The following is a 69,945-nucleotide window of genomic DNA, read 5'->3' on the forward strand; positions in this document are numbered from 1 at the left end:
TGGGCATTGGACTGTGACTGCCCTCCACAACCCAAGCTGATTAATGGGGTGCGCTGGCAGGAAGGGTGGAGAGGACAGGGTTAGGGTATTCTCACCCCTCGCCACAGTCGCAGCTCCCACTGGGGGGACCCCATCTGCACTTCTGCTCTCCCCAGGCTGGACAACATCCTTCCCTGCCCCCCACCCCCAGGGCCCAGTGCCAGTCTCTGGGGCCTCTGTCCCTGTTGTTCCCCTTTACCTGGCCTCCACTGCTCCTGTTAGCTATCCTACCCTCAAACCCTCTCCTCGGGACTACCTGGGGATGAAGGGTGGGGAAGGGTCTATGCTGGGGGTCTAGGGTTCCAAAGGACCAGATGGGAGGTACCATATGGAAGTGGGCATGGAGATCGGCAAACCCCAGCCTCAACTACAGGGGCTGCTGGTCACCTCTCAGGGCCCCCTAACAGGTATCTTGTAAACCATGACCTCTGTGTGGGCAGAACTTCTGATTTTTTCCATCTTTTTTACAAGAGACCCTCAATTTTTAAGTGTTATTCATTTTACAACATTTTAAAAACACCAGAAGCCAAAGACAATTACTGTGAAGAGTTAGACTTGGCTGGAGGGTGGACAGCTGGTGCTCTGGGCTGGAGAAGGTGAGGCTTGGGGCAGGAGCTCCTGCACCCCTCTGCAGGACACAGGTTTGAGTCCTCTGTAGGCCTGAGAAGCTCCCCAGCCAGGGGCTGAGGTTTTGGAGGGGAGAAACCGTTATTTCAGGCAGATTTGAACCTGCCCTGAGCCTGGTCAGTTTGCTGCTCTGTCCTGAGGGTCCAAGGCTGGGCGACGCCACAGAAAATTTAAGAATAATGGTGCCTGTGGGGTGGGAGCTTGGGAAGGAGCAGGGCTGCACCATTCCTGACTGGGGCTTGCAAGCAGGCTGAAAACGGCCCAGACCTCTGCGAGGCCAAGAGCTCACCCTCACACCCAGCCAAGGCCCCTGGGGGTGGATGCAGACAGGTGTGGGGGAGGCCTGCAGGTGGACTCTCTTCCAACCACCTCACCTTGTCACAGCTCACTTGTACCTCCTTCTGCTCGGAGGACCCTTCCCTTCCCAGAGGCCGGCCCTCTGCATCATCCTGATTACAGGTCCCTCCAGGTAAAGCTCCAATCCCAGGCCCTATTGCATTCATTCGGCTGCCCTGGCCCACCTTCCCTTAGTCCTCATCCTCATCCATTCTGGGTAAAACCCTCATATTTAGCAGCGTTGGTCCCTCACGCACTGGTGGCCCCGTAAGCAGGGCTGGTGAGCAGTGAACACCCGGCCCACCTGCTACAGTCCCACTTGCTCATCACCTGCAAGGGATCGCCCCTGCCCCTGTCAGGTGTCATGGCATGCGGACTGGATAGATGCCTCCACGAGGCCCCTCCATAGGTCATCGCCTACCTCCACCGTCTCAGGACCTGGAGAGAGTCCCAAGGCCTGGGGTGGGCCTAGGTCCAGTCTGGCACTCAGTAGGTACTCCCTGCACCTTGGTTGCATTAGGAATTCCGACTGGGCTTGAGGAGGAACTAGCCTCGGGAGCCCAGGGATCTCATGGGGAGAATCAAGGGGGAGGCCGGGGTTGGGGTGTCCAGGGGTTGGGGCCAGGGTCTCAGGGTGGGGGGCGCTGGGGTGTCCAGGGCTGGAGTCAGGGTTTCAGGTCGAATCAGTGAGCGCTGGGGTTCCCAGAAGTGGAGTCGGGGTCTCGGGTCAGAGCAGGGGACGCTAGGGTTCCCAGGGGCGGAGTCAGGGTCTTGGGTCGAGACAGGGGGCCCTGGGGTTCCCAGGAGCGGGGCACCGGGGTCCCCAAGGGTGAAGCCGGGATCCGGGACCCAGAGCGCCCTCCCTCGCACGCCGGGCGCTTCCTCTCCCTCCACGAACGCCCCCTCCGCGAGCCGCGCTCAACCCCGCGTGACCGGAAGTGGCCCCCCGTGGGCGCGGGCGGGGCGGGGCCCGGCGGCGGCACTTCCGGTGCCCACGCGCCGCCGCCGCCGCGCAGCTCCGGGGCCGTCACTTTGTGTAGCGCGGGGCGCGCAGGCCCGGCCCGGCCCCGGCGTCCGGCGGCGGCTCGGCCGGCCCGGCGCGCGCGCGGTGAGTGGGCGGCAGGTGCGGGCGGCCGGGCGCGGGGCCGGGTCGGGCCGTCCCTCCACGCCGGCGCGGGAGGCCGCGGGGAGGCCGCGGGGCCGGTGGGGCCCCGGCCTGGGCCTGGCAGGGCCCGAGTGGCGCGCTGGCCGGGCATTCAGCGGCCGCGCCCACGCCCGGCGCGGCCCGCGGACCCCCGCCCCAGCCCGGGGGGTTGGGGGCGGGCTCCGACCCCCGGGGCGGGCGGAGGCCGGCAGCGCGGGGCAGGCGGGCTGGGGAGGACACGCGCGAGTCCTCGGGAGGTGCCTGCCGCCGGCTAGGCCTGAGGGGCGGGGGTTGGGCCGTGGCCGCCCCCGGGGACACACCCATCCAGGAGGGGCTGTCACCGCCACGGCCTCTGCGGGAGACCCACGCCGATAAGCCCCCTGGAGGGATGGAAGTGGCTTGGCCGGGCGCCCCGTGAGCTTGCTCAGTGACCTTGGGGGCCTCGTCTGGGTCCTCCCTCTCTGCAAATGGAGGCTCCGGTGGGCTGCTGTGCCGACTTCTACTGCTAGTAGTCTGCTAGGGGAACCTCTCCCTAGGGCTGGGCAGGGTCTGGGCTGCCCCATGTGGCCACGGAGGTGGGAAAGGGGCGGGCCTTCGGTGGAGGACTAGGTGGGTAGCGAGAAGGGGAGGTGTGCAGGAGGATCAGGCCCCGCTGCACCTGTATGGTGAGACCTTGGTACTTAGTTTGGTTCAACAAGTGTTGGCAGGTCTGGGGAGCTGGCTAGCATGGTGAGGGGCTGGCCTCGGGGAGCTGGGCGCCCGGATACAGCTACTCCAGGAGCTAAATCCTGGAGGGTAGGGCAGCCCAATCCATGGACACACAGTGAGGATCCTAGTAGTCAAGGAAGGAAGGCTTTTTGGAGGAGACAAAAACCTGGAAGGCCTTGAATAACAGGGGTGTGGGAGGAAACGGGCTTAGATATATGTCTCCTCCTTCTCTATGTAGGTTCCTTGAATTTGGGACTTTTGTGGAGAGTTTCTAACAGTTTCCAAACTTTTTTTGTTCTTTTGGTCCTCCCTTGTCTCCATGGAGGGTGTCTTGTCATCCTCAGCTATGAGCGTCTGCAGTGCTGTATCCTAGGATGCAGGGCCTGGGTGGAAATAAGGGTCTGGGATGAGTCGGGTAGGGGGGCGCTATGTTGTTGAGGCTACTTACATGACCGTCTGTGACTTCTGACCTGGAATCGGGTGCCTGAAAGTGGGCAGAGTGAGTGTCAGTGACTGACAGGCTGGGAAGAGAAGAAAGGAAAGTGTGTGGGTCTGGGGGAGTGAGCCCAGCACCCACACGCCTGGGGAGGCAGAAGGCACCTGGTGCCCAAGTGACTGAAGTCTGTTTTCCAGAATGATTCTGTTCTGGATTCTGGGTTGGGGTATGTGGGGTGTCTGGCTGTGCTAGGCCATGGTTCCATCTGCGGGGTGACTGTTGACCTCCAGGGCTGCTGAGCCCTTCCCTTCTCTGGTCACCAGCAGGTGCACCAGCCTCTTTGAAGGCAGAGACTCTCAGTGCTTCTGGTGTGGGTTCCATTTGGAAGGACCCTGAAGAGTGGTCAGTCTACTCTGGAATGTGGCAGTGGGGCCAGAATACTGAGGTGTTTAGTTTTGTTTTGTTTTAGTGAGTTCTAGGCCCAGTGTGGGGCTTGAAGTCACGCCCTGGAGATCAAGAGTCGCATGCTCTACTGACCGAGCCAGCTAGGAGCCCCTGAGTTTTTAAAATCTCATGTTCATCACATTGATTACAGATTTTAGAGTCACTTCCTTAATAAATATTTGAGTAGCTCTGTGTCTGACATGGGGGGATTCAGGGATGAGCAAAGGGAACTTCTGTCTTCTTGCAGTTGACCGTGTGTTTGGGGAGACAGGCAGTAAGGAGACAATTCCGTAAATATATAAAAGTGAGGTTCTGTGAGGACAGAGTTCGGGGAACTGGGTGAAACGGGGGCCTAGGGGGCTACCTCCAGAGGATCAGTGAAGAAGAAGGGAAGCAAGTTCCAGGGAAAGGGAATAGCATGGGCAAAGTTTCAGAGGTGGGACCAGCATGGGGCCACTTTATTCCAAAGCCCTGGGGTTTTCTTCTGTTGCGAGTGGGTCCTTGGATACGGCAGACCGGCCTGTGGGAGTCTGCTCTGGACGGTGGCCAGGCAGGAGACAGCTCCGCTGGACTTGGTGTGGTGTCTGGGTTCAGCCTGGATTTGTAGCCTGAGGCCTGGGTGAGGAAAGCCCTCCTCTGGATCCTGAGGTGGGTGGCGCTTAGGAAACCTTTGCTGAGCTTTCTAAGTGCCCTCAGTGCTGGGTAGGGCGGCTGCGTCTTCTTGGAGGTGGTTAGAGTAGTGCTTGGCACACGTGTTTCTACACTCCGGCGCTTTCACATGGCCAAAGAGCTACGGAGACTCGAGGATGTTGGTTTTGGGGAGAGGCTGAAGGCTGGGGCGGCCCACCTAGGCATAGCTCTTCACCTGTGACGCTGGGTTCGGTGACTGAATTCGTGATCCAGTCAGCTAGAGGGGGCGTGAGGGGTGGGACAGAGGTGGCTTCTGGGAGCCCGAGCATTTCAGCTCCTGGACCTGGGCCCTGGTCTCTGGGAGGCCTTCGTGGCTGCTCCGAGTTTCCTAGCTATTAATGTGTGGATTGAAAGCAGTAGCTAGGAGCAGTTCAGAGAATGAGTGTGTGCTGCCTGATTAATAAAAAAGCGATGGGTTGGGGAATAAGAGCAGTTGTCTCATAGGTACCCGGTGTTCTGAGCTGTCCTCCTGACCCTGCACGTCTTTACGTGGGGCGTCCCTGTCCTGTTGTTGGGGTTCTGTGGCAGATGCTGTCTACTCGTGGAGCCGGCTGAGCTGGGGTGGACCCAGCTGCCCCATGTGGCCTGACTGCAGGAACCCTCTGGCCTTCATGCCCTCGTCCCAGGATTCGGGGGTTGCTGTGTTTGCAGTGGGCTTGGATCACTTTGGAAAGAGCCCTGTTTAAGTCTTAAGCCCTGATGGGTCCAATGCTGGGTGGCAGGCTCATTCTTAAGCTTTCACTCAAAAAGGAGCCTCAGAAACCGACTTTGTCAAAACTGTGACCCTGTCCTGCCCTTGGGCCTCCAGCGGGCACCTGGGAGGGAGGAGTGGCCCCTGGGCCCGTAGCCTCCTGTCCATCAGGTCTACAGCCCTTGGCTGTGGGCCTTGCGGCAGCTTGGCTATGTCTCTGCCTAGCACCTGGGCTGAGCCAGCTGTGACGGTGGCGTGAGTAGGATTCTCTCCTGGGATTCTCTGATCCTTTAAACTTGTAGAGTTGTCACAGGGCATTTTAGATCATCTTTGCCGGTCCAGCGATGAACCGGATCTCCGTGATCTGTTGAACTTTTTCTAGATGCCCTGGATGGAGTGAGGGGCAAGGGAGATGCAGAGGGTAACACACACTCAGGACCTCTTGTGTGCCGCCTCTGGCAGGAGGGAGCCTGACCTGCTGGCCTTCCCGGCAGTGGTGAATGAGCCCGCCGGTCTCATTGCACCCCTGCTCAGGCCTCTCCTCTCACACCCCTGCCGGCACAGTGTGGGTGCTGAGAGCTGGGTGAGCATTTTCCCCTATATTCCAGGTGAGCCGTTCCTCCCAGGCTGCACTCACCCTTTTCAGCCAAATGTGGGCCACTCTCGGCCGTGTTGCCTGGACTCCCCGCTTCTCATGGCCCCTGAGGATAAAGACCTGGGCTAAATCCCTGATTTACTCCAAGAAAGCACGTTACTTCATATCCAGCACATAATTGCTGGCAAGAAAGAGCTGAGGCCGCATAATGGAGTCACGGAGAGGGGCTCTGTGGTTAGTTTTTCAGGGTACAGAATGTCCCAGTTGTGCCACGTGAGCTCATGGGAAGAGCCCTGGTCCTTCCTCAACTCAGGAGCCATTTCTGTCCAATGGGGGGGATGAGTCCTGCCTCCCGCGGGGCGGCGTGAGGCCCGTGTGAGGCCCGAGCAAGGCGCGTGAGCGTGCTGTGGGCGCTCGTCACCGCCGCCCGTCTGTGTTTCAGGCCGCGCCGAGGCTCTCCTCCGGGGAAGATGGCAGCCCTGCGAACCACTCCAGGCTCACCAGCCACGCAGCTGGCGAAGGTGGAGGATGGGTTGGAATGTGGTCCTGCTCAGGAGGAAGAAGAGGAAGAAGACCAGGGGGAAGAGGTGGAGATAGAGGAGGAGGAAGAGATAGTAGTGGAAGAAGGCGAGGACAAGCAGGTGGCGGAGGACGAGGAGGAAGGGGGGCGGGCAGGGCACGTGGATCAGGTGGAGGTGGAGTTGGAGGAGGACGAGGACGTGGAGGAGGTGACGGCAGAGGAGCAGAGTCTGACCTTGGGGACCCAGGAGCGCTGTAGCCGTGCTGCTGATGCCAAGTCCCCAGTTCTCCAGGGAAAGGGTAAGAGAAAGGAACCGGCTCCCGGGGTAGGAGGCAGTGGGGGCCTGGGAGGGCAGGCCAGGACAGGGTGGAGCTGGAGCATCAGGACCCAGGTTTTGAAATGGAGGAGCCTGGAACTCCTGCCCCTGCTTGCTCTCCGGGAAAGGTGACTGCGGCAGCAAGGCCCGACGGGGAAGGCGGGCCCCTAACAGGTCTTCCCCTCAGCCTTGCAGGCCGCCCAGGTTCCAGCCACGCCTAGGGATGAGGACCTGGAGGAGGAGGAAGAGGAGGAGGAGGAGGAGGAGGAAGAAGAGGAGGAAGAAGAGGAGGAAGATGATGATGATTCCCTGACAGCTGGATCTCAGGTGAGCTGCTGTCTCTCTGGAGCTCAGTTAACCAGGCACCTGCTGTCCTGGAGACCCCTGTGGGCAAAGCAGAGGCTCTGTGGTCCTCAGGGCGAGTTCAGGCTGTGAGCGGGGACGGGCAGCAAGAAGTGACTGGGGGTCTCTAGCCCCAAGCCCACGGGACGTGGTTCCACTTTCCCGGGGCCCAACCCTTCCGAGGCCATCATGTCCTGAGGATATTGACTGCCCCTCACGTGGTTGCACTGCGGCCCCTTACCTGGAGGGCCTGTCACCTGTCCAGGCTCGGGTTTCCTGCCGAGCCCAGTCAGATCGGGCACCAGTGCCCACAGTCGGTTGAGTTGATGCCGCTTATGCACCCAGGCATGGGCCCTCACGTTGCTGATGTGACCACTGGCGTAAGGTGGACAATGAGGGGGGAGGACATAGCCTCCCCGCACAGCCATGGACTTGAGCTTTCTCATCTCCTGACCTCAGTGTGAGTTGTGGCTCTGCCCCCCCCCGCCCCATGCTGAGCGTTCGCCCTCTCTGAGCCTGGGTTCCTAATCTCTGAACGGAAATGGGGTCTTTGGCTTTCAAGGCCCACCACCAGGCTTGCACACCTTGAGTACTGCTGGGCCTTTGCAGGCCTGTCAGTGACGGGATGTCGGGCTGTGGCCCCGTGAGCTCCGTGTTGCAGGACCACGGTCAGCTCTTCTTGACGAGCTTTTTCTGTTGCTCGCGTTCTAGGGGCTCCCCCGCCTCTCTCCGAAGGCAGCTTAGGGCAGAGGCCAGGGCTCTGTTTTCCAGGGGCTGGTGACCTTTGAAGATGTGGCTGTGTACTTCTCATTGGAGGAATGGGAAAGGCTGGACGCAGACCAGCGGGACCTTTACAAGGACGTCATGCAGGAAAACTATGGGATCCTGGTGTCCTTGGGTAAGCAGGGAGGCTTTGTGGTCTGAAGGCTGCCAGCAGCCTAGCCGTTTGAAAGAGTGGCTTCTGAAGCCCCAGGGTCTAAGAGAGGGGCGTCCTGGAGCCAGCCCACCTCTTGGGGGAGTCCTAGGGACCGGGGTCTCCGCTGTGGCCCAGCAGTGCCATGAGCCAGGTGGATGTGCTCTGGGAGCCGCCCGTCCAGCTCCGGTCCCTGGGCCGTCTGCCCCCTGAGGCCTCCGGGGCTGAGGAGTCAGGGGCTAGAGGGGCTGAAGGTGTGTGGAGGGGCTGAGCAGGACAGCTGCAGCTCTCAGGGCAAAACTCTAGACTTGTGAATGTGGGATTTCCCAGGGCGGAGGCCGGGAGATGGGAGGGCTGGTCCGGGAAGGGAGAGTGAGGAGCCGGTTGGCATGTCGGGGATGGCACTGTGTGCGGTGAGGGCGGGGCCTGGCCAGCACAGCCCTGCAGCTGCTGGCTGTTTCTCTCCTGGCCAGGCTACCCAATCCCCAAGCCGGATCTGATCTTCCGGCTGGAGCAAGGGGAGGAGCCCTGGGTCCCAGATAGCCCCCGTCCTGACGAAGGAGACATTGTCACTGGCGTCTACACAGGTGAGTAGGAGATGGAATCTTGTGGGGTTTCTGCTGACGCGGCTCCTCAGGGCTTTGCCAGACTTTGGCCTTGACCTTAGCTCTGTGCCGTGGCCTTGATGCTGGTGGTCTGGGATGTGGAGTGGGCCGCTTGGATAGGGAGGCCACCACGCGCTAACCTCTGCCTTTGTGCGTTGGCCTCTCCAGGCTGGCGAATCCTTAGAGAACCTACGCGTTCCTCTTAGGAGCCTTGGAAAATGTCCCTGTCCCTGCCTTGGAGCCTCTGATTGTTTTTGTTTTTTCTAAGTGAGGGCCATTTGTTAAGTGTTTGGCTCAGAGAAATAAGTGCAGGAACTGGGCAGACTCTGGCTGAGAGTGCCGGAACCCGCCTTTCTGGTTTCCACACTTGAACCGGTCCTGTGGCTTCTCCACCCATTGGGCTATCTCTGAACAAAGGGTCTGGGGGGCAGGCCTCTGGCCTGGGTGCGCAGCTCTACCCCTTCCAGAAAGGAGATTTGGGAGCGAAGTGTTCAGGGTGGCGAATTTCTCTGGACACTGCTGATGTGGTTCTGTTTCCCCAACTGTCTGAGCTTCGCTTTGCTCACGTGGAGAACAAATAATTTGACCTACATCCATAATTTCCAAGCCGAGGACGTGGGACTGTTGGTTCTGTGGAGGTGCTTCACGAGGTCTGAGAGTCAGGCTCAGTGTTTGAGAGAGATCCGTGGAGGGTGTGTCCGCCTTTGGGCTCAAGTGACGTCCCCCCAGTGAGGGCCACTGGATGGCTCGTGCCAATCAGGTGCCTGGATAGACTCAGAGCAGCTCATAGACATATTTCAAAATAAAAATACAGAAAAACACAGACCGTGTTACTGCGCCTACGGGTGGTCTCTTCAAAGTGTTTTCCCGTTTACTCTGTATTCTCTCGACAAGCCTGGGCCATAGCAGGGCAGAGGCGACCAGTCGACCTTGCATATGAGGACTTTGACTTTGAAAGTGGTGACGCCGTGGCTTGTCCAAGGTGGGCTCAGCCGCAGGGCTCACTTGCCACGGTGTTGCAGGATGGCCTTCCCGTCCCGGCTCTCCACGTGCTGTGGGGCCCTTTCTGGGAATCCTTCCTGGGCTTCATTCAGACTTGGGTGGGCGCTGACTGGTGAGACCATCGCAGCTGCTTCCGGGACGAGTCTGGGACAGATGTTTCTCGGAGGGGGGTCTCAGTGAGAGGTGGGCCCTGTTTACGGGCACAGCTCAGAAAAGCCACCTGCAGATAAAGGGGCCACAGGCCTGCCTTGGCCAGTCTCTCATCATGTGGGCTAGATGTACCCCCATTCTCCATGCTTCTTGGAGGGTCCTGGGGTACAGCCTTTTGCAGGCTCCAGTGTGGGTGGTCCTGGGTGGAGTTCGGCAGCACCCTGAGGAGGCTGGCTAGCAGGGCTGGCGGCTGGTCGCTGTAGCAGGGCCGGTGAGCCTCGACTGCTCCCCCCATCCCCGCCCGTGCCACCTGGTGAGCCCGAGGTTGATACAGGATCCAGGCATGGTCTTAGACATGACCCTGTCTGCTGGGGTCAGCTCTGGTAGGGCAAACCCATCTAAGGCCTTTCTTTCTTTCTTTTAATTTTTATTTATCTGAGAGAGAGTGTGTGTGTGCATGTGCTCGTGCGAGAGCAGGGTGAGGGGCAGAGGGAGAGAGAGAGAAAGAATCCTCAAGCCAACTCCCCTGCCCAACTCGGGGCTTGATCCCGGGACCCTGAGACCATGACCTGAGCTGAAATCAAGGGTGGGCCGCTTAACCGATTGAGCCCCCCAGGTGCCCCATCCAAGGCCTTTCTTAACTATGATTGTAGTCTCTTTGCTAAATGGTCTCCCTCCCCTCTTCTCCCCGTACTCATTTCTGTGTGGCTGAGTCCATCGAGAATTGAGAATTGCTGGGTCTGGCAGGACGGATGCTAACTGTTGTGAGCCTGACAGTTTCTGGATTTCTAGATTGTAGTCTGGCAAAACACAAGTGTCTTCCTCTCTTGTGTTTCTTGAAGAATTGGGCCAAAAGGTTTGGACTGTGGCCGGCTTCTTCCACTCAGGCGCCCCATCCCGTCTGCTGTACTGACCTGAAGTCCCCTGCTCTGCCCTTCCAGCTCCGTGCTCCGGCCCCCTGACCCATATCCGCCCCCCCCACCCCAGCTCACTGCTGCTCGCTCTCCTCACCTCTCCTGACCCCACCCGCTTTCCTGCGCCTTTCTCCTCACCCGGCTTGGAGAGCAGTGCCTCACCCCCCACCCGCTGTATGTGATAGCCCCGTGGAGTTGCCTGCCAGACCCCTGCCCATGCAGGACCCCATTTCCTGCCCACATCTGCACTGCAGCTGGGTCGTGGCTGGAGAAAAGTGTGCCTGCCAGCCGACCACACATCTCCTGAGGACACCGCCACCACCTGGGCCCGGTGGTCTGGCTTCGTGTCCTTGTTGGGTTGGCTTTCCGCTCTCTGCGGGCGACCGTCTTGGCCCTGAGGACCCCACACACCCCTGGTTTCTCAGCTGCCTTCCCGGCTGCTTCTCCACTTGCCCTCGCTTGTTCCCAAGACCAGGACAGTCCTGCGTCCTCTTCTGTTCTCTCTAGGTGACTGCGGCCAGAGCTTACGTCGATGCTGCCCATCCGCAGCTTCTTTCTCCAGCTCTCTTCCTGTCTGCTTGTCCACCCGTATGCTTGGTCTCTCCACTCACTTACCTGATGGGCATTTCAGAGTGAACCTGCACCTGAAGGGGCTTCTCCTACTCCAGTCCCCTCTTGCAGTGTCCTTGGCACCTGAGTGGGCCTGGCTGCGTGCCTGATTAGTCCTTGTCGCTCTGCCTTCCTCGCCCCACCCTGTCCCAGGCTCCCAGGAGGCCGGCGGGCCTGTGGCCACAGGTGTCCCCGAGCTGCCTCTGCCTGCCCTCCAGTAGCTTCCCCGTGCACTTGGCGCGGCGTCTGGGCCCCGCTGTGGCTTGAGACTGCCGCCCCTCCAAACTCATCTCCTACACCCTTAGCTCTCAGGCTCGGCCCCTCAGACCACCTTAGTCTTCAAGCTCTCGCCTGCCTCAGGGCCTTTGTGCCTACTGTTTCCCCTGCCGGGCTTGCCTTTTGTGTGGCTGGCTCGGCTCTCAGGCCCCACTTGAGTCACGTGTTCTCTGAGCACGCAGACTTCAGGAGCACGCCTTCCTGCATTTCTCCAGGATGTTCCCTGCAGTTACAGCAAACAGCGCTGTCTGAAACGGTCCTGCCTAGATGTTTGCTTCCTCATTCCCCGTCTGCTGCCTCCGGCCGCCTCCGTAAGAGCGAGCACTGTGTGCTGTCTTCCCCTGTGCTGTCTCCCTGGCACCCTGCGCGGGCCTGGCACCCAGCGGGGCCGGCTGCTGATCCCCCTCCTTGGCTGCACTCCTGCCCCTCATGTGAAAGTGAAGGACGGAAGAGAATTACAGCATGCAGGGTCACACCTGCTTAAGATGCCCCAGGAAAGGAGAGAGAGAATTTCAGAGCAGTAAGAGGTAAAACACTAAGGTGGGGGCATCTCAGGGTCAGTGAGCACAGTCAGTGGTTCTGGAGGGGAGGAGGTCAGGAGCAGCCGTGGAAGGTAGGCCTGGGACCAGCCTGCAGGTGGTCTTTACCTCACACAGCCCATGAGCGCCTGGGCGGAGTGCCTGGGCTGGGCCTGTCTGCCCCACCGGGGTCGGGTGGATATTAGTCCTTAGCGTGGGCCTTCCCTGCCTTTGGCACACCCCTGAGGGGGCCCTGGGTGTCCCCGAATCCCCTTTTTTTGTCTGAGCCAGGGAGAAGGCACTTGGGTCCTGTCTTGCCTCAGAGCCCTGGGCGCGTGGTGTAGGCAGAAGGGGAAGGAGCCAGGAAACATTCCACCTGAGGAAGGCTCCTATTAATAGCTGGTCCTTGGTATTATATTCATGGTACAGATGAGGAGACTGAGGCCATAGAGATCACCTGCCAGTGATGGGGGGTGGGCCCTGTGCTCATGGGAGGACAGAGCCCAGTACAGGAACCTGGCCTTGTCGTGAGCTGCCGTCTCCCCCACACTTGAGTACAGCCCTGGTTACCAAACTCCTGCTCAGTGGGAAGGAAGGGCAGCTGACCAGCAGTCCTGGAGGCAGGAGCCCACCTGCAGCTTGGGCCCACCAACCCTGTTCATGTCCTCCCCTTCTAACTGTTCCTTGGTGGGGGGGCTCTCCTCAAACGTACCTCGAGTCTCCGGGTCTGGATGGAGAAGTCAGGAGCAGGTGTTGACTTTACTCTCGGGCCCCAGCAGAGATGGGTTTAGTCAGAGCCGACTCATCATGGGACCAGGTCAGGGTGGGTTCCCGGACCGGGCAGAGGTTGCCCCGGGGGCGGGAGTCGTAGAAAACGGCCTGGTTCTCAGGGCGTTGTGTGTCCGTCGTGCTGAGCAGCCCTCGCTGGGCCTCGCAGCAGCTCGGGGACAGAGGTGCACCAGGCGTGTGGCTCGGGGGCTTTCATCTTCTCCGAGGCCCTGTGATGAGTGCCTTGGTAGGGCACTTAACTGACGAGGGGGCTCTCCTGACAGGGCCACGGGTCAGCCCCTGGGATTGTCATCGGGGCTCAGAGCACTGGTTCCAGCTTAGCTAATCATCACCCAGGGTCATAGTCCTTGGGAGCAAATGTCGCAAGGAGATGAAGCAGCAGCTCCCACTTCCCAGGGTCCTCTTCTCTGCCCTACCCCTGTGGGTTCTGGAAGAAGCAACTGTGTTTGACCCTATAGGCCCCTGATACAGAATGTCCCCTCACCCACCTTGTAAAAGCATTCTCTGCTCTGGCTCTCGTCTCACAAGGAGACCTGGTAAGTGCTCACTTGGATTCCAGCAAACTCCCTGGGAACCTGGAGTGACCTTTCCATTGGCCGCCCCCACTCCAGGGCCCCACCTCCAGACTCTGGCCCACTTTGGTGACAGAAAGACAAGGGAACAGAACCCAGCCTCAGGGCAGGCTGGTCTTCCTCTGCATCGCCCTCCAGTGGCCCTGCTCCTCCCGGCGATCTTGGGGTGCAGCCGGCTCTGACTGCCAGGGACATGGCCGCCCTTACTGCCCCTCGTTTGGTGTCCGTGGTGCTGTCCACCACCTTGCCGTGTGTTCAGTGGTTTCTCGTTCCTGGACAAGAGGCTGTGCCGGCTCTGGAGGTCCCTCCTGTATCGCTCTCCTCTGCAGAGGCTTGAGGTGGGGGCCGGGCAAGGGCTCCCCTTCCCTGGTGTGCGTGGGGGCTTTCCGCTGCTCCTAGACCCCAAGGAAGAGATGTTGTGAGTCACTGGGACCTGGCCCACCCTTCCCAGTTCTGAGTGGCCAAGGTAATTTGGCCTGCGTGTCGGCTTTGTATCCAGCAGGGGCTGACCCTGGGCTAGGTCCTGGGGTGCACACTAGCGCCCCTAAGACGTTGAACGTGTTCCTGTGCTTCAGTTCCCCCGGCCTTGGGGAGTCTCTAATTCAAACTACTCAAGACCCTCCCCAGAGTCTTGTGGTAAAATTCTTTTTGAGACTCATGGCAAGAACTCCCAGCCGATCTGAGTACCCACGGAACTGCCTGTCCCTCCACCATCCCCTGCTGTCTCATGAGGGTGCTCTGGCCTTCCCAGTGAGGAGCTGTGCCTTCTCTGTGCTCTGCAAGGGGCGGACGCCTCACGCCACCCACTCGTGGCCCCAGGTGGCGGCTGCACGTAAACTGAGCTTAGTTCAGGAAACTTTGGTCTCCTATTTTAAAACTTATTTTTACTTTAACAGTATAGTAGTACTAACTGTAGAAAACTTGAAAGTATTACAATTCTGAAAAAAATAAAATAACCCATTTCTGTACGCCTTTAAATGATGCGTGTTTTTGTTCACAGCTGAAATCATGCCCGAACAGTTCTGTGTCTGGCTGTATCTGTCCCTGCGCTTTGCTGTGTTCTCCCACGTGACCATATCACCCTACATGTAGAGTGCTGTACAGAATATAGGACGAGGGCTGAGCCAGGGTGGGCAGCCCTCCTGGGCCCCCACCTTCCCTCAGGGGCAGGACTCGGTGATCCACACTCATCCAGCCAGGTGATGCCTGACACTGGCCACAGTTTTGGTGGTGGACCCAGGTGGGGTAGAGGAGGGGATTCCCACCCTCTAGAACCTTCCAGATGCTAGGATTCTGGGGAGGGCGACAGCATGGTGTGCGACCACTGTGGCCCGACCCGGGGTGGAGTGTACATGAGAAAGTAGGCACACAGGTGCTTTGCAACATCTGGGGCCACCGTGGGTCAGGCGTTTTGCCTTCTGTTCCTTGTGTGACTTAGTGCCTGCTCCGCAAATGGTAGTTCTCTCCTGAGAATGGTGGCAGGCCAATCAGCACTCCATTTTGTAAACTAGAAAACCCTCCAGGTCTGACTCCGTACCCACGCTCTGCACTGAAGGGAGAGGTCACTTTGGTGGAGGAGGTAGAGAACTGCAGGACCTTTTGGGGGGGTGTCCTTGGCCTTCTGTGATAGTAGGGTGCTTGCAGTTCACCCAGTCTTAGCCAGCTTGGGACTGTTTCCCAAATGCACAGCCACTCAGAAAAAGCCAAGCTTTGGGGTGCCTTAGCAGGGAAGCTTGGGCTGTGCCTGAATCGTTGCTGGAGGCTGTTAGGATGAGTGCAGAGGGCTGGGGCCCAATGGCCCCTCTAGGTCTCCTTGGCTCAAGGCAGCCTTTTCAGGTTCTGCTCTGAGAGTGGGAAGGAGACCCACCACTGCTGGCCAGCCTGAGGCTGGTGGAGAAGAACTCAGAGGGGAAGGGATGCTGAGCAGAACTTAGGTGCTTACAAGGCAGGTCCTCAGCTGCAGGGCCCTGGGGCTGTGCTGGTGCTGGAGGCTTGCTTGCCTTGGGCCAAGCAGGGGTGGGTGGGGGTGCGTGGGGGGTGGAGTTCTCTGGAAGACAAGGGGTTTTGGGGAGAACAGCTCAGGGGTCTCTGTTTTTCTGAGTACCAGATGCCTGTTACGGGCTTAGCCCCTGGTCTCCCAGGAACCTACAGGCAAGGTCACCAACTTTGTAGAGCGTTCCTGTTTCTCAGGGTGGCAAGCACTGGAGATCTGGAAGAGGGATTAATTAGTTGAAGCCATTTGAGGACAGTCCAAGAAGTAAAGGAATCTGGGCCTCCCCTAGGAGGGACACCCATGCGCACATTTCTCCCATCTGCAGAGTTCCTCCTGAGGGAGGCCGTGGCTTTACTGCCCCACGTGCGCTACAACGCGCACAGCCTCTCCCTTCGTGGAATGCAGAGGCACCCTGTCCAGAGCCTGCGGATGGAGGCTCGGTGCCGGGGGAGCTTGGGGTCCCGCGCAAGCTGTGATTTCTCTAGGGAGGAGCCAGCAAGGGGCTGCCTCGACCTCCTCTCACCTCTCTCCTGGCCTTCCTTTGTCGCCTTCAGGGGCCTGGTTCTGGACGGACGACCTAGACGACCACGAGGAGGAGGACGACGAGGACTTCCTGGCGGAGGTGGCCGAGGAAGAGAACGAGCCCCCGGGGCTCTGGTCAGCGGCCTACGGCGTGGGGGACGTTCCTGGGACCTGGGGCCCCGATGACTCGGATTCAGCGCAGACCCCGGAGGGGTGGGGTCCCGACCCCGGAAGCCTCGGGGTCCTGGCCGAGGGGTCCGAGGCAAAGCCCTTCCTGCCGGGCCGGGAGCCTGGCGCGAACCTGCTGGCGCCCTGGGCGTTCCCTGCCACTGTGGCTGCTCCGGCCGGGCGGCCCGAGACCACGTGCGACGTGTGCGGAAAAGTGTTCCCGCACCGGTCCCGGCTGGCCAAGCACCAGCGCTACCACGCGGCCGTCAAGCCCTTCGGCTGCGACGAGTGCGGCAAGGGCTTCGTGTACCGCTCACACCTGGCCATCCACCAGCGCACGCACACCGGAGAGAAGCCCTTCCCGTGCCCGGACTGCGGCAAGCGCTTCGTCTACAAGTCGCACCTGGTCACGCACCGGCGCATCCACACGGGCGAGCGGCCCTACCGCTGCGCCTTCTGCGGGGCGGGCTTCGGGCGCCGCTCCTACCTGGTCACGCACCAGCGCACGCACACGGGCGAGCGGCCCTACCCGTGCCCGCACTGCGGCCGCAGCTTCAGCCAGAGCTCGGCGCTCGCGCGGCACCAGGCGGTGCACACGGCCGACCGGCCGCACTGCTGCCCCGACTGCGGCCAGGCCTTCCGCCTGCGCGCCGACTTCCAGCGCCACCGGCGCGGCGGCGGGTGCGCGGAGCCCGGCGGCGACGGCCCTCGGCGGGAGCCCTGCGACACGGGGCCCGCGGCGGGGCCCGAGGAGGCCGAGGTCGGGCCGGAGGGGCCCGAGGAGGCCGGGGCCGGCGAGGCGGACGTAGAGGCCGAGGCCGAGGCCGAGGCGAGAGAGGAGGCGGCGGCGGCGGTGGGGCCCAGCCCCGGGCGCAAGGAGGACCCCGAGCCGGACAGGCGGTTCCTCGAGCTGGGCAACGGCCTGGGGGAGGGCGAAGGCCCTTCCTCGCACCCACTCGGCTTCCACTTTCCCGTGCACCCCAAGTCCTGGCTCCACCCGGACGGCTTCCCGATCCTGGGCCTCCCGGACTTCGGGGAGCGGCTGCAGGCCGACGGGCGCCCCCTGCCGGGGCCCCTGGGGGGCCGGCTCGCCCTTGTGGAGGGCGCCGGGCTCGCCTGCGACCCTTTCGGCAGCGGCGGGCCGGGGGGCGGGGGCGGCGGCGGGCTGCGCGCGTTCGCGCCGGCCGTCGGGGGTCTGCTCGCCGAGCCGGCGCCCGCCGCGCTGGCAGAGGAGGAGAGCCCGTGGATCTGCTCCGACTGCGGCAAGACGTTCGGGCGCCGCGCGGCGCTGGCCAAGCACCAGCGCTACCACGCGGGCGAGCGGCCGCACCGCTGCGCGGACTGCGGCAAGAGCTTCGTGTACGGCTCGCACCTGGCGCGCCACCGCCGCACGCACACGGGCGAGCGGCCCTTCCCGTGCCCCGAGTGCGGCGCGCGCTTCGCCCGCGGCTCGCACCTGGCGGCGCACGTGCGGGGCCACACGGGCGAGAAGCCCTTCGTGTGCGGCGTGTGCGGCGCGGGCTTCAGCCGGCGCGCGCACCTGACGGCGCACGGGCGCGCGCACACGGGCGAGCGGCCCTACGCGTGCGGCGAGTGCGGCCGCCGCTTCGGGCAGAGCGCGGCGCTGACGCGGCACCAGTGGGCGCACGCCGAGGAGAAGCCGCACCGCTGCCCCGACTGCGGCAAGGGCTTCGGCCACAGCTCGGACTTCAAGCGGCACCGGCGCACGCACACGGGCGAGAAGCCCTTCCGCTGCACGGACTGCGGCCGCGGCTTCGCGCAGCGCTCCAACCTGGCCAAGCACCGGCGCGGCCACACCGGCGAGCGGCCCTTCCCGTGCCCCGAGTGCGGCAAGCGCTTCTCGCAGCGCTCCGTGCTCGTGACGCACCAGCGCACGCACACGGGCGAGCGGCCCTACGCCTGCGCCAACTGCGGCCGCCGCTTCTCGCAGAGCTCGCACCTGCTCACCCACATGAAGACGCACCGCAGCGCGGCCGGCGCGCCCGGCTCGGCCGCAGCGGCCCCCGCGTCCAAGGCCGAGGCTCCCGCCAAGGGGCCGCCGGGCGCGGGCAGCGGGCCCGGGGAGCGCGGCAGCACCCTGCTCGAGTTCGCGGGCGGAACGAGCTTCGGCTCTGAGCCGACGGCCACCTTGGCGGGGCCCTCGGGCGCCTACGAGGAGAGCGTCCTGTGATGGCCCGAGGCCGACGGAGGCGCAGCCCGCTGGGCCGCCGGCCCCTTGCTCCTCTGGCCTCGGGGTGCTGAGGGCCCCAGTCCTGGTGCGGTGCCTTCCCCTCAGCCCCCGGTGCACCGCGCCGCCCCCCGGCCTCGGGCGCCCCTCCTGCCGGCCCTGGGAAACCGGGTCGCCAAGCTCGTCCGGCCGTGCAGGGGGCGCGTGGGGAGAGGAGAGCCGCGCGCGGAGGAGGCGAGGGCAGGGGGCGGCCACCCGGACCAAGACTGCGGCATCCCCGGGTCTGTGCTGTGGAGCCACGCGGTAGGGATGGCAGGCGATCTTATTTATTTCACTCGGGTTCCGATTTGGGTGGCCTGGAGGACCGGTGGCCGATGAGTTTGTAAGTGGGTTGTACAGCGAGGGAGGGGAAGCCCTTGCGTCAAGGGGAGGGTGGGGTGGTCGAGGGCGGAGCGTCCGGCTCCTCCCGTGGGTTTGGCTGACGACTTCTTCCCATTCCTCAGTGAGACTTCAGGGACCTTCTGGTCATTTGAGTGTGTCCGGGAAGTTTTAAGGACTGCGCGGGGCTAGGGGAAGCCTTATGGGTTTCCGGAGGACTGTGTTCCTCCCTGCACGGGGGGGACAGAGATGCAACTGGGAAAGCTTTTATTCTGTCTACTGTGGATATTTATTTCCATCTCTTGTATGGCCTGAAGAATCTGGGAGGAGGAGGAAAAGCCAGAAACCAAATTTGTGGCCCCAGGCGGGTGGGTTGCAGGTGTTCCAGGGTCCTGAGGGAGTTTGAAGCCTTATTCTGGGGGAGGGTCACTCGCTCTCACCCCACTTGAGCACCTAGATCAGCCAGGCACAATTCTGCCCGGTGGGTTTTGGTCTCCGCCTCCCCCTTTGAGTCCTTTGGTACTCTCACCTCTGGCAGCTGGAGGGGGCACACTCAGAGATCCTCAGGGGCCCCTTGCTGGCTGCTGCGGCCATGGCCCCAGCCTTCAACTGCCTGGGCCCCCACCCCCCCACCCCCGGGCAGGTGGACACATGGGTCCCTGCTCTCTAAGCCCAGTGCTTGTTTAAATTTAATAACCAATTGTAAGGTGACAGGTCGGCAGCAGGATCATTTCTCACATCCCTATGGGGTTAGGGCCCTGTGACGTCTGCAGGTCCTTTTAATGCTGCTTCTGTCATTATTCTATACTAGAAGCAGGTAGTGTTTCTGTTTAGAATCCCATGTCACAGGGTGGGCAGTCTGTACAGTGGAAGTCCACCTCTGGGGGTGTGGACTTGAGCCTGTGGCTCAGTGACAAGCCAGGCACCCAGCTATGCAAGGCCCGCGCCTGGTGGGCACGCCGCCCTCCGGGTTGGGCCATTGGGAGCCACGGGGCAGGCAGCTGAAGTATGGCTCACGTGAGATCCTTTCCTCCCTTAATGCCTTTTGGGCCAGTGTGAGTGGGGCCAGAAAACAGATTTTGAAGCAACTGCATTCCCTTTTAGACCTAGTTCCTTCTGTTTTAGTGTAGACATGGCCTTGGGGCCGGAGAGCCAGCAGCCAGGCTGCTGAGGCTGGGGGCGGGGTAGGAGGCGCAGTAGTTGGTGGGTGGGAAAGCGGGTGTGGATGGTGGTGTTAAGAATTCACCTGGCTGGGTGAGGTGGTGGGGTGGGTCGGGGTGCTGAGGAGGGCAGGGGTCCCAGGAGGCATCAGCAATGCTGGGTGATGCCTTCCCTGTCCTCAGTTTCTTTCCTCTCCCTGTGGGACAGGAACCTCAGGGGCCAAGGGCAAGGCAGCGTAGCCCTGCATGGCTGGGGTTTGGCTCCGTGCTCATTCTCCTTGCACACCCCTCAGAGTGCATATCTTTGGTGCCCCCCTGGGCCCCAGCTGCTTCCGCCCTGGCCTGGAGCCATCAGCAGGAGGACCTAGCTTTAATAAAGAGTGGAGAAATGAGCTTTCTGACTGGATTCCATGTTGTTGCCGCTCCTCGATGCCCTCAGGGAGGCTCTGAAAGGTCTCGGGCCTTTTTTCTGCAAAAAAAAAAAAAAAAAAAAAACCCACAAAAAACTTTTTTTAGGAGTTTCTCCTTTCAGAAACTAGAAATGGCTCGGGAGGAGTCAGCCCAAGATGGGCTTTGGCTCCTGCCTCCTGTGTCTACCAAGTCTTTCTGGGAGTCCCCAGCGGGCCCCCCACACTGCCACATACTCTTTGTAATACACCTATCTTGGGATCTTATTGTGCTTAGGATTGTTTTCTCCAGCCTTCCCTTGGTCAAAGGAGAGGGGCCAGGTCCCCTTCCTGGGGGTCCAGACATTCACTGAGTCCCAGACATTTCCTCAGAGGCCTCAGCGCTTCGTGGGTTTATCCAGGCTCATCTGCTCTGTGCCAAGGCAAAGGACACCTCCCCAGGACCCCCAAACTCCTTCCTTTGTAATGATTTATTGACTACCTTCTCACCAGATGATGCCCCATAACCATATCTGACCTCCCATTCTTTGCGCGTGGATTTGGAAAAATATGAACTATGAAGTAAATTGTCTTCGAGATGTGATTTGGAGGCATCAGAACAGAACCCAGTGTTTCAGTTTAAAAAAAAAAAAAAAGGCTTTGAGTGGCAGATGGATGTCAAGACCTAGTTAAAAATTGATGGCCTTGAGGATCTTAAAGCCTATTCAGAAAAGGCCAATTATTCCCGGATAGAGCTTACAGATGTCTGGCCAAATTCTTTTTTATTTGGGGGAGGGTGGGGGACCCAATCCTGATGGTCATAGAAAAAAGAAAGTAGACAGCCCTTCTGGTTTTGAGAGGACTTCCAAATTTCTGGAGTCCCTGACTGATTCCCCAAGTGTCAATTTAGCATCTTCTATCATTGCCAAGGAGTAGAAGCCCCCAGGAGATGTGACCCACGCAAGGTGGTACTTTGAGAGTCTTGAGGCTCTGAGCACCCCTCTGGCTTCCCCCTGCCTTTGTTATTTTCCTGTTTCCCTCTTGCTTGCATTTTCCCCAACCTCCTTCCTTGCTCCTGACCCTTTTACTTGATCTCTTCAGACATCTTCTAACTATTTTTTCTTTCTCTAATTGGCTACATATGGAATAAAGTATTTTGAAATTTTTGGTTATATTTATTAAATAAAGCTTTATGATCCTTGTTCATTATTTAATTTTTTTCTGATTATAAAATACATACTAGTTGTAAAAATCCCAACAGTATGACAAAATGTGTTACGTGCACACTTACATCCTACAGGGTCACACCACATCCAGCCACCGGGAACCAGAGCAGCTTCAGGAGGCGTGGGGTCCCATTTCTTCCATGGAACAGAAATGTTTCTCCACTGGTGACATACTTTACACGTTCCCTTGCAACTTGCTTTTTTCATTTAACAACATATTAGGACATACTTTCCCACCGGACAGAACTACCTCACTCATTTTAACTGCCCCAGCATAGCATTTCATTTTGTGGACGTACCCATAATTGATGTAACCTCTCCTGCAACAATGGGTATTTGGTTGTTCCCAGTGTCTCACAATTACGAACAATGCTGCAATGTCGATTCTTGTACATATTTCTGTGCAGCTATGTAGATTTTTAGTTATTTGTTTAGAAAAAGAACTAGAGGTGATGTTGCCAGGCCACAAGGCGTGTGTATTTAAAGTTTGGAGTATAGCTAAATTGTCACTTAGAAAGGCTAACTCCAGTCCAACAGCAGATTCTCCCAGCGTAGTGAGAAAGTGCTGGTGGTCCACGGCCTCGCCAACAGGGGGCATCAACAATCGTTTTAATCTTGCTTTGTTCTTAATTTTACAGAGGTGAATGGCTTGCCTTTTTCTGTTTCTTTCAAACATGTAAACAGGTTATTTAAAACAACAACAATAACAACTCATGGCCTTGGCTGAGGTATTTCTGGGGCTGTGGCTATGATCTATCCCCACCCAGTCCAAGTTAATAGCTTCCATATTTTCTGGTAAGATAAGATATCTCAGGTTTACCTTGAAAATTTCCTACCCCAAACCTGTAATCAGCCAATTCTCCAAGGAGCCAGGATTCCTTTAGTGGGAAATGATATTTAGGGACCACAATTTGGTGCTCAATCCTATTCGGTTGATTTTTCCCCCCTAAGGAAAAAATAATTTTCCAGCTAGAATTCTATATCCAGCCAAGCTATTCTGACGAGTGACATTTTTAGATCTGCAAGAATTCAGAAAACTTACCATCCTTTAACCGTTTATAGGCGACATGTCACACAACTAAAGAATCAACCAAGAAAGAGGAAGATTTGAGATGTAGGAAATAGTGGAGCCAGTCCAGGAGAAAGCTGTCTGGGAAAACAACTATACATCAGTCCAATTGGAGCATGAGGATGGGGGAGCTTCAGGAATTAGGTCTCTGTGGAATGGGGGAATCCAGCAGAGTTGAAAACATGCCTGAGAGGCTGGACGTGGAAGAGCAGAGCTATGGTGAAAGGCGGACCTGAAGATCAAAAGGGACCTTGGCTGGGAAAGCCAGCATGGTGCATCTCAGGGCCATGAAGTAACTCTTTTCGGACAAGAACTGGGCCGGGGGGGACCAGGATCTTGTTTCCACCTTGAGACACAGACTGAATGCGGACGCCCCTTACCATAACCGGCAGCCACAGTGGCCACTGTGAGGCTGTGTGCAGTTTTCGCTTTGTATTTTTTTTTTTTTATAAATTATGTCTTTAATTATATCTGACTAGCCTGAACATATTTATTTAGGTTCTTGCCGTATTGTTCCATAAGCTTAATTTGTATCATGCTTTGGTAAATTTGGTGACTGCCCTTCTTGGCATTAGATCTCTTCATATTTTGGAAACTTACTTTGCAAGCAGGCCCATGGTGAGTAGGAGGGTTTTTCTTTGTTTCTTTGGGTCATGTTTGGGTTTCATTCTCTCTCTCCCCCTGTCCAGAAGTCCAGCAGTTGTTGGTTACCTCCATGGTAACCGAGAAATGTGGTAACAGTGCTCTGAGGTTGCTGCTCCATGAGGACACCAGGCACGCTGCGGCCCAGGGAAGGAGGCCTCCTGGTCAGGAAGCTGAATCTCAGTCCCCTTCGCCCACCTCTCTAGGTCCTCAGCTCCCTGTAATCCACAGTCCTCCGCAGCAGGTGGGCAACCCTCGTTCCCAGCTCTGTTTCACCCTGTGAACCTGCCTCGGGTCCTCTTCTCACCAGAAGGCTTTACAGTGTCCTTTCCTCCCAAGAGCTGAGCCCCCAGCACCTCCTGCTCATTTCCAAACCTAGAGCCCATGAGGTCTTTTCTCTCACCACTCACATTGCTTCTGCTCATTTTTGATCCAAAGAGATGTTCACTTTGCTTTTGGATCCTGGCTCTGTCTTTTTAATTATCTGTTGACAACTTTTACCTTTCATTGCTATGTGATCGAAACAAGGAGTATGTTGGATGCAACCTTGATGTGCTATCTCACCCAGATTGATATCACTTTTATTACTTCCCTTTAACTTTGTTCTCTTTGCCCTCCCTAGTTGTCCACTCTGTATCCATTCTCCCCTTCCTTTGCTCTAAGAAAATCTCTGTACTGCTGGGGGTGCCGATGTGCCCCAATGACATTTCCCAGCCTCCTCTGTAGATAGAAATGGCCAATTGAATGTAAGGAAAAGATAATTATGTGGGGCTTCCAGGAAAGTTCTTTAAAAGGGCCTGATTCAGTTGGGAGGTATATCTTTTTGCCCTTTGATCTTTCTTTTCTTGTACCTGGAATGCAGATGTGATGGGTAGAGGTCAGCTGCCATCTTGAGACAAAGAAGTCACTTCAAGGATGGAAGCCACATGCTGAGAATGGCTGAGCAGAGAAGCAACAAGAACCTGGGTTCCCCAAGAGCATGACCAAGGTGGGCTGGTCACTGGAGACGTAACCAAGGTCCTGCCCCAGGAATTATCCAGTTAGGATGACTAACATCTGCTGCTGTCAGAAGCAATTTCTCGATAGACCCTCTGTATTTGCATTGTTCCCTGAAGATTCAAAGTCCCAGGTAGAAGCATGTGATTGGCTGGGCTTGGGTCAGGGGCACATTTCCCAGCTGCCAGGAGGTTAAGAATACCTGGCCCCTTTGGCATCTATAGGGGGACATAGGCACTGCCTCCCACTAAGACTCACACAGAGGATTCTTCCCTGGAGAGTCAGAAACCGTGGGTAACATCAACTGTACCCCTGTAGTAACTGATACATAGGGAAATATCCAGCTGGAAATCCCTCCCCTTGATGAGGTAAGCTGCGGCTCATTTCTATTCGCTCCCAGTGTAGATGTGGAAGAGAACACAGGGATAGTCTTGGGGCGTGGCCGGCATCCTGCCTTTCCAAGCTTTTCTTAATTCTCCGTTATCCAGGCTCTCTCTCTCCCCAAATCCGGGGGAAGCTCCTGTCTTTGATCCTGGTTTGAGGCTTTCTGAGCTTTAGCTCCACCTCATGTTGGCACTTCTCCCAGCTCCCATCCCAGACCTAGCCCTTTACAACATCCGATGCACATAGGCCCGGCTGTAGTGTTCCTTCAACGACCTCCTTTCCAAATGATCAGCCCACTCTTAGAGGGTCTGGGCCAGGTGCAAGTCAGTTGAGAGCAGTCCTAGGACCAGCCGTGCCTTCCTGAATCACTATGCCGAGATGCTGATTCTCATGTCCTGTCACCCTTTAGGATTTCTTTCCAGGCAGAGTCGGCAACATGCAGGACAGGTGACAAAAATGTGAACTTGCTTAATTTCCACTTGTCATTCATGGAACTGGTGGCTGAGCATTGGAAGGCCTGCAAAAAAACCAATGTTTTTGCTAGCACAATACTCAAAGCATCAGGGAGATGCACCCTCCTTTCCTCTGTCTGCCAAAACTTACACAAGTGCATCTAACTGGAAGGGCCTGATTCGAGTCCAGAACCCTAGCAGCAGGGAAGGCTGGGAAGTGCAGGAGTTACCATTCCAGCAGGCACACTTAGAAGGACATGAGAATGGGTACACATGCCCACTCACCAGCTCCTTCCCCCCTTCCATCAAGAGGGAACCCCACAGGAAGCTACTTGTTGACACCAGGATTTGGGGGGTGTCACTGCCTGGTCCCCATGTTGTCCTGTGTCAGCCAGGCACAGCTCCCAGACGCAGCCACCTGCCAAAGGCCAACAGACACTGTGATTTCCACGCACAGAAGGGGGCAACCAGATGGCTCTGGTCTGTTTTTGTGAATCATCTCAGGAGACTACGCATGTGCGCCATTCCAGTATCTTCTGGAAGTGTCATCAGAGCATCAAGGAACCTTAAATGAAAGGGGTCAGAACACATCTGTCCTTCTCCCATTGGGTGTTATTAACCACTTCACCTAGAGGCCATTCCTAATGCTCTGGATCTCCCCTCCGCCCCCGTAGAATCCCATGCAGATTCTTTATCTTTTTCTTTTTTATTGAGGTGAAATATACGTGGCATAAAACTAACCATTTTCAAGAGTACGGTTGAGTGGTATGTAGTACATTTACAATGTTGTATTATCACCACCCCTGTCAAGTTCCCAAACATTTCCATCGCTCCATTAAGTAGTCACTCCTGATTCTCCCTCCCCCGAGCCCCAGCCACGTCTGAAGCTAGTGAGCCCCATCCTAGACTCTTTAGTTAAGACAATAATTTTCCATTTTTGGCTCCAGCTCATTTGAGCTGGATTCTATACTTGCACCGGATAGAGTCCTAAATGGCAAAGCATCCCTCAGGTTCCAGCGTAAACATCTGTTTGTCAGACAGGTCTTCTGCTCCCCTAATTTAATTTAAATCGCTCTGTTCCACCGTCTTCTGGCAATGCGCAGTTCTCGCCTTCATAGTTCTTAGCACGAATTGCAGTATTACACGTGTTACTGGTTTAATGGCTGTCTCCTCCGTGGGCCAATGCGATCCAACAAGGTAGGGACCAGTTTGTTTTGTTCTCTTCCTCTGACTAGCACAGTGCTATAAAAACAATCTGTGCAATAAACATGCTCAGGGCAGGGGGGAATGGACGGGAACAGGTGACGTCTAGAGCTAAAGACAGCAGGTCTGGAGTGGTCCCCAGCTAGTGACAACTCGCTATTGAGTTGGGGAGCCTCTCTGCCCACCTGAAACTTCCAAAGCCCCATACCTCCTCAGCCCCAAAGAAACAAACCCAGACTACCTTTTTAGAAACTCCTGACAAGAGACAAGACAAAAAGATGACAGGGACATTAAAATACCATTGATACAAATGTTTTTTTATCTGCTTGAACAATTAATACACACATATTATATAAATTCAAACATATTAGAAGGCATTTTAGTTTAGAGTGAAAATAAAAGGTTGAGTCTTTTGCTCATACCTACTCCCTAGTCACACCCACTTGCCATTCCCTTCCTGAAAGGCACCTACTGCCTATTAATCTCTTGTGTCCCAGAGCAACAATATGCATATTCAAATACGTATGTATTCCTACCTTTCTTTTTAAACAAATGCCGGAATACCAGACACAATGCTTTTATCCTTGTAACCTTATAACCTGAAGTTAGTTTCATATTAGCACAACGGGATCTACCTCTTCATTTTAATGCTACATAGTTGCATTGTATGAATGTTGTTATTTATTCACTCAGTTCCCCTTGAATGGACACTTCAGATGCTCCCTGTCTTTTGCTACTACAACCAATGCTGGAAGCCGCACATGTCCTTTGCACACGCCTCTTAATATGATCAGTACGATAAATTCCTAGAATGGAACTGCTGTGTCAAAGGGTACATTGATTTTGAGTTTTGCCGAAGTGATTATAACATTGTATACTCTCATCAACAGCATGGGCCCCTGTTTTCCCAACAGGCTTGCCAGCAGTATGTGTTATCAAACCTCTAGATCTCTGGCAACCTGATGGGTAAAACAGAAAGCCACTGTCTTAACTAAAAATTTTAAAATAACCCGCACAGAGAATATACTATAATGAACAACCGTGAACTTTCCATCCATATCCAGACTTGATGTTTTTCTATATTGCCTCAGAATTTTAATTTTGTTAGAAATACATGTTACAGGTGCAGCAAAACTCATATATGTATCCCTGTCTAATTTCATTCTCTTCCTTTCCCCTGTGGAAGTGATTGTCATTAATTTGCTATTCATCACTCCCGTGCGTTATACTGCATATTTATGTCTAGAAAACAATATTTGTGAATGTTTTCAAACTGTATATATTAGTCATCAAATTCTGTGCATACATAACTGTGTTTAAATTGTATATATCACTGTACATAATATACATTTATAACACTATGAGTAACATATGCTAATTACATACTGCAGTCATATATAGTTATTTCAACTGTGTATATTATTCATCAAATTCATATATTTCAATTCATACAGAAAGAACATTAGATAAAATTCAACTAGAGCCAGAAGGGAACTGTCTTAACCTTGTAAGGGTTATATAGCAAAGATTGATGCAAACATGATACTTAATGGAAAAATATCAGGTAGGTTTCTTTTAAAATTAGAAACAGATGTGTCCACCATCCTCTTACCATTTAACATAATACTGGAGTTTCCAAGGGAGGCGGTATAAGAATTACAATGGAATAAATTAAAATGTCATAGTTCTCAGATAACATGACCATCTCCCTAGAAAAACATAAGAATCCATTGCTAACAGATTAGAACTTATACAAGTGTTCATACAAGATCAACCTACAAATACCAACAGTGTTTCTCTACTGGCAATTTGAATAAATGGTTGTAGCATGCTTTTGGAGGGGATGACTTAATATTATAAAGATGTCAGTTGTCCCCCAAACTAATCCATAAATAATGCAATTTCAATAAAAATTTCGGTTGAGCTTTTTGAGGATCTTGATAAATTTCTGTGGGAGAAGAAGAGTAAAGAGGAGTTTACTTACCCAACCAATGATAAGAAAGCAAAAACTGTTTAGTAGACGATATTAGGGAAACTGGGTAATAATACTGGATTTCTACTTCACATCATATAAAGAAGTAGATGCCAGATACATTGAAGACCTAACCGCAAAGATAAAACCACAATATTAGTAGAAGAAAATGTAGGTGATATCTTTGTGACCTTGGGGTAGGAAAGGACTCAAAAAAATTCCAATATCATAGCCACGAGGGAAATAATTGATGAAGTTGATTACTTCATAATTTATAACTTTTGCACTCTGAAGGACTCCAGAGATAAATAAATAGATATCAGAAGGGGAAAATATTTGCAGTATCTAAAATTCACAAGAGACTATCGTCTAAAATACTCAAGGAACTCCTATAAATAAAAGAAAAGATAACAGTTTAATGGGAAAGTGGGGATTTTTAACTTTATCCTGCTCAGAACCTATTTTGTAAATTGGTGTATGAACATATTTCCTAAGTCTGGAAAATTCTTAGCACTCTGTAATATTGCCTTTCCATCATTTTCTCTACTTTCCTCTGAATTCCTATTTGACTATTGGACTGCCTCAACAGACCATAATTAGCTCAAAGGAGATCAGAGAACCAAATGTAAAACCATGAAGCTTTTGAGAAAACATAGGAGAAATTTTATAAATGTTTGGTTAGGCAAAGAATTTTTTAAAATACAACAAGATCCATAAGAGAAAAAAATTATAAATTGGACTTTATTAAAATCAAGAACTTCAAAAAACATTGTAAAGACAATGAAAAGGCTGAAAGAAAATATTTACAAATCACATACCTCAAAGGGGTTGTATCCAGAAATGTATTTTTTAAAAATCTAAAAGTTTGATACTAAGACAACAAAGAACACCAATTTTTTTTTTTTTAATGGACAAAAGATTTGGACACAATCTTTGGATGGGAATTAGGCACATGAAAGGGAGCTCAGCACCATCAATCTTAGGGAAAAGCAAATTAAAGCCATAATAGGATACTACTACACACCTATTTAAAATTACTATAAATAACTAAACAAACTGACCATACCAAGTGTTGGCAAGCACAGAAGCTACTTAAATTCGCATTCATTGATGGTGGTAATGGAAAATGGTCAGCCAGTTTAGTAGTTTCTTAAAATGTTAAATATATCCCTACCATATGACTCAGCTCTTCAACACCTAGGTATTTACCTGAGAGAAATGAACTGGAACCTGCCCAAATGTCCAGTAACAGGTGAATGGGTAAACAAATAATGGTTTGTTCATACAATGGACTACTTGGCATTGACAAGGAATACAGTATCGATACACTCAACAACACTGATGATTCTCAAAGTAGTTATGTTGGCTTACAGAAGCCATTCAAAAAGGAATATAATCTCACTTTATGTAAAAGGCTAAGATTCTAGAAAATGCAAATTTACCTATAGTGACAGAAAGCATATCAGTGATTGCCTGGGAGTTACTGGGGGAGGGGCAGGGAGAAGTGGGAGAGGGGGATTACTTTTGGGGGTATAATATGTTCATTATCTTGATTGTGGTGATGGAGTTATGAGTATACACATACACCAAAACTTAGCAAATTGTAAACTTCATACAAACTTTGGGGGGTATAATGTTCATTATCTTGATTGTGGTGATGGTGTTATGGGTATATACATGCACCAAAACTTATCAAATTGCAAATTTCATACATATTCAATTCATTGAATCACTTACTGCCCCCAATAAAACCGCATCTCTGTTAACACAAGGGCTACCTTCCAGGTTTGTCCTGAGAATCAGATGAGTGTAAACCATTGAAACAGCTCCTGGCTCGCTACTGGTAAATTCTCAGAAAGCACTGTTTCTTGCAGTTGTTACAAACACAATGGCTCAGAAGAGAGTTTTAAGAAAGCTATTTATTTCCTACTAAGCAGGAAATGTTACCTTCTACGTGGGTAGGAAAATAGTACAGGAATCAAATGCCTTGAAATTAAAGGCAAAATTTCTTACTTAGTTTTCCTGAAATTCTTTTTTTTAACTTTCTAAAAAAAGAAAATTTTATCTTAAAAAAAAAAAAAACGCAAATAGTAAAAAAAATAAAATAAAAAAAAAATCCAACTTATAGCCGAACCAATTCTAATTTCAGATGTTGAATACTGATGCTTGCATGATAACTTCCTAAATTCCCTAAAATTCTTATTTTGCGACGGTTTAAATCTTTGGGGGAATCCTGGACATTTCCCCCAGGAAAACAGGTATGTGGGAGAGAAAGAACCAAGCGTCTTTCTGGTGCAGAGGATATTACTGTTTCCCATTAATAACTGAGAACTTACATTTCCTGCGACGAGCTCCTCAAACCAATTTCTGCAACCCCACAGAAAACGTCTGCAGGCTAAGATGGTTTTGGTAAAGGGACTTTGGCAGGACGGGTGACGTTCTCTAATTAGTTGAAATGGTTCACCAATGGGCCCTCCGCTCCTTCAGGGATTGGCTGGGGCAGGCGCTCCTCTGGGCTGCTCCCTCAGGATTGGCTAAGACTGGCTTCCTGCTCTCTCGGGATTGGCTGAAACACATCGCGTGCTGCTCCGGGATTGGCTGAGTCAGTGAAGTTCTTCCCGCCTTCTCCCAGCTGCCCTCTTGTTTTCCATTCTCCTTCCCTCGCTAGTCAGTCCCTGGGAGGGGGATGCTTTTCTTCTGGTTTTGCTTTGCTGCCCTTTCCAGGCCCCCAAGACTCCCCTCCCTCCATCTCCCCGCGAAGTAGGGTCGGCGTCCCTCACGGTTACAGATCCTTTGCGCCGAGATGGGGCTAAATCAATGAGTGTGGACAAGGAGCTTTATCAAGATGCTGTGGTCGCCCAGGAGGGCGGGGGGTGGGGGGCTGAGAGCGATCCCAGTGGATTCCCTCATGGAATGACCAAAATTGTCTCTCCTCCTTAAAGATGAGCGAGGGCGAGGGATGCAAACGCAACTGTCCAAGACAGTTTCTGTTACCGTGTTTTAGGTGGAAGAGGAGGGAAGAAAGAAGACATCAGGACAGATGGGCTGTTTCCTTGCCTGACTCAGTTGGCTCCTCCATTCTGGGTGGCTGTCTTTCCTCATGGCCCCTGGGATGGCTCTCCCATAAGGTTTGCTGGCAGCATGACGATACAAACAGTTTCGTGAGTGGTACTAATCTGGTCCTATGCTTAGGAGCGAAGTCTGAGAAAAATGGCCGTGGTTCAGATAGATCTTAACTCCAACATGGACCGGTTTTATGACCTCTGCAGGTGACTTAACCTCAAAAAGCCTCAGTTTTCCCACATATAGAAGACTGCATAGCATATAACCCTGCGTGGTAGGGTGGCTGTGAGTTATACGTGGGGAGAGCTTAGGACAGTGTCTTAGGCTTTGATGTGGTGACAGATGACTGGCCCCAGATTCGGCATAGCTCCACGCAACAGGTCTTAGTTTCTGATACCTGTGCTGTGTGTGGGTGGGTGGGGGAGTGGCTGCTCTACTCAGTCACTCAGACACTGGGCAGACTGGTCAAGGGGTTTTAGCTGTACCATCTGGCCTGACAGGTTGCTGCAGGAAGGATGGAGAGAGTGTGAAGTCTCGTGGGGTCTGTGTCAGCTCAGGCTGTTGTAACAAATTACCGTGGACTGGATGGCTTAAACATCAAATATTTATTTCTCCCAGTTCTGGAGGTTGGGCCAGTGTGGTTGGATTCTGGTAGAGCCCTCTTTTGGGTTGCATACTGACTTCTCCTAATGTCACAACTAGCTCTCTGACCTCTTCATAGAAGGGCACGTTCCCATTCATGAGGGCTCTCTGCCCTTACAACCTAATTACCTCCCAAGGGCCACACGTCCAAATATCATCACTGGGCCTGGGGTTTCAACCTGTGAATTTTGGGGACACACACACATAACATAATAAAGTTATCACTTTCTTACTCTTTGGTTTATCTATAACCTTCCTTATTTCAAAGAAACTGAGTCTCCGCCCCCCACAGTGCATGTAATTGCACTCACACAAGATGCAGTATACGTTCAGATGGATTCCTTCAAAACACCTGAAAGCCACCAATGTCCTGAACAGCACCGTGTCCACGTACCCTGGTCCCTGGCTTACTGAGTGTTCAGCCAGGCACTGCTGCATGCATTCACACACATCAACTCCTTTGGTCCTCACAAACCTCCAGGAAGGGTGTTCATCCCCATTTTACAGATGAGATAAGTGAGCCACAGAGAGCCACCCTAAGGTCTCCAGGGATGGTGAGCTGGAGAGTTGGGGTTTGAGCCCAAGCGCTCACACTCTGGAGCCCCAGCTCCACCCCTCTGCAAAACTGCTTCTCAGACACGCTCTAAGAACACACTTGTGTAAATACACACAAACATGCTTTTATCTACAGTCCTATTTCCACCAACAGGCTGTCATGTAGCCAGCTCTATGCCTATACAGCAAGGCAGTGTCTTCCTTTCTTTCTTTTTTAAAGATTTATTTACTTATTTGAGAGAGAGAGAGCGCGTTCGCATGCACATGCAGGGGGAGGGGCAAAGGGAGAGGGAGAGGGAGAGAATCTCAAGCAGATATCCCGGCTGAGCACGATCTCACGACCCTGAGATCATGACTTGAGCTGAAATCAAGAGTTGGCCACTTAGGGACGCCTGGGTGGCTCAGTCGGTTGAGCGGCTGCCTTAGTCTCTGGTCGTGATCCCGGGGTCCTGGGATCGAGTCCCGCGTTGGGCTCCCTGCTCAGCGGGGAGCCTGCTTCTCCCCCTGCTTGTACTCTCGCTCACTCTCTCTCGCCCACTCTCTCTCGCCCATGCTCTCTCTCTTTAGCAAATATATAAATAAAATCTTAAAAAAAAAAAAAGAGTTGGCCACTTAATCAACTGAGCCTCCCAGCGGCCCCAAGTGTCTTTCTTTTACCTCATGGTGAGGAGATTGCAGAGCCCAGATTTCCAGGAGTTTGGGGAATTTCTAGTGTGTTACACCATGCAATGCTGGAATTGTCAGATCATAGGCATGTGATCTATTAATTATTTATTAATCATGCAGATTCAAAGCAATGCTAATAAAATATTAATAATCTCGGGCGCCTGGGTGGCTCAGTTGGTTGAGCGACTGCCTTCGGCTCAGGTCATGATCCTGGAGTCCCGGAATCGAGTCCCGCATCGGGCTCCCTGCTCAGCAGGGAGTCTGCTTCTCCCTCTGACCCTCCCCCCCCTCATGTGCTCTCTCTCTCTCTCTCAAATAAATAAATATAATCTTTAAAATATATATATTAATAATCTCATAGTAAGCCAAACTTTAAAATAATACAAATTTATTAAATTGTAAATTTAAAATTTACAGGAATTGTAGAATAGTAAAGCTAACATGTTTTGCCTGTGATTCAGGGTAGTGTCCCTCCAGTTGATATTCAGATGTTAATTCCATTCGTTAGATTCCTTGATTGAACCATGTCCATAATGTCAACACTGTTCTGTATTGTTTTGTTTGTGGGCTTGTCTTTGTTCATTTTAAAAAAAGATTTTATTTACTTATTTGAGAGAGAGAAAGATAGTGAGAGAGAGAGCCCAAGTGGGGGCAGGGAGAGGGAGAAGCAGGCTCCCCTCTGAGCAGAGAGCCCAATGTGGGGCTCGATCCCAGGACCCGGGGATCATGACCTGAGACCAAGGCAGATGGTTAACCGATTGAGCCATCAGGTGCCCCTGTCTTTGTTCATCTTTAAAAACGCATATTTGTTGGGCGCCTGGGTGGCTCAGTCGTTAAGTGTCTGCCTTCGGCTCAGGTCATGGTCCCAGGGTCCTGGGATCAAGCCCCGCGTTGGGCTCCCTGCTCAGCAGGAAGCCTGCTTCTCCCTCTCCCACTCCCCCTGCTTGTGTTCCCTCTCTTGCTGTGTCTCTCTCTGTCAAATAAATAAAATCTTTAAAAACAAAAACAAAAAAACCCACATACTTGTTTATATTCTTTAGAGTACATATGCAAATTTAAAAAGAACCCCATCTTATATCTTGGAGAATATTTTGATTCCAAAATTGATCATGAACATTGTTACATGTGAGTTATTTACCTTACCTTATTGTTCTGAATGGCTAACACCTTCTGCAATGTATTTTACATATGCATTGATTAGACAATTTATATTGCTTCCATTATTTTTCTGTTACAACTAAATTGAACAAGATTCATACACATACATCATTGGATGATTATTTTATTAATATCCACTATAAGATGTGGAATTAAGGGGTATTTTTTACTGTCAATACAGAGTAGCTTCCAGAAAGTTTGTATGAATTACCCTCATACTAGCCATGAGGGAAATGAATATTTTTCTCAATCTGTACCTACCGTGGATACTACTATTATTTTACTCTTTTCAAGTTTTATTTTCCAAAAATATCTTCTTTTTAAAAAATGTTTTATTTATTTATTTTAAGTAATCTCTACACCTAACATGAGGCTCAAACTCACCACCCCAAGATCAAGAGTCGCATCCTCCTCAGACTGAGCCAGACAAAAATATCTTAAACATTGCACGTCTGTTATTTGTCATGAGGGACTTTTTCATATATTTATCTTCCATTTACATCTTGTCTTATTAATTCCCTTTTCATATATTTTTTAAAGATTTTATTTATTTATTTGACAGAGAGAGACACAGCAGGAGAGGGAACACAAGCAGGGGGAGTGGGAGAGGGAGAAGCAGGCTTCCTGCTGAGCAGGGAGCCCAGTGCGGGGCTTGATCCCAGGACCCTTAACGCTTAACGGGGCTTAATGACTGAGCCACCAAGGCTCCCCTCCCTTTTCCATATCTTAAGGGAGTGATGATAGTAATGCTGATCTTTTCAATGATTTGAAGAGCTCTTAATAAATTAAGAGTATAAAGCCTTTGTTTCTCATGTATAAAGATCTTTTCCTAGATTGTCTTTAAGCTGTTCCAATTTTTAATCTGAAACTGAAATGTGTAACTTTCTAACATAAAACTAGTTAGTTTTCAGCTTAATGGTTTCTTATCATGCTGTCCCGTGTTTCCTATCCATTGGTTGTATATTCTAAAATTCACTTATGCTTTAAGAATTTGCTTTTAGGGATGCCTGGGCAGCTCAGTCGGTTAAGCACCTGCCTTCCCTCTGCCTTTGTCAGGTCATGATCCCAGAGTCCCTGGATGGAGTCCTGCATTAGGATCCCTGCTCAGCAAGGAGCCTGCTGCTCCCCCTGCTTGTGCTCTCTCTCTGACAAATAAATAGATAAAATCTTAAAAAAAGAAAGAAAGAAAGAAAGAATTTGCTTTTAAATTTGACTCCAGGTCAAACTTATTGTGATGAGCTCGGTATTTAACCTTAATTGTATTTGAGCATGGTCACTGGTTGAGTTTACCATGTATGGCATACTTTATTCTCCCACCAATCCCAAAGGCCCCTTCATCATTTGGTACAGAGTTACAGTGTCCTCGGTCTGTGCCCTGGCCCCTCGTGATCCTTTTTTATTTTTTCTTTAGGTAAAACTGTCAGAAGGATGCGCGCCTAACGGTTCAGTATAGTCATCTCTGGGAGAAGGTGCGAGATGCTTTTTTTCTTTTCGTTTCTGTGCGTTTTGACTTAACTTCGATTTTTGTGTATTTTGTCTGAAATTTTTGTCATCCTCGCCTTTATTTCGTTTTCATTCACATCTTTTAAAAATTGCTTGGCTGGGCAATTAATTGCAAGGGCTAATTTGGTTAAAACTTTTCATCTGTATTCCCGAATCTCTGCCTTGTTTGGCGGCTTTGAGGAGGCCCCTCACCACCTGGCAGGGGAGGCCGCGGAGCTGGGGTTGGGGAGACGTGGGGGACTCGGGTGATGTGGGGGCGTGGAGGGGTGGCAGTGGGGTGACGTGGGGGCGGGGCGGGGCGGGGTGGAGTGGGGTGATGTGGGGGCGCGGTGGGGGTGGGAGTCAGGGTGAATTTGGGGGGGGCTAGGGTGGGGTAGGACTGGGGTGATGCGGCGGCGGGTTGGGGTGATATGGGGCGAGGTCGGGTGGGAGTCGGGGAGAAACTGGGGAGCGGCAGCGTGGGGTGATGTGGGGGCGGGGCGGGCGGATCCGCGTAGGTCCCGCCCCGCACACGGGCGGAGCCTCCCGCGGGGGCCGTGGCGGGCGCGGCCAGGCCCGCGTCGGGCTCAGTGCGCAGGCGCGCGTCTCTCGCCGCGGGGCGTTCTGGGGGTCTCGGGCCTACCGGGCGCGGGCGCGGGCGCGGTTCCGGGCGCGCGAGGGCGGGCGCTGGGCCCGGGAGGTCCCGGCCGTGGTCCGCGCGGGCGGCCCGAGGCTGCAGCGCGGGGCGCGGGGAGGGGGGCGGTAGACCCCGGCCCGCTCAGGTCGCCTCCCCCTGGCGGGGGCCGTGTCCACCCAGAATGGGGGCGCCTCTGGATCCCCCGAATGAACCCGCAGGAAGGGCCGCGTGTTGGGGGGAGGCCGCGCTTGCCGCGGGGTCCCCATCCTCCTAGGTGCGGAAGGGGCCCGACCGCGTCCCGGAGGACTGACCGGCCGGGGGTCGCCGAGGTAGGACGGGGACCGGGTGCCGCGATCTGCATGCCGTACACCCATCGGGGCCCGGCGCCGAGGCCCCGCACCCGTGCCCGAAATGTGTGTGCTCGGCTCGCCCGCGGCGCTGTGCATCCCGGGGCTCCTTAGCGTTTCCCCGGGTCCTTGCACGATTGGGCGTGCGGGAGCCGCGGGGACGCCCCCGCTTCGGCGCTGTCCAGGGCCCGAGAGCGCTTCACCGCGGCCAGCCCGCCTTTGTCCTCGGCCCCCTGCTTTGCGTCCCCTGAGAGGGGCCGTGTGTTCTCGGGGAGGCGGGTCCGGGGCTCCTGATGAAGGCTCCAGCTGGAGGGAGTTTGTCGCCTAGGCTCTCCTGTAACAAAGCAGCTCTACTGAGGCAAGAAGGGCCGGGCTGCGGGAACCGGACTCTCACCGGGAGGAACCCTCTGCAGAGCTTCAGGAGAGGCAGAAGAAACGCAGAAAAAGAGCATATGGGGCCCCGAGTGATTTCACCACGTTCAGAAGCTGTGAGTCACTTTGCAGACGGGAGAAGGGAGCTGGGGCCAAGTGGTGGCAGGGGACAGACTGTGAGAAATGTCACCTCTTTGGCTCTACAGCGGGGGAGTTTTTATTTTCAGCCCCACCCCAAAGGGCACTCTTCCCTCCCTTCATTCTCCACTGATTCTTTCCAGAAGGTAGGCAGCTTTCTAACCGCGACCAGTCACCAGGTCAGGCATCTGGAGATGTGTTCTTGTCTTTCTGATCTTACAGAGTCAAGAGTAGTAGTTCGGGGAGGGTTTGCCAGAGTTTTCTGTTTTTGTCTCATTTGGCAGAAGAGGGGGTTTGCCAGAGTTTTCTGTTTTTGTCTCATTTGGCAGAAGAGGGGAAAAGAACCCGGAGGAGGGAAATGACTTGTCTAGGCTCAATAAGAGACGAGTAGACGCCAGAGTCCCGGACTTCTGGCCTGGTGCAGTCCACCCAATAACATCAAAGTAAGTTTCCTCTTAAAGATCCTTTTGAGAAACACCAGTCAAATTAGAAGAAACAGTTTTTTGTTTTTTTTTTAAGATTTTATTTATTTGACAGAGACACAACAAGAGAGAGAAAAGCAGGGGGAGTGGGAGAGGGAGAAGCAGACTCCCTGTGGAGCAATTCCAGGACCCTGGGATCACGACCTGAGCGGAAGGCAGATGCCCAACGACTGAGCTCCCCTGGGTGCCCCAGAAGAAACAGTTTCTTAAAAGACTTACGTTTAAGGGACCTACCCCTTTTTCCAAAGCTTTAAGGATTCTGGACTCAAGGGGTGAATTTTATTGTTAGTAAATCAGATGCACAAGATAGCCTTTAGGGTTTGTTTTCTTCTGCAACATCAGGTTTTTTTTTTTTTTTTAATTAGCTTATTTAGAAAGAGTGCACTGGTGAGTGAGTGGGGGGGAGGGGCAGAGGGAGAGGAAGAGAGAGAACCCCAAGCAGGCTCCATGCTCAGCATGGAGCCCCTGGAGGCGCTCGATCCCTTGACCCTGAGATCACAACCCCAGCCAAACCCAAGAGTTGGTGCTTCAACCAGCGGAGCCACCAGGCGCCCTACAAGATCAGTTTTGTTTTTTGGGTTTTTTTAAAGATTTTATTTATTTATTTGAGACAGACAGAATGAGAGACAGAGAGCATGAGAGGGAGGAGGGGCAGAGGGAGAAGCAGACTCCCTGCCGAGCAGGGAGCCCGATGCGGGACTCGATCCCGGGACTCCAGGATCATGACCTGAGCCGAAGGCAGTCGCTTAACCAACTGAGCCACCCAGGCGCCCTACAAGATGAGTTTTAATGAAGACATTGTATTTCATATTTTGACATGCCAGTATTTGCCTAATAGTTCTGTTTTAAGGGGCACCTGGGTGGCTTGGTTGGGCATCCGACTCTCGATTTCTGATCAGGTCATGATCTTGGGGTCATGGGATTGAGCCCCTTATCAGTCTCTGCACTCAATAGGGAGTCGGCTTGTCCCTCTTCCTCTGCTCCGCCCCCCCCACACATGGGCACTCGCATGCACACACCCCCACCCCCACCCCCACACTCTCTCTCTCAAATAAAATCTTCAAAAAAATAGTTCTGTTTTAAACGTTTCTGTGTTAATGGGAGGGGGACATAGTTAAAGCAATAGGAAACATTGCAGGTTTAAGGAATCACAGAGTGGGTGCGCCTGGGTGGCTCAGTAGATAAGCGTCTGCCTTCGGCTCAGGTCATGATCCCAGGGTCCTGGGATCGAGCCCCTGGATCGGGCTCCCTGCTCGGCGGGAAGCCTGCTTCTCCCTCTCCCACTCCCACTGCTTGTGTTCCCTCTCTCGCTGTCTCTGTCTCTGTCAAATAAATAAATAAAATCTTAAAAAAAAGGAGTCACAGAGGGATGGAAGTTGCCTACCTTCTCCTCTCCAGGATCAGAAGTTAACCAACTGGTGTGTAGAAGTTTGTACAGGAATCGAGGTGCTGCAGGGCCAGCCAGCTCTCATTACCTGTTGCTCTTCTCTGATAGGTGTGCCTTCCCAGCTTTTGACATTCTACCAAGAACAACAGAAAATGAACAAATCCCTGGTGAGTTGTTTCTTTATTCCTTATTTCATTTTCCAGCAGATTTTGTCATTTCTCTAAGTGTGTTCATATCTTAAAGTAGAAATAGATGAAAAGCTACTTCTGGGTAAATGAAGACTGGGTGGTACCTGTGTGACCTGTGGTGGCTGTAAGTCATGTGACCCCTCAGTCATCAGAGGTGAGCCACACGTTTGTCTTTGAGCTTCCTGATCTGCGCAGGATTTTCAGTGACCACAAAGAGGAACCAGCCAGTTACTCCTGGGACAGAAAGACGTAGTGGCTCCGGAGTCTGGGAAAAAATGTCTTTGAAGTTCTTCAGGTAGTGAAGAACCTTATGGTGACCCCCTGGTTGACTGTAATCATCCTGCACTTGAGGTAGAGATCAGAACTCAGGTTTTATTAGGGACCAAAGTGCTGCTGGACTCTGGAGAGCTTTCTGAACATCCACTCTGATCTAGGGACAAAACCCTAAGGCTCTCTGGAGGCATGAAAGAAACGGATGGCTTGTTCTTAACTCCTTAAGTAGTTGGACGGCAGATTGTTCAAACTCATAGCCTTTGGCAAATGCTTACGCACTATCCACTCGCTTTTATTTTGATAAAGTATATATAACAAAATTCACCATTTTAACCATTTAACCATAAGTGTACAGCTTGGTGGCATGAATTACGTTCACAATGTTGTGCACCCATTCACCCCTATTTTCATAACTTTCTCCTCCAGACAAATCTCTGTAATCCTTAGCCAGTAACTCCTGGTCCCTTCAGCCACTGGTAACCAAATCCACTTTCTGTGTCTCTGAATTTCCCTATTCTAGGTATTTTATATAAGTGGAATCACACAGTCTTTGTCCTTTTGTGGTCTGGCTTCTTTCACTTCATATAACGTTTTCAGGGTTCATCCATGTTGTAGCATATATCAGAACTTCCTTTCAGTGTCTGAATAATCTTTCATTGTACGGATGCATCACCTTTTGTTCATCCATTCATATGTTAATGGACACTTGGGATTGTTTCCATCCTTTGGCCGTTAAGAATAGTGCTGCTGTGAAATCAAAATCACAGTGAGATACCACCTCACATGTGTCAGAATGGCTAATATCAAAAAAAACAAGAAATAACATGTTTGACAAGGATGTGGAGAAAAAGGAACCCTCCCACACTGTTGGTGGGAATGTAAACTGGTGCAGCCACTGTGGAAAACAGTATGGAGACTCCTCAAAAAATTAAAAATAGAATGATCCAGTAATTGCACTACTAGGTATTTACCCAAAGAAAAGAAAAACACTAATTCCAAAAGATTTATGCGGGAGCATGAGTGAGGAGGGGCAGAAGGAGAGGGAGAAAGAATCCGAAGTAGACTCCTCATCAAACGCTGAGCCCAACAATGGGCTCAACCCCACAACCATAAAATCACGACCTGAGCTGAAACCAAGAGTCGGATGCTTAACCGACTGAGCCAGCCAGGCTCCCCTTGCAGCATTATTTACAACAGTCAAGATATGGAAGCAACCCAAGTGTCCATCCATAGACAAATGGATAAAGTGTATGTGGTGTGTGTGTGTGTGTGTGTGTAATGGAACATTACTCAGCCATAAAAAATAATGAGATCTTGTCACCTGAAACAACATGGTTGGACCTAGGGGGTATCATGTTAGGTGAAATAAGTCAGAGAATGACAAGTACCATATGATTTCACTCATATGGGGAATTTAAGAAACAAAACAAATGAATAAACAAAAAAAGAGACAAACAAAAATACAGACTCTGAAATACAGAGAAGAGACTGGTGGTTGCCAAGGGGAGGTGGGTGGGTGGGTGGGGAATGGGTGAAATAAAGGGGATTAAGTGTACGCTTACTGTGATGAGCACTAAGTAATGTAAAGAATTACTGAATCACTATATTGTACACCTGAAACTAATATAACATGTATGGTAATTATATACTTCAATTAAAAGAAAAAAAAAGGATAGTGCTGCTGTGAACATGTGGATACAAGTATCTGCTTATCTCTTCACATTTTAATCCGCTGGATGCATCCTCACTTCCTCCCCACTGCTTGCCTACGGATGTCCTGATAAAGCTTGACAGCAAGGTCTCTGCAGTGGACTCCCAACAGATGTTTTCCAGACCTTACTTTACTAGAACTCGGCTGCGTGTGGCAGTTGACCCACTTTGACCTTCTAGAAAGGCCTCTTTCTCTGGTATTTTGTGACATCGTTCTGGCTTTTTTCCTACTCTGATTTCTTTGTCTCCCTCATGGCATCTTCCTCCTCTTTTGCCCATTCTCATGGCTTATCCCCAAATTCCCATCCTTCACTCCCTCCTCCTGTTACTGTGCAAGTCCTTTCTATTTCATACCCTCTGTGGTGGGAGTACCAAGTGTGTACTTGTCCTTCTCTGTGCGGGTGGCTAGAGGCACCTTTGTTTTCCACAGTTCCAAAGTTAAAATGGTCATCTGCAGCCTCCCCTGTCTCCCGTCTAATCTTGTCCCTCCATCCCCTGTCGGATAATGGGCCATCTGCGGGACACAGTGTAAGGAAGCACCGGAATGGGATTCATCCTAAAGCCTTCCCTCCCTCAGTCTCATCCTGTGTGTATCTCAGTTTTACTACTTTTAAGATGTCAACAGTTCTTAAACCTGTTCTTCCTACTGAATTCCTTCTCCCCTTCTCAGAGCTTAATTTTCTCTCCCCTGGACTGTTGGAACAGCTCCTTGCTTCTTTGTCCCCCAGATTCGTCTGTCCTCCTGAGTAATTAATCTGAAATGCTATTCGGGGCACCTGGGTGGCTCAGTCGGTTGAGCATCTGACTCTTGGTTTCAGCTCAGATCATGATCTCATGGGTTGTAGGATCCAGCCCCACATCGGGCTCAGTGCTTGGTGGGGAGTCTGCTTGAAGATTCTCTTCTCCCCCTCACCCCACTCACACATGCGTGCTTTCTGTTTTTTTTTTTTTTTTTAGATTTTATTTATTTATTTGAGAGAGAGAATGAGATAGAGCATGAGAGTGGGGAGGGTCAGGGGGAGAAGCAGACTCCCTGCTGAGCAGGGAGCCTGATGCGGGACTCGATCCCAGGACTCCAGGATCATGACCTGAGCCGAAGGCAGTCGCTTAACCAACTGAGCCACCCAGGCGCCCCGTTTTCTGTCTGTTTAAAGTAAATACATAAGTCTACCCAGATGACGCCATTGCAATCTGGAGACCACTCGAGTAGCTTCCTACCACTTGTAGGTGCAAGGCCAAGCTCCTTAGGAAATTAAGGCTGTTGAGAGTGTGACCACTTCCTGTTTCTCTGTTTTATTAAAACATTTTTTAAAAATGTTAATACACTTTACGTTTTATTCAACATTGGTTGGGCATTTGTTCAGGGTGCCAGACACTGTGCCAGAGACTGAACTCAAAGCGATGCAGAGACCTGGTCCCTTTTTGATGGAACTTACAGTTTGGTGGAGAAGGTGACATTTTACAAGTAAACCTGTAATGTGATCCCAAATCTGACATAGCTCCCTAAGCACATGGGGTTACTGCCTGCCTGTGCATTTTGTTCATGTTCCTGCTCTGCGGGCTGACTTTGACCCCTGCTGCATTTCCTTTTCTGAGTCTCTGAGCTAGATTGGGGGTATCTCAGCCAGCAAGCCCTTCTTCTCTTTCTTTGTCCCCCCTATAGATTAATTGCCTTTCTCCTCTGTGTTCCCACAGTGCTCCGTGCTGTCCCTGTCTGTACTTTGTCCATTGTGTGGAAATTACTTGTTTGTATCAACAATCAGAGCTTTAGCCCTTCAAAGTCCAGATGCACATGGTGTTCATCTTTATACTTTCACTTGCTCACCTTGTGCCTCACTCCTAGTAGGTGCTTGACATATATTTGTGGGCTGACTAGACAAATGGTAGCCTTTGTCTTATTTGGGAACCAAACTGTACTCCTACTGGGTAAACCATCCTACCTGAACACCCAGCAGGGCCGTCCGGGAGAAGTGGGGGCTCCTTTCCCTTCTCTGAATGCTGTCTCAGATCATGCAAGGTGGAGTTTTGTTGTTGTGGCTTTGAGAATTTATTTTTTGTTAGAGCAACATTAGGTTTACAGCAAAATTGAGTAGAAGGTACAGGGATTTCTCGTGTACCCCTGCCCCCACAACCACAGCCTTCCCCATTATCAACATCCCCACCAGAGTGGTGCCTTTGTTGTAATTGATGAACCCACACTGACGCATCAGAATCACCAAGTCCACAGTTTACATTAGGGTTCACTCTTGGCGTTCACTCTGTAGGCTTTTGACAAATGTATAACATGGATCCACCATTACAGTATCATACAGAGTACAGTGACTCTTGAACAACATGGGGATTAGGGGTGCCAGTTCCTCACTCAAAGATTTACATATAACTTTTGACTCCCCAAACTTAACTAATAGCCTACTACTAACTAGAAGCCTTATAGATAACACAACCAGCCGATTAACATATTTTGTATGTTATATGTATTATATACTGTAGTCTTACAATATAAATAAGTTAGAGAAAAAATGTCATGAAGAAAATCAGAAGGAAGAGAAAATATATTTATAGTACTGTATTTATTTAAAAAATCTTGAGTATAAGTGGACCCACGCAGTTTAAACTCATGTTGTTCAAGGGTCAACTGTGTTTTCACTGTGCTTAGAAATCCTTTGTGCTTTACTGCTCATCCCTCCTTTCTCCCTCCCCCTCACTGATATTTTTATTCTCTTCATAGTTTTGCTTTTTCCAGAGTGTTGTATAGTTGGGATCAGATAGTACGTAGTCTTTTTAGATAGGCTTTTTTTCACTCAGCTGGGTGCATTTAAGATTCCTCCGTGTCTTTTCATAGCTTGATAGCTCATTTCATTTTAGCGCTGAATAATGTTCCATTGTCTGGATGGACCACAGTTTATTTATCCAGTCACCTACTGAAAGACATCTTGGTTGCTTCAGAGTATTGGCAATTGTAAATAAAGCTGAAATAAACGTCCACGTGCAAGTTTTTGCAGGTTTCTTCGTGGACATAAGTTTTTAACTTCATTGAGTAAATACCAAGGAGTGTGATTGCTGGATCACATGGTAAGAATTTGTGTAGTTCTGTAAGAAACCATCAAACTGGCTTCCACACTGGCTGTACCATTTTGCACTCCCACCAGCACTGAATGAGAGTTCCTGTTGCTTTGCATCCTGACCAGCATTTGGTGTTATCAGTGTTCTAGATTGGAGCATTGTAGTAAGTGTGTAGTGGTTTTTCATTTTAATTTGCATCTCCCTAATGACCTGTAATGTGGAGCACCTTTTCCTATGCTTATTTGCCATCTATACATCTTTGGTGAGGTGTCCCTTAAGGTCGTGGGTTGTTTGTTTTCTCAGTATTGAGGGTTTTTTTTTTAATAAGTTTGTTTATTTTTAGTAATCTCTACACCATGAGATTAAGAGTCTTGTGTTCTTCTGACTGAGCCAGCCAGGTACCCCTCTTATTGTTGAGTTTTAAGAGTTCTTTGTATATTTTGGATAACAGTCCTTTATCAAATGTGTTTATTGCAGGGGCGCCTGGGTGTCTCAGTCGTTAAGCGTCTGCCTTCAGCTCAGGTCATGATACCAGGGTCCTGGGATTGAGCCCCGCATCGAGCCCCACGTCTGGGCTCTCTGCTCTGCGGGAAGCCTGCTTCTCTCTCTCCCACTCTCCCTGCTTGTGTTCCCTCTCTTGCTGTGTCTCTCTGTCTGTCAAATAAATAAATAAAGTCTTTAAAAAAAAAAAGATATGTTTATGGCAAATATTTTCTCTCAGTCTGCGGCTTGCCTTTTCATTCTCTTGACAGTGTCTTTCACAGAACAGAAAGTTTTCATTTTAAAGTCCTGCTTATCAGTTCTTTCTTCTGTGGATCGGGCTTTTGGAGTTGTATATTAGAAGTCATCGCCAAACCCAAAATTATCTACATTTTCTTCTGTGTTGTCTTCTAGGAGTTTTATAGCTTTGCATTTTACATGTAGGTCTGTGATCCATTCTGAGTTAACTTTGTGAAGGATGTAAGGTCTGCATCTAGATTAACTTTTTTGCATGTGGATTTCTAATTATTCCAGCACCATTTGTTGAAAAGACTGTCTTTGCTCCTTTGTCAAAGATCAGCTGACTTGTATTTATAGGGATCGATTTCTGGGATCTCTGTTTTGTTTCAATGATGTGCCTGTCTGTTCTTTCACCAATAGCACATGCCTTGATTACTATAGGTTTATGTAAGACTTAAAGTGAGGTACTGTCAGTCCTCCCACTTTGTTCCTCGCTTATATTGATCACTGTGGGTCTTTTGCCTTTGTATGGAAACATTAGAATCAGTTTGTTGATAAGCCACAAAATAACTTGCTGGGATTTTGATTAGGATTAATTGAAACTATTAGATCAAGTTGGGAAGAACTGATGTCTTGACAATATTGAGTCTTCCTGTCCACAAACATGGAATAACTCTCCATTTATTCTGTTTTTTATTTCTTTCATCAGAGATTTATAATTTTCATCATATATATTTTGTATGTATTTTGTTAGATTTATACCTAAGTATTTCTTTTTTTTCTGGGTGAAATGTACATGAAATTATGAGTTTTTTCTTTTTTTTTTTTGTTTAAAGATTTCTATTTATTTATTGAGAGAGATAGTGATAGAGAGCATGAGATGGGGAGAGTCAGAGGGAGAAGCAGACTCCCCACTGAGCAGGGAGCCCGATGCGGGACTCGATCCCGGGACTCCAGGATCATGACCTGAGCCGAAGGCAGTCGCCTAACCAACTGAGCCACCCAGGTGCCCTGTTTCTGTCTTCTAAAGGAGATTGTAGAGAAGTAGTATAATTTCTTCCTTAAGTGTTTGGTAGGATTCACAGTGAACCCATCTAAGCCTGGTGCTTTCTGTTTTGGAAGATTATTAATTATTGACTCAAGTTCTTTGCTATATATAGAATTATTTAGATTGTGTATTTCTTCTTGCATGTTGACAGGTTGTGTCTTTGAACAGATTGGTCCACTTCATCTAGGTTATCAAATTTGTGGACATAGAGTTATTCATTCCTAGGATCTGTAGTAATATGTCCCCTCTTTCATTTTACGTACCTAGTAATTTGCGTCCTCTCTTTTTTGTAGAAAGCCTAGTTAGAGGTTTATCGATTTTTTTGGTAATCTTTTCAAAGAATCAGCTTTTGGTTTCACTGATTTTTTTTTCCATAATGTTGTGCGACCATCACCACCATCCATTCCCACAGCTCTTTTAATCTTGTAAAACTGAAGCTCTATGCCCACTGAACAATAACTTTCTATTCCTCCTTTCCTCTTGTCCCTAGCAGCCACCGTTCTGTTCTCTGTCTCTATGATACTGTCTCGTGTAAGTGAGTAGCTTTCCTTTCGTGGGCTGACTTAGTTCACTTAACGTGATGTCTTAAAGGTTCATCTATATCGCAGCATGTATCAGAACATCCTTCCCTCTTCTGTGGCTGAATAATACTCTATTTTATGGACATACCACATTTGCTTATCCATTCATCTGTTGATGAGCACTTGGGTTGCTTCCACATTTTAACTATTGTGAATAATGCTGCTGTAAATACAGGTGTATTATGTCTTCAAGACCCTGCTTTCAGTTCTTTTGGCTATATATCCAGGAGTAGAATTACTGGGTCATATGGTAATTCTGTTTTTCACTTTTTGCAGAACTGCCATGCCCTTCCATTTCACATCCCCACCAGCACTGCACAAGGGATTGATTCAGTTTCTCCACATCCTCTCTAGCACGTGTTTTGTGTGTGTGTGTGTTTTATAGGTGCCATCCTAATGGGTGTGAGGCAGTTTCTCATTGTTTTAATTTGCATTTCCCTAATGATCAGTGATGTTGAGCGTGTTTTCACTTCATGAGGTCCAGGATGTGTGTTTGTTGGGATACTCCTTGTTACTGACAGTCTCCTTACTAGTTACAGTTCTATTCAGATCATCTGTTTTCCTCCTGATTTAGTCTTGACTGGGTTTCATGTTTCTAGAATTTTCTCCATTTCCTCTTGGTTATCCAGTTTGTTGGCATACAGTTGTTCATAGTACTTTCTTATAAACCTTTTTATTTCAGCAGAAGTGGTATAAATGTCCTTATTTTCATTTCTGATTTTAGTAATTTGAGTCTTCTCTCTTTTTCTCCTTAGTCCATTTAGGTAAAAGTTTGTCTGTTTTGTTCATCTCTTCAGAAACCAGCTTTTGTTTTCATTTTATCTATTTTTCTGTTATATTTCTGCTCTGATTTTATTATTTCCTTCCATCAGCTGGGTTTAGGTTTAATTTCTTCTTTTTCTGGTTCCTTAAGTTGTAAAGTTAGGTTGTTGATTTGAGAACTATAACAGTGATTGCTTTTGTGTCCTCGCTGGTTCCTTATTCTCTTCAGTATGGTCATGCCTGCCGAGGGCTCGGGATGCTCCAGCAGAAAGGGAATGGTAGGTTGTCTACATTTAACTTTTAGCCAGGAAAAAAAAAAAAGACAAATTAAGCTTATCATTATAAGCTTGTGTGGATTGGCGGGATGTATATATTATGTATTAAGAAATAAATAAATTGGAGGTGCTCAAACTTTATCGCTAAGGTGGGGGTGAACTATTTTAGAGACACTAAAGTACAGGAATAAACCCAGATTTGCTCTGTAATGTATCCCTGGACACCTTTGCAGATCTTTATCTTCTTACAGTCCTACACACTGTTCTCCTGTCACACTTCTGGGTGCTTCTTATGGCTCCTTGGCTCTGCTTATGTAATGGTGCCACATTAACGAAGATCTCCTGCTAAGTGAAGCCGAACCTGACAATACAAAATAGAACCATATTTTCTACCATTATTTAATACTCATTGTAAATAACTCTAGCACAGCTCTCGTGATACCTTATTACAGGATGTGTTCGTAAATGTGATTTGTCACCTTATTAAGACTTACGCTCCTGGGGCACCTGGGTGGCTCAGTCATTTGAGTGTCTGACTTTTGGTTTCGGCTCAGGTCATGATCTCAGGGGCATGGGATCGAGCCCTGTGTCAGGCTCTGCGCTCAGTGGGGAGTCTGCTTCTCTCCCTTGCCCTCTGCCCCTCCCCCCACTCACGTGCTCTCTCTCTCTCTCTCTCAAAGAAATCTTAAAAAAAAAAAAAAGACTTAGGCTCCTTAAGGGCAGGAAAAAAACCAGAGTTGGTTTAGCTTAATATTCCTGGCAGGTTAGGACAGTTTCAGAAACAAAGTAGGAACTGTAGTTTTTTTGTTTGAATTAATTTTAATACTGGGTTTTCCCATCATATCTCTTTATCCCACGAAGTAAAAACAAAAGAAGGTATAGAATAGGCAACATACCTGCTGTTAATGGTAAACTCTCAGACATGTTAAGACTTGTTTCCCACATGTGTGTTTCATGTCACCCTATACTGCTCTCTCTGGCTTGAACAGAAATGTGCTGGTCAGGGATCCGTGTCATTCAAGGATGTGACTGTGGACTTTACCCGGGACGAGTGGCTACAGTTGACGGGCACACAGAGGACGCTGTACCGGGATGTGATGCTGGAGAACTACAGCCACCTGGTCTCAGTGGGTGAGGGCTGTTCCCTGTGTCATGTCTCCTCGCATGCGTTTCCTTTCTTCCTTCATAGCCGCCAGAGTTTGTGGGCCCCTGAAGGAGTGTTTAATGATACTGTGTGTAGGTCTCATGATCTTGTGGGTCAGAGATGTTCCCATCAGGCTCAGAAAGGACGTTGTGTTCTGACCTCCCTAATGCAAGGTGCACACAGGCACCTTTATCATGTGGCTCCTGAAGCTGCACCTTCCTCGTGCTCCAGGGGCCCTGATATCCAAGCAGCTCTGACACGTTTTATCCTGTATCCCACTTACAGGGTGTCACCTCACCAAACCAGATGTGATCTTCAGGCTGGAGCAAGGAGAAGAGCTGTGGCCATTAGAGGGAGAATTCCCAGACCAGGGTGATCAAGGTGAGTCAGTCATTGTGGAGGAAGGAAGAAGCCCACAGAAATCAGGTCCCAGATGAGTTGGTTCTGAGGTTGGTGTGTGTCTCTGTATTTCAATTTTGGGCCCTCAGACCTTCGGAAGTAGCTGAACAGTGAGCAAGCTGGCCTCTGATCACCTGAACCGCCCCGGTCCATCACTTGTAAATACCAGTGCTGCCCTTTTCTGCCCGATAGCCAGGATGGAACCCCTGCCTGCCTCATCTTAGACCTTTGTCTTCAGTTTCTTTCTCTAGTATTCATCTTCCTCCATTTCATGGACTATTTCTTTCTTTTTTTTTTTTTTAAGATTTTATTTATTTGACAGAGATCACAAGTAGGCAGGCAGGCAGAGGGAGAGGGAGAAGCAGGCTCCCCGCTGAGCACGGAGCCCGACGCAGGGCTTGATCCCAGGACGCTGAGATCATGACCTGAACCAACTGAGCCACCCAGGCGCCCCTCATGGACTGTTTCCTCTATTTTTCCCTCAGGCATTCATTCATTCATTCTTCTGCAGATATTCCTACTACATGCCACTCGTGTTCTTGGTGTTGGAGATAAGCTGGTGAACCTAACAATGCTCCTGAGCACTTAGAGCTTACAAGCTAGCAGGAGAAGATAGATGTAAATGAAACAATTTACTTATCAAGTACTGACAGGACCCATGAAGAGAACTAAGGCAGGCTCAAAGGAGATATAGAGTGGGGTATGCTCTTTTAAAAGGTACTCTGAGAATGCTTTTTTTTTTTTTTTTAAGATTTTATTTATTTATTTGACAGAGACACAGCGAGAGAGGGAACACAAGCAGGGGGAGTGGGAGAGGGAGAAGCAGGCTTCCCACCGAGGAGGGAGCCCGATGCGGGGCTCGATCCCAGGACCCTGGGACCATGACCGGAGCCGAAGGCAGACGCCCAACGACTGAGCAACCCAGGTGCCCCTGAGAATGCCTTTTTGATGAGGTCCACATTAGAGCAGGATTCTGGGGGTTCCAGGCAGAAGGAACAGCTGGGCCATGCCCTTGTGGCAGGTGTTTGTTGAAGTGCCCTGGGACTGGCAGGGGGCCATTGTGCCAGCAGGGATGCATCTGAGAGGGACGTTGGTAGGGGATGACGTCCGAGGGGTAGCCAGAGCCCAGACAATGTCTTACAAGACAAGGTAAGGGCTTTGATTCTGCTTTAGGTGAGATGGACAACTGTTAATGGATTTCCACAAAAGAATGTTTTAAAAGAATTTCTCTGGCTACTGTCCAGAGAAAATCAGAGATGGGCCTGAAGGTAGTTGACGAAAGTAGAAGCAGAGACAGTGCAGGGCTGGCTCCCCCAGAGCACCGCCAGAGTTACCCACTGATATGGCAGATTTTAATTTATTGCTCATCCTGACAGTCTGAGTAGTGCCACGGAGGGAGGTGAACAAAGGTAATTTATAGGATCTGAGGGCATGTTTTCAGGTATATTTTTAACACAGGAGCTTGATAACCATTGAGTAAAGACCATAATATAATAGTTTAGGATGTGTGGACACAACAAGGATTGAAGAGTCTTGGAGAATAAGTTTATTATTTGTTGGAAAGTTGAACAGTTTGTTTAAAAGGTTTTGGGGAAAGATTCTGAACAGTAAAATTACTTGCAGCCTTCCTTCCCAGGCGAGTTTCCTGGAGTAGTAAAGTCTTGTTATGAAGACAGAATACTAGTCAGGTTAACGTAGATAGTGGGCTGTGTGGGTGTGGACGGTTTCAGCTCTCAGTGAAGCAGACATGCTTGCAGTGGTTCAGATGAAAAGTGATGGGGGCTTTGAGTTCTGAGCTGGTGCAGGTGAGGAGGTGGGGCTGCATGTGTAGAGAGGAGGATCTGCCACTGAGTCAGACGTGGCCTGTGAGAGAGGGACGAGGCAAGGATTTCGTCGGAGCAACATCGTAATGGGGGTGGGAGGTGTTTACCGACATGGGAGATTGGGGAGGAGCGGTTTGGGGGAAGTTTAAAATTTAACATCTAATAATTCTAAAATCTGAAGTCCTTTATATTTTAGTTCTATTCTGATAGCCAGTCCCTGCTTTAGTTCTAGGCTTCTTAAACAAATCAGTCCTCAGAAGCAGTCTTCTGCTGTATTACATTTCACCATTTCTTGACTGAAGTTCATTTGCTAGTAGGTTCTTTTTTTTTTTTTTAAAGATTTTATTTATTTATTTATTTGAGAGAGAGAGAGCACATGAGAGGGGGAGGGCCAGAGGGAGAAGCAGACTCCCTGCCGAGCAGGGAGCCCGATGGGGGACTCAATCCTGGGACTCCAGGATCATGACCTGAGCCGAAGGCAGTCGCCTAACCAACGGAGCCACCCAGGCGCCCCTGCTAGCAGGTTCTTTAAGAATTCATGAGAACAATACTTCCCTGCATTCTTGCATATTCAGACTTATCAGTGTTACTTCAACTGAGTGCCATTTTGTCTACATATAAAATTATTGGGATTTACTTTTAGTCTTTAAGGATTTTGTAATTCTTTCTCCACTGCTAATTTTAACACTGAATTTTATTATGGATGTCTAAGATTAGCTTGATTTTTTTTTTCCTCCTCTTAAAAATGACTTACTTCAAGTTCTGGGAATGTGATGCACAGCAAGGTGACTGTAGTTAATAGTACAGTAAGTACAGTGGAAAGTTGTTGAGAGTAGATGTTGCTCATTCTAACCACACACAATTTACCTGGGCTAACTAAGTATGGTGATAGATGTTTTAATTATCTTGATCTTGGTAATCATAGGAAATGTGTTAACATTTTTAAAGTACACTTAATTTTTCTTATTTATGACCTTATAGACAAAAGCCAGGAAAACCAAGACAAACATTTGTGGCGAGTTTCACTCATCAACAAAAAATCACTGACTAAGAAGAGAGAGAATGATTTCAGAGAAACACCCTGTCAAGATGACTCACGTGGAAAGAGTTTGAAAAATGTTTCAGAATCAATTATTAGTGATAACAATCATTCAAGTAAGAACTCTGATGAAATTAATGTATGCGGGAAGTTGCTCTCTGATAATAACCAAGGAAATACTCATACTGGAAAGAAATCTGACGAACATGACGAAGATGGGAAATCCCCAGGTCATACTGAGGACCGTACTAAGCAACAGAAAATTCAAACTTTGGGACCACTTTCTGAAGATAGTGAATGTGGAGAAACCTTCCTTAACAAGGCAGCCATCCTTACACCTACGAGGGTTCAAACAGAAGAGAAATCCTGCGATTATAAGGAACAGGGGGGAAATACCAGTGACGAGTCAGCCCCCGAAGTCCTTCAGGAAACTCACACAAGGAAGAATCACTGTGAGGTCAATGAGTGCCTGAAGTCAACCCTCATAAAACACCAGAAAGTCAACGTGGAATCTAATGAAAATGAGAATAATTTCAGCAAGAAGTCCCATGTCACTCAACCTCCTCACACAGAAGAGAAAACCTTTGAATGTAGTCACTGCAGGAAATCTTTTTACCAGGAGTCCCACCTGACTCAGCACCAGAAGACACACACAAGAGAGAAGCCCTGTGGAAGTCATAACTCTGGGAAAACCCTTCATAAATCACAACCCCCAGACCCTCCAAGATCTCACACAGGAGAGAAACCCAGTGAATGCGATCAAGTCCCCGTGCAGTCAGCCCTTACTGATCAGCAGAGAACACGGTCAGAAGGGAAGCTTTATGTGTGTAACGAGTGCAAGAAGTCTTTTCATCATAGCTCAGCCCTCAAAGTCCATCAGAGAATTCATACAGGAGAGAAGCCCTATCAATGCATCGAGTGTGGGAAATCCTTCTATGCAAAATCAAACTTCAATCATCATCAGAGGACTCACACTGGGGAGAAACCATATGAATGTAAGGAATGTGGGAAATCCTTCTGTGTGAAATCGAACTTAACTAAACATCAGAAAACACACACAGGTGAGAAACCTTTCAAATGTAATGAGTGTGGGAAGACTTTCTTACAGAAGTCACAGTTTGCTGACCATCAGAGAACACATACAGGGGAGAGACCCTATGTATGTAATGAGTGTGGGAAGTCCTTCTACTATAAGTCAGCCCTGCACGTACATCAGGGGAAGCATACAGAAGAGAAACCCTATAAATGCACAGATTGTGGGAAATCCTTCTGCTATAAATCAGCCCTAATTATCCATCAAGTGTCTCACACAGGGAAGAAACCCTATGACTGTAATGAATGTGGGAAAACCTTCTGTGTGAAGTCAAACCTCACTAAACATCAGAAAATTCACACTGGTTTGAAACCTTATGAATGCAATGAGTGTGGCAAAGCCTTCTCTATGAATTCGATCCTAATAGTACATCAGAGAACCCACACGGGGGAGAAACCCTATGGATGCAATGAATGTGAGAAGTCCTTCTATAAAAAATCAGCCCTCACTAAACACCAGAAAACTCACACAGGGGAGAAACCACATGAGTGTAATGAATGTGGGAAGGCCTTCCATATGAAATCCACCCTGATCATACACCAGAGAACACACACTGGAGAGAAACCCTTTAAATGTAATGAATGTGAAAAGTCATTCTACGTGAAGTCACTTCTTAATATTCATCAGAGAAATCACACGGGAAAGAAACCCCATGTATGTAGTGAATGTGGGAAAGCCTTTTCTATGAAGTCCAATCTCACTGATCATCAGAGGACACATTCAGAAGAGAAACCCTACGAATGTAACGAATGTCAGAAGACCTTTCGCCATAAGTCAACTTTAACGGTACACCAGAGAACTCACACAGGGGAGAAACCCTATAAATGTAATGAATGTGGGAAATCCTTCTATATGAAGTCAGCCCTCAGTCAACACCAGAGAATACACACTGGGGAAAAACCTTTTGAATGTAAAGAATGTGAGAAAACCTTCTTCCAGAAGTCCCACCTCACTAAACATCAGCGCACACACACAGGGGAGAAACCCTATGAATGTAAGGAATGTAAAAAAACCTTCTTCCAGAAGTCACACCTCATTGAACACCAGAGAACACACACTGGGGAGAAGCCCCATGAATGTAACAAATGTGGGAAATCTTTCTGTTATAAGTCAGCCTTAACCATACATCAGAGAACTCACACAGAAGAGAAACCATATAAATGCAATGAATGTGAGAAATCTTTCTGTATGAAATCACACCTCACTGTACATCAGAGAACTCACACAGGGAAGAACCCCTTTGAATGTAAGGAATGTGGGAAGACTTTTTATGTGAAGTCAAACCTCATTAATCATCAGAGGACTCACACAGGGGAGAAGCCCTATGAATGTAAGCGATGTGGGAAATCCTTCTGTATGAAGTCGACCCTCACGGTTCATCAGCGCACACACACAGGGGAGAAGCCCTATGAATGTAACGAATGTGGGAAGTCCTTCTGCAAGAAGTCGACGCTCACGAAACACCAGGTAATTCACACAAGAGAGATGCCCTAAGGTGCAGCAAAAGTGGAAAACCTTCCTGCGTGAAGTCGAGTTTCATCAACGCCAAGAGACCCCATGGGAGAAACCTTGGGACTGTAATAATGTGGAGACCTCCTCTTGTGGAGATTCAGTCTTTAATTGGCATCAGAAGACACACATCGGGTGGGGGTTGGTGGGCTCGCTCTGGAATGGATATTGGGAAGGTTTCTGTGTCATACCTGATGAAATATCAGAGAACTCACATGGAGAGAGCCCTGAGAACGTCCTGTATGTTAGTGTCCACCTATGAATCTAATAGGTGTCTCAGAGGAAACAGTCACAGGGTTCAAATCACAAAGAATGCCACAGAAGAATAAAGGCATTTACAGAGTCACAACTTACTGACCATCAGGTAATTGATATTGGAGTGGAACTATATCAGTGTTTAACATGCATGAAAGCTTTTGAGGAAACAAAATCAAACTGTGTAAGAAAGGAATTAATCTTGAGGGGAAATCTATCAATTTGGGAAATGTGGATAAGTTTTCTCTAGAAATAGCACTAGAAGTCACGATTTGGATGTGGTACCAGATTTTGAAGATGTGGCATAAGATGCATCAGATGCTAATGGTGCCCATTGTGGGATTATGAGGCCTTGGGAAGAACGCAGTGGTGGCTGTAGCTCATAGCACCGGGTGCCTGAGGTGCCCCTGAGTGAGCGAGGCTTCGGTATGTTGTATGCAGCATACACACGTCTGCATTTGGTTTATGTAGCGGGTGTTGAAGTAGGTGTCAGTAGGAAGTACCTCCCCATAGCTTAATAATTACCATGACAGATTTCTCACACTAAATGCCCCCAGTGTGTTTTTGTATGTTTGTAGTACAGTATGCGTTATAAGGGATACATTTGACAAATTTGAAATACTATACCCCAACATGCTGTTAAGTGAGGAACGCAAAGTACGCTCCACCGTACAGCATGCTACCTTCAGTGTAAGAGTTGAGAGGAAGTAAGATACACAATTGCTTATTTTTTGCAAAGAGAAATACTAGAAGGATAAACTATGATATAAAAATGAATTCCTATGGAGGCAGGAGTGAACAGGGTGGAGTCAGGGATGGAAGCAAGGTTTCTTTGCTTATACCTTTTTATGAATTTTGACTTTTGAACAAATGTAAATTATACATTCAAAAATAGAAAATAAAAGCATTCTGAAATTGAAAACAGAGAAATCAACTTTATATCAAATTGGCAACCACACAGAGAAAATAATTCTTACAAGAAACTTCTGAATGCAGAATTATGACTATATATCCTTAATGGGATATGTTTAAGGACAAAGATCTGCAAGAAATAAACATCACTTATTTTTTGTTAATACTGGTATTATTTTGGATCTAGTTTATGTATATTATAAGATAAGGCAAAAAGAAACTTAAAGTTACCAGGAGCCAAACTTCCTACTTTAAAAGATGACCATAAAAATGAAAGAATTTATGTAAAACTCTCCATAATAAGAAATATGAACTGAAAGTATCAGTCATAATTTTTAAAAAGTGTATGTATCTCTGAGCTCTGTCCACCATGGGCCTGGAAGCAGGGGCAGCCCCCACAGATGAGCAGATTTGGTGCTAGCATTTCCCTCTCGAGGAACCAGGACTCCCTGGAGAAACAGCTGGTTCTAGGTCCGGGCCTGAGGTGTCCCGGGTGAGACTGGGACCTCTTTTTTTTGTTTTTAAAGATTTTATTTATTTATTTGACAGAGACCGCTAGAGAGGGAACACAAGCAGGGGGAGTGAGAGAGGGAGAAGCAGGCTTCCTGCCAAGCAGGGAGCCTGATGTGGGGCTTGATCCCAGGACCCTGGAATCACGACCTGAGCTAAAGGCAGCCGCTTAACGACTGAGCCACCCAGGCGCCCCAGGCTGGGACCTCTTGTGTCAAAAAGCAAAGTAGTACTCAGATTAATGGGGATGTGTCAATGGTCCCAGAAGCTACCTTGCGGGGCTTCTCCCTGGCCAAATTTGAGGTACTTTGACGGTCCAACAGAACGACTGTAACTGATTCTACAACATTTGAATAAACAAAAATCTGTGTCCACATCAATACAGAGAAAGGGGCTTGAGATTATTTCCACCGTTATAGGGGAATCTTACACAAGCTCCTTATTCTGTAATTAGAAGGAAAGCATTTTCACCCTCCCCTTTTAGTAAAAGCAGTTGTGAGAAGGCTGCCTGTTCTAGAAAAGTGTCAGCTAATAAATGTAGGAATGATAGAATTTGAAAAATCGCTAATTTGCAACCCCTAGGGCATCTAGGCAAAGACTGTCAATGGATGCCAGGATGAGTAGGTGCAAAGGAAACAGGGTATGTGTGCAGGGCCAGAGACCCTCCTACAGATACCTTCCTCACTGGCCCTGGGAAAGGTATGCCTTCACAATGGAATGATTAAGTGCCCCCTTTCACCAGTGATAAAACACAGCACCATCAGCAGTGGTGACATCGTGTGGCTCTTGCTGAGGTGCGGCGTGGGGTCCGCACATCGCACTGTGGCAGGCTCTTGCCAGTCCTTCATAGTACTGTTTAGTTTACAGAAAATACGAGAGAGAGAGAGAGAGAGCAGCTTCTGTGGAGAAAACAGAAATCCAGACTGGGGGGGCTTCCACCAAGACAACTGGCCTGGTCTCTTCAGAAGTCAGTGTCATTTTTTTTTTAAAGATTTTATTTATTTATTCATGAGAGAGAGAGACAGAGGCAGAGGGAGAAGCAGGCTCCCCGCGGAGCAGGGAGCCCGACGTGGGACTCGATCCCAGGACCCTGGGATCACGACCTGAGCCGAAGGCAGACACTTAACCGACTGAGCCACCCAGGCAGGCCGGGGGCTCTTTCAATCCAGAGAGACTAACGAGAACTAACCCGATGCAGTGCGTGATCCTTGACTGGATCCAGAAACCATCCAGCTCAAAAAGACATCCACACGGGTACTTTGGAGGCCTTTGGAGGTATTTAAATGTGGACTGGCACGGATAACGTTAGGGAATTAGAGAACTTCTCTTCAGTGTGGTAATGGTGGTTATGAATGTGAGTTTCTAGAACACCGTGCAGAACAGAGGCGAGCCGTCACGGCTGCAGCTGTGAAGTGGTTCAGGACAAGAATGTGTGCGTAATTAGATGAAGCAGAAAACAGGAAAAAACCGTCTGAGCAAGTTCTGAGTGTGGTGCTCGGCATATGGGTTCACTCTCTTTTTCTCAACAGAGTTCTGACAGATGTTAAAGGTTTTGGAAAAGCACCTCACCACTTAGCTGTTCTCTCTGTTTTTTGGCACATACGATGCCTGTTGTTACTGATCTGCGTGTCAATAAAGAAGCCAAACGATGCCTTAAGAAAAGTGTTTGTCTTGGGCTGGGCTGGTTTAATGAACCCTGTTCATCAAGTGTGCGGAGGCTGGGGGGCAGCTGTTGGCAAGCAGTGGTGCCTGTCACACAGAGACAGCCCTGTGTGTAGAAAACCCCTTCTCTTTCCAGCTCCTGGTGGGATTCACAGGGTGCCTGCCGAGGCCTGGTGGAAGGAGCCCCATGTGAAGGCAACAGGCTCCCCAAGCTGTCCTCTAGAGGCTGTGCCCTGAGCCCGGCTCCCTGCCTCACCCAGCTTCCTTGAAGCAGGTTGGCACCTGCCGTCTGCCTCTTCCTTGTCGGAGGCCCTCGATGGGGCCTGTGTTTCCTCCCTCGTCAGAGGCTGTTTGGGGCCGGCAGTATGACCAGACACCGAAGTGTTCTGGGTGATCTGGGGGGAAGGTTTTGTCGTCGATAATCGGGAACAGAATGGCCTTTGTCCATCTGGATGTCCATTGATGGCATCTTGTGACTCGGGGCTGGTAGGATGGTGAGCTGAGGGAGGGCAGGGCCAAGGGCAGGGAGCGCACAGAGTGGAGAATTAACCAGCTCCGAAGCTGCTCTGTACTGGGAAGACCGAGGTCTTCAATGTCCCTTATAGTTTACGCCTGTTGGAGTTGAGATTTTCCTGTTACTTGGAGCTACAGGGCATCCTAATGGTGCAGAGGTGTATTTATATATTATATAGGTGTGTGTACATATATGTGTGTATTGTGTATATATGTGATATTCTGTAATTTGGAAGTGTTAGATACAGGAATTTGGGAGCAAGAATGATTTTAAGAAAATGATTCAGTGACTGCTTTCTGCCCTGTAAATTTCCATGCCATGATGAAATAACGCTATTTCTTGTTTGAAAGAAACAGAGCACAGGAAATTTTTTTGCAACCTTGTTACATATTAAGTATTCTTTCTTTATGTGAAATGACCTTTAAAAATGGAATCATTTATTGATCTTTTTCCACTTTTTTCTCAACAAGATGTGGCTTAATGCATGATTTTTATTTTAATGAGTTGTTACTTGTCCTTACACCATTGAATTAACCTTTTTGTCCCTGACTTGAAATACCATCTTTATCATGGATTAAATGATCATTTGCAGGGGCTTCGCTTTTTGTCTGCTTAGCGCTCTTCCCCACATCCTTCCAGAAAGGGATGCTGATTTTACGGAGCTGGCACGTTCCCTGGGGGCCAGTTCAGTTGTTCCTGGGATGGACACTTAATCCAGAGACCAATGAGAGTTGAGGGGAGTTCCTTCCAGGGCTTCTGGTAGATGTCGTGGACCAGCGGCTGGCTGGTTTGGATGGCAGAGCTGCCGGCAGCTTGGTTATCTTGGGTTTTCTCCTATTTGCAGTCAGTCCTGACTCACGGCTTGTAAGGACTCTGATTCTGGGTTTGTTTTCTGCTTTACTGAAATATTTTATAATTGTGCTCAACAAAATCATGTTTTCATTGTTTTTTTTTTTTTTTTAAAGATTTTATGTATTTGAGAGAGCAAGCACAAGCAGGGGGAGAGGGAGAAGCAGACTCCCCACTGAGCAGGGATGCAGAACTCGACCCCAGGACCCTGAGATCATGACCTGAGCTGAAGGCAGACGCTCGACTGAGCCACCCAGACGCTCCTTCGTCGTTCTTTGTAATGTTTTTGCACATGTTGAAAAGCACGTCTCTCTCTGTTCTCTTTTTCAAATCTTTCTTGGCTTTTCCCACATTAGTTCTTCGAGACAGTCTCTGGCATGGACTCACCAGGCTCCTCTCCAAAGCCTTTGGGATGCTGATTTTGTGTTTAGTCTCGACTGCCCACCAAGAGTGGTGCACTCTGGACCCAGCCGGCTGGGACCAATCCCGTGACCAATCCTGTGACCAGAGACAGAAGGACTCATGGACACAGATGTTCACTTTCCTGTGAGTGGGCCATACTTTGTTTCTTTGCGTATTTTATCATCATTCGTTGCAAACTGGACGTTTTAAATATTATAACGTGGCAACTCTGGAAATCAGACTCCCCCCCCCACACACACACACCCCAGGGTTTGTGGAGGGTCTTTTGGTGGGTTTTTATGTGTTTTAAACAGACTTTTCTGTTTCAGTAGGTGTGTAATCTTTGTCATGAGCAGCCACTGAATTCTTTGTTCCATTAACTCAGGGATTAGGTGTGTTTTGCCAGGTTCTCCTTAAACATCTGGAGCTGAAAAAAGATTTTAAAAAGAGGTGGGGAGAAAAAGGAAAAATAACACCCCCAGTCTCTGCAGACCTCCTGTGCTTAGCCAAGCTGCTTCCCATTCTGCCCTTTCACGTCGCTTCTGTGGAGCCTGGAGGCCCATCCGAGGTGAGAGTGTACAGACTTCTCTAAGCCCGTGTGGGCACAGGTGATTTCCTGGCACGCATGGAGTCTTCTAGAATCTCATTCCCACACATCTCCACTTCTTCAACCTCTTCCTTCCCAGGTGTCTCTCTGCTGCTCACCTTGACGGCCACTCCTTGCCACAGCTGGCTCACAGCACCTGGGCCTTTACATGCTTGTGGCACAAGCCATGCGGGAAGCTGTGCAGGCCTGTGACGGATGTGAGTCTGGGACACGGGCAAGCTGTGCAGCCCTCCTGCAGACAGCGGTCCAGCAGGCGACACCCTCTCCGCAGCTGTGTGAGAACAAGGTCTGTAATTTGCGCCCTGCCCCGCCCCCAGCCTCGGGACTTGCCTGGACTGCAGGCCATCAGCACGTGGCAGCTGATCTGAGGTGGAGGGGATGGCAGGCAGGCAGGCAGGCGAAAGTCCCAGCTCTGTGGCCGCACAGGGCCGCCCTTAGCATGCCTCCCCTGCTGGTTGAGAGTTTTGGACTAGATGCTAGAGTTCTGCAGAGGCTGCCAGCTCACCAGCTGCTCCTATGGGGAGGACAGAGCCCTCCATTCCCCTCCTCTGCTGCACCTTCCCATCAGTGCTGAGCACTTCCCTTTGACAAGTCAGTGTTCTGTGCTGTTTTCCTGAGCAGCCCTGGTTCCATCTGGTGAAGAATATTTAGAAATCAAGGTCTGAGCATACATTTTTCTTTTTTTTAAAGATTTTATTTATTTATTTGACAGAGAGAGAAACACAGTGAGAGGGGGAACACAAGCAGGGGGAGTGACAGAGGGAGAAGCAGTCTCCCCGCTGAGCAGGGAGCCCGATGCGGGACTCGATCCCAGGACCCTGGGATCATGACCTGAGCGGAAGGCAGATGCTTAACAACTGAGCCACGCAGGCACCCTGAGCACACATTTTTCTAAAGATAAAAATACTGCATTCTTTTGTAAGGGACTTAAAATTTGTAAACTGTGCTATTTTTTTGTTAGGTTTGCTGCAGATTCTGCTAGATCTCTTGTTACATTACAGAGGTTTTGAGTGGGCTGTCCTTACTCTACTTTCTTGCCATGACTTACTCCTTCCTAGTCGTGTGTGTACTATGAGGTTTGGGAGGGACACATTCGTCACAGTTTAGAAGAAATGACAGTGGTTCATTTCTTGTTGGCTAATTCTGTATCAGTGTCTGACCGGCTGCCAAGAAAGAAGAGTACTTTCTCCCATACAATTCCAAACTAACAGGTGGTCCAGGGAGGTAGGATAGCCCCGTTCCAGGTTGTGCTCCAGAGGGAAGGGTCCCCTTTATCCTGTTGCTTCTCCATCCCCTAGAGAGGAGTCAGCAAGGCACAGCTCATGGGCCACATTTGGCGCCTGCCTCTTTTGTACAGCCTGTAAGCTGAGAATGGGCTTTAATTTTTAAGTACTTTTTTAAAAAGATCAAAATATTTTATAGCATGTGAAATTCTATGAAATTGAAATTTGTGTCCCACGCATAAAGGTTTATCGGGAGGGGTGCTTTCATACTAGAGGGAGGGCTGAGTGGCTGCGGAGGCTGTGCCCACAAAGCCTGATGTGTCCCCAGCAGGCCCCTCTCAGGGCCCGTTGGCCAAGCCTGGCCCTCAAGTGTTATCCTTGTTCTCAGGGTAGGTGGCGGCTCAGCACCACGGTTCAGTCACAGCCGAGGGAGGGAGGAAGTCAGTGAAGGATAGTCCTCTTTTAGGATGACTCAGAAGATGACACGTTACCCCACTCGCACCCCGTGGACCTAACCGCAGCCTCCTGGCCATGGCTAGCTGAAGCTGGGACGCCAGAGCTGCAGTGGGGTGCCAGCTCAAACTGGACAGAAGGGGGGGCTTTTACAGAAGGAAGGGGGGGCACTGGTGCACAGACCAGCACAGGCTGTCCCACTCAGCAGGTTTATGGAGCCATGCACATCCTCCTGAGGGGGGAGGGTCATCCCTCGTCCCAGGAAGGACAGTTCAAAGTACAGTGACTGGGGCACCTGCTGGCTCAGTCAGTAAAGCATGCGCCTCTTGATCTCAGGGTTGTGAGTTCAAGCCCCATGCTGAGCCCAGAGCCTACTTTAAAAAAAAAATTTTTTTTTTAATTGAAGTATAGAATGACCAACAAATGGAGCAGCTACAACCATTTAACCATTTTACTGGAAGTTGGCTTGGGGTGAAGTTACCAAAAAGGACACAGACATCATTTAGGCACCTGGGCTCTAAAACTCAGGCTAAAACGGAACAGCATAAAACACTGAGGATTTTTATTTCTCTGGTCCTTTGTGTTTTAATGTTTCCAGAGTCCTGGGGAACAGTGTTCATCATGCCACTCAGTTCAAAACATTTATTTTCAATACTGGTTTCTGCATGGAAACCATTCTTAACCTGATTCTTCATTCCAAGCCCCGATTCCATTCTCTTCCCCTTCACAGCCATTCACACGAGTCCGTGTATGACCGGAAGCCCATTCTGCTGTAGCCTGTCAGGGGCGTGTGTGTGATGTGTCACGTTAACTGATACAAATATTTAGTTGCATGAAAGCTCATTCCTTTTTTTGAAATTATTTGTGTGTTGTCAGATGTGCTACGTGCAGGTCTGGTCTTTGCTCCTAACTGCCGGAGAGCAAGCACTCCACTGCATCCTCTGCACTTACTCCCCTCTTCCTGCGACCTGGGCTATCCGCACATCGTGTTGACAGAATCGCTCTGTATACACAGCCACGTGTGAACAGAATTTCTCTGGGACAGAAAAGCGTATCAGCAGTACTAATGCACAAGGCACACACGTGAATTTTGAAAGGTATTTCTGGGTCAGTTTAACACTTCTTTACTGATACTACACGGCACTGTCGTTTCTGCCCCTCTCATCAGCACAAGGGGTACTTCACTGGTTTAACGTGCGTTTTTTTTTTTTTTTTTTTAAGATTTTATTTATTTATTTGACAGAGAAAGACACAGCGAGAGAGGGAACACAAACGGGGAGTGGGAGAGGGAGAAGCAGACTCCCTGCCGAGCAGGGAGCCCGATGCGGGACTCGATCCCGGGACTCCAGGATCATGACCTGAGCCGAAGGCAGTCGCTTAACCAACTGAGCCACCCAGGCGCCCTTAACGTGCGTATTTCTAATGACAGAGGAGTCCAAGCACTGCCCTTTCTTGCTCTTTTGCTGGGTATCTTCATGTGTTCTAGTTATTGGTCTTTAAACAATTTTGCTTTATAGACTGTAGATTTTTCTGTACCTTTCCATTTGGCATCACAAAAGCCCCTTTTATAATTTCATGTTTTTAATTCAGAGAAATTTTAAATTCATAATTTCTTTCCCACCCTGTCTTAAGAACCCCAGGATATGGGTATTAAGTCCACTGTCTTCTGGCCTCAGTGTTTTGTTTTCACATGCATCCCTTTCTTCCTTCCTGGCATCTTGGGCGAACAGCTCCTGTTACACAGCCCACTGTCTGGGTCTCTGGCCGTGTCCATGCCCCGCCCCCTCTTTTGGAGTAACTGTTCCTGCTTCATACAACCAATATACTTTTTTTAAAGGATGTCTTGTAAGACAGTTTTGAAATCTGGCTTTTTACATCCCATTAAGTTTGCCAGTTGTGGAGACGTATGGTGTGCTCTTAGTAACTCCTACGTTTGTTTGTTTCCAGCATTAATTTTCGCTTGGGTATCTGCAACTCCAGGACGGTAACAGGTAGCAGCGTGGCTTCAGCAGACCGATGTGCTACAGAAGAGAAAGCCCACACCCAGCTAGGAGGAACCCCCCTCCTGATGGGTCCTCTCCTCCATCCAGAAACACGTGCCCACTTACTGTGAGGACTTGGCCGTGGAGTGAGAAGAGGCTGCTCCAGGCATGTGTGTGTTGTGTGCAGCCCTCATCCCAGCTGCATGGAGCTGGTGCACCTGCTTTCTGTTTCATGAAGGCAAGAATGTGCTTGGGACACTACACTGGAGAGCAGGAGAGTGTAGGAGACTCCAGTCCCAAAGTTCCCCAGCACCTGCCCCTCTAGTGTCTCTGGCTGCTCACACCTCCCCCAGGGGCCCCCCCACTGCAGTTCCCTGGACCCGCAAACTGCTCTTACTTCTCCGGCAGCCCCAGAGTTGGAATCTGGGAACGAGTCAGCAGCTCAGGCTAGTTCATCAGTTTGGCAGGAATCACAGACTTTACATTCAGGGAAGGGAAAAGTAATTTATCTGTGATGCAGCCATCTCTGTGATGAAAAGGAAAAGGAATTTGCTTGATTTGCAGGCATTCTATAAAGTGGGCAGTTATCTGGGCTGCAGTCGTGTGGCTTATCCAGCCTTCCCTGGGGAGCTTAACTGCACAGCACAGCCAGGCTCACGGCCATGGAACAGAGAGGAGGGTGACTCTGGGGTCTCTGAGAGGACGGGCCCTGGTGTTAACACGTCTTCGATCCGACCTACTTGACAGTGCTTCACTGGCTTGAGGACAACAGGAAAAAACTGGGGGAAGCTCACAGGTCCACCTGCCAGGAAGGGTCTGCCTTCTGCTCAGCCCTTGAAAACCACTCTGAGAGTTCATCATCTGCTCACACTCCAGATTTTATCAGGTCACTGTGTGTAACACACAAGAACGCACGCTCTGCCCCAATTCCACGTTTGGTCCTTGCTGCAGGACAGGGAAGCAGACGTCTCTCTAGCGCTCTCCCTCATGAACTCAGGCCTGTGTATCTTACACGCTTGCCAGGAACAGAAACTTTTCAAATACTGCATTCCATCAAATTTAAGACAAATTATTTTAAGTGCCTCTAGGGAAGAAGAAAAACAGTATCATTAAGAAGAACATGCCACTGAGCCCACTCAGATATAATAAGAAAACACTGACCGCTTTGCGACTACAAACAAATCCTGTCACTATGTCATCAGAGATGCAGTTCAGGACCACGTCTGTGCGCCAGGCCCTTTCACGCACAGGCACTCCATGAGAAAGAATGCTGTAAACCATTTGCACTTTTTAAATATTTTACTTAAAATGCATACTGTGTATTTAAGCTATGAGGACAAACTACTGAGGGAAATCTTTGTAGCTATCATTTCAACAAATACACCATGAATATATTTTCCTACACAAACTATATGATCTAACAGACTTTTCATTCCGGTCATGAAGCATACTCACAATCTGCTAGAAGAATATGGAGGGAAAGTGCTGAGCAACAAAAACGGGTTCCATGAATGATTCAAATACATGAAAAATACGGCATTTCACCTCAGTGGGCAGGGCTGTTATTCAAATATAGGCTCTCGGGCTGATCACTGGAAAGCAAAGGTCCTTACTTCCACACCATACACTGTGAACCAACAGTGGAGTGATGATCCCTGAATAACATAAATTAACCTGAACAAATTTAATGTCATGCATTGTAAAAAGGAAGGTGTATCTGACATCGTTATCAGGCTCTAAGGTCAATGATGTAACCATTCGAGGAAACATATACATTTAATTATTTCAAGTTGATTTGTAGTGCTCAAACTATTTACATCAAAACTTACAGAAAATAAGACCAAACTCAATCAGTACTTCTAAATAAGTGATTTACCTGAAGTCCACTTCTCCACTGCGTAATTCCTACGAAGGTGTAACTCTATCTTCAGCTGTCCCTACCAGAGCAACCGAAATCAACTGGCTCCAAAGTAAATTTCGTCTCCTCCAGAAGCAACAGTCCAGAGGTGGACAAGCTACACGGCTGGTTGGTTCAGTGGCTCCACATCGTCCAGGTCCCAGGTTCTCCCAGTCTTTCTGCTCTGCCATGCTTAAATTCTAATTCAGCGTTGAAAGACACAACCAGGCATCACATGCCGTGAAGGCAATGTTCAACTAAAGACTCTACTTCACCCTGCAGGACTCCTTCCTTGAATCTTTGAGGGAACCTTTTCCAGAAATAACCTGTCAGATATCTCTGTTTATCTGAATAGAACTGGGTCCCGTGACCATTCTAAACCAATTGCTGGCAGTGAGAAAGGGATTATCAATATGGTTGAAACTAGTCAGGTTTCCCCCCCCCCCCATTCCACAAGGAAGAATGGATCCCCAAATTCCACCAGCAAACAGTAAGGAGTGACCAGGGTCACTCAACAGTGTCTGCCCCAAACCCACAGGAAGAATTCTTCATTCAGGAAGGAAGGAGTGGAGCACAATATTTAAAAATACTATCCTATCAAATAAAAATACAGGTAATTCCTAAATTACATAGTATGTGTGCTCTGCACACTTCTTCTGTAAGCATCCAAATAAAACAGATGGAAAAAAACTGATATAAATGGGAATATCTTAAGTACCTAAATATTTTAAGTAAATGTTACTGTATAGAGTACAATGAGTACTACAGGCGCTTCTTACTACTGGAAAAGTCTGGCATTAGCAATTTAAAATTATCTAAGCACTTTTCTATCATATGTGTAGATTTCTAACTCTTGCTGACTCAGATACAGCTGAACATGTTATTAAAACATTGGCTTCTTTACAGAAGACTTCATTCATTAACAATGATCAAAGACATTCATAAATGCCAGGCAAGAATACAAGAAGTACTTGAGACTATCAGATGTTAGTTCAGGGACGGTACCAGGGTATCAGGATACTAACAAGGTGGAGCTATTTAAAATGGATAATCTTACCATGTCTACAAACCATTCTAATAAAGATACAATGGCTTTTCAAACATGATTCAAACTGAACATACACTTCCTGTAATGTAGCATCCTAAAAGCACGCAGACAAACCAAAAACCCCTCAAATGAACGTAAGTCCTGCCTTCCCAGGAACCACTCCCGTGTGAGTGAGAGGTTGCTATGCTGTGGTCTTGATTACTGTCAGCTGATTTTACAGCTTCTATTTACACAAGTATCTTTATCGTCTGTACTTTTGCTTTTAAGAAGCTTGATACATCAGAAACGTAACATTTAATATCAATAATTTCCAAAGGAGCAGGTTTCCCACCTTCCTTAAAATTGAGAGATTTTTCCCTTGGTATGAATTCCCTGATGTGTAAAACGAAAGTTTGAGTCCACGGTGAAGTGCATACACATTCTAAATACGTATCAGTTTTTACACCTGTATAGTCCGGTATCCGGTAAGTCCTATGGTCTTGTTACAGTTGTAGTTTCTACCCTGTGAACTTTCAGGCTTCAAGTCTGAGTAACACAAAGGCTTGTGCACAACACCCGTGTGAGCTCTGATGTACGTCGGCAGGCGTCTCCCGCTCCCACACTGAAAGGTTCTCCGACTTCAGAGAAGCCTCCCCACATCCAGTACATTCACATTCCCTCTCCTGTGAATCCTCTGATGGCTATTGAAGGCTGATTTGTGGTAGAATTTTTTCCCACACTCATTACATTCATAGGGCTTCTCTCCGGAATGAGTTCTATAGTGTACAGTGAGGTATGACATCCGAGAGAAGGCTTTTCCACATTCATTACATTCAAAGGGCTTCTCTCCCGAATGGATCCGGTGGTGGATGGTGAGATAGGACATCTGAGAGAAGAACTTCCCACACTCGTAACACTCATAGGCTTTCTCTCCTGTGTGTGTCCTCTGATGTCTGTTAAGGGCTGAATTCTGGCAGAAGGTTTTACCACACTCATTACATTCATAGGGCTTCTCTCCTGAATGAATTCGATGGTGTATGGTGAGGTACGACATCTGGGAGAAGAACTTTCCACATATATAACATTCGTAGGGCTTCTCTCCTTTATGTATTCTCCGATGTCTGCAGAGGGCTGAGTTCTGGTAGAAGGTCTTCCCACACTCATTACATTCGTACGGTTTCACTCCTGAATGAGTTCTGTGGTGTATAGTGAGGTACGACAGCTGAGAAAAGAGTTTCCCACACTCGGTACATTCGTACGGTTTCTCTCCGGTATGCACTCGCTGATGCCTCATGAGGGCTGAGTTCAGGTAGAAGGTCTTCCCACACTCGTTACATTCGTAGGGCTTCTCTCCCGAGTGAGTCCGGTAGTGTACAGTGAGATAAGACAGCCGTGAGAAGAATTTCCCACACTCGTTACATTCGTAGGGCTTCTCTCCGGTGTGCGTCCTCTGATGTGTGGTGAGTGTAGACTTGCGGCAGAAGCACTTCCCACATTCATTACACTTGTAGAGTTTCACGCCCGTGTGGATTTTCTGATGGTCGTTAAGTGCTGACTTCTGGGAGAAGGTTTTTCCACAGTCGTGACAAACATAGGGTCTCTCTCCTGAATGTGTTCTCTGGTGTTGTGTGAGGTGTGTCTTCTGGCAGAAGGATTTTCCACAGTAGCTACATTCATAGGGCTTCTCTCCTGAGTGAGTTCTCTGATGTTGAATGAGGTGTAACTTCTGGTAGAAGGTTTTTCCACATTCGTTACATTCGTAGGGCTTCTCCCCTGTGTGTGTGCGCTGATGGACAGTGAGGGTCCCCTTTTGGCAGAAGGATTTCCCACACTGATTACATTCATAAGGTTTCTCTCCTGTGTGAGTCCTCTGATGGATGATAAACTTTGACTTTTTACAGAAGGATTTCCCGCATGCACTGCATTCATAGGGCTTCAATTCCATATGAGACCTCTGGTGTACACTGAGGTTGGACATTTGCAGAAAGGCTATTTCAGACTCATTCCACTTATAGGGCTTCTCCTCCATGTGATTAACAAAAACTGCATCTTTCTGAAAGGCTTTCTGGCATTCAATATATTCAAAGGGTTTCTCCAAAATATGAATGTTCTGATAAATACTTTCTTCATTTAGACTATAACCTTCCCCATTTTGATTAAATTCGTAAGATTCATCTCCTGGATGAGTTTTCTCAAGTTTAACGTGGGGAAGTGGTTTCCCACACGCACTACATTCATCGGGCTTCATTCTTGCATAGCTTCCATCACTACTAATATATTCTGAAATAGATTTCAAACTCTTTTCACATGAGTCACATTTATAGGACATTTTTCTTGAAGGAATGGGGTTCGTTTCCACATTAAAAGTCTTACCAAGACCGTTACCTCTCTCTTCAATCAGGGTTTTGTTGTTGATGGATACAGCTTGCCTTGAATATTTGCCTTCATTTTCCTGGACTCTTTCTCCCAGATCATTGGCTTTCCAGACTTCTTCTAAAAAGAGGCAAAATTAACAAAATTTTGTATATCTTCCTACGTAAGACATGGAAGGTGACTTACATGTAAGCATTTCATTTTAGTGTAGATGCTAGCTCCATGGACAGATGAAAATAATTCCCAGTGTACTTCCTTCCCCTACTGTTATGGTTTGGAATAAACACATGCACGCACGTGCACACACAGACACAGACACACACACACCCTGAGGTGAGGAAAGGGGAAAAACACAAGCACCTCTGATCTTTGCTACTTTGTAAGATTTTGTCCAAACCGGGCATAGATATACACATGGAGCAGTGATGGGAAGACAGAGGATGGTGGATGAACAGCTGACACGCAGATATGGAAGGACTCACAGCAAACGGGGTGCACGAAGGGCAACACGGAGCAGTGTGGGGCGGAGGGGTGCACAGGTATCCGGGACGACCAGGTGTGGGGGAGGGGACTAGCACTTTGCACCACACCACTGCACAGCAAGTTGGGAGAGGCAACTACAGTCTCAGGCACCATCACCTTTTACTGAGATTTTTGTGACAACGTTCTCATGGGCCTAGATCCTTCCAAACTATTTTGCCCAGATTCTGCACAGCAGGGCCAAATCCACTCACACTCAAACCTCCTC

The 69,945-nt window shown here is 49.5% G+C and overlaps 3 protein-coding genes across 6 annotated transcripts in view; 2 read left to right on the forward strand and 1 right to left on the reverse strand.

Moving 5' to 3' along the window:
* The first annotated feature begins 1,956 nt into the window (after positions 1-1,956).
* ZNF316 (zinc finger protein 316) lies at positions 1,957-21,237 on the forward strand. Of its 3 annotated transcripts, XM_045875854.3 has the most exons (6): positions 1,957-2,110; positions 6,153-6,529; positions 6,734-6,873; positions 7,660-7,786; positions 8,275-8,388; positions 15,784-21,237. In XM_045875854.3, exons 2-6 carry the CDS (start codon positions 6,181-6,183, stop codon positions 18,108-18,110), a joined length of 3,057 nt encoding a protein of 1,018 aa, XP_045731810.1. In that variant the 5' UTR covers positions 1,957-2,110; positions 6,153-6,180; the 3' UTR covers positions 18,111-21,237. The 3 variants fall into 3 exon arrangements, with proteins under 3 accessions (XP_045731810.1, XP_064449391.1, XP_064449390.1); XM_064593321.1 differs by lacking the exon at positions 8,275-8,388; XM_064593320.1 differs by lacking the exon at positions 1,957-2,110 and having other exon boundaries at positions 2,198-6,529.
* A 14,912-nt stretch (positions 21,238-36,149) lies between these two features.
* On the forward strand, positions 36,150-54,656 carry LOC123844886 (zinc finger protein 33B). The gene is made up of 7 exons (XM_045875858.3): positions 36,150-36,507; positions 36,854-37,013; positions 37,365-37,478; positions 39,013-39,071; positions 48,514-48,655; positions 48,954-49,049; positions 51,872-54,656. Exons 4-7 carry the CDS (start codon positions 39,057-39,059, stop codon positions 54,514-54,516), a joined length of 2,898 nt encoding a protein of 965 aa, XP_045731814.2. The 5' UTR covers positions 36,150-36,507; positions 36,854-37,013; positions 37,365-37,478; positions 39,013-39,056; the 3' UTR covers positions 54,517-54,656.
* Positions 54,657-64,968: 10,312 nt separating this feature from the next.
* ZNF12 (zinc finger protein 12) overlaps positions 64,969-69,945 on the reverse strand; it is a 16,877-nt gene continuing 11,900 nt past the window's right edge. The window contains exons 5-6 of one of the 2 annotated variants that reach the window (XR_010412033.1): positions 65,777-69,317; positions 64,969-65,555 (exon numbers count right to left, since the gene is read on the reverse strand). Coding sequence is in view for 1 of the 2 variants with exons in the window: in XM_064593327.1 (XP_064449397.1) it covers positions 67,465-69,317 (1,853 nt within the window). In the remaining variant the exon portion in view is untranslated. Of the gene's footprint in view, positions 69,318-69,945 lie in introns of both variants that reach the window. The other variant, XM_064593327.1, reaches the window with a different exon arrangement.

The sequence above is a fragment of the Mirounga angustirostris genome, unplaced genomic scaffold (assembly GCF_029215605.1).
Source record: "Mirounga angustirostris isolate CCGP_5_RB_7025 unplaced genomic scaffold, mMirAng1.0.hap1 SCAF_5, whole genome shotgun sequence".
Lineage (NCBI taxonomy): Eukaryota > Metazoa > Chordata > Mammalia > Carnivora > Phocidae > Mirounga > Mirounga angustirostris.

What these genes read in the sequence shown, in the direction of transcription:
- ZNF316 (XM_045875854.3), top strand. Translation starts at nt 6,181, where the DNA reads ATGGCAGCCCTGCGAACCACTCCAGGCTCACCAGCCACGCAGCTGGCG. An exon ending in CCCTGACAGCTGGATCTCAG is followed by an intron (nt 6,874 to 7,659) that starts GTGAGCTGCTGT and finishes TCTGTTTTCCAG; the next exon opens with GGGCTGGTGACCTTTGAAGA. An exon ending in TGGGATCCTGGTGTCCTTGG is followed by an intron (nt 7,787 to 8,274) that starts GTAAGCAGGGAG and finishes TCTCCTGGCCAG; the next exon opens with GCTACCCAATCCCCAAGCCG.
- LOC123844886 (XM_045875858.3), top strand. An exon ending in CAGCCACCTGGTCTCAGTGG is followed by an intron (nt 48,656 to 48,953) that starts GTGAGGGCTGTT and finishes TCCCACTTACAG; the next exon opens with GGTGTCACCTCACCAAACCA. An exon ending in CCCAGACCAGGGTGATCAAG is followed by an intron (nt 49,050 to 51,871) that starts GTGAGTCAGTCA and finishes ATGACCTTATAG; the next exon opens with ACAAAAGCCAGGAAAACCAA.